Source organism: Musca vetustissima, unplaced genomic scaffold (genome assembly GCF_032173495.1).
Source record: "Musca vetustissima isolate MV318-11 ecotype Yass unplaced genomic scaffold, APGP_CSIRO_Mvet_v1 utg7762, whole genome shotgun sequence".
Classification (NCBI taxonomy): Eukaryota; Metazoa; Arthropoda; class Insecta; order Diptera; family Muscidae; genus Musca; species Musca vetustissima.
This window is the reverse complement of record NW_026887718.1, coordinates 374,065-446,153: the sequence shown is the minus strand read 5'-3', so window position 1 is coordinate 446,153 and position 72,089 is coordinate 374,065. Positions and strand designations below refer to the sequence as shown.

Sequence of the window (72,089 nt, the reverse complement as noted above, 5' to 3'; positions counted from 1 at the left end):
ACTGATAGATGTGCTGTAGATCTATCAGTCCAATGTTTCGTTTATGTGAATTGTAAGGAGAATCCTTTTCGAAGGCAATTTTTTTCGGAACGTTCCTTTGCCTGTACGTTCATCGTTACGAATATAAATATTTTCGCTAATGTAAATCAAATACATTTTCAAGTTAACCCTTTCAGTGTTTTGTCGAATATATTCGACATTTATAAGTACTCTCTTTCTTTCCTATTTTTCGGTTATCTTATGTACCGTTACAATTGATGTTTTTGTTTTTGCTGAAAGACAGACGAAACTGGCCGACGGTTAAAATGAAAATTGACATTTTTTCTAAACTCTGTGTCTTTATATGATTATAAATACAAATTTTAGATTTTTATTCCGACAAATTATTTTTTTTTTACCCTGAAAGCTTTAAGAAAACTGCTCCCAATTTATTAATTCATTTGTCACGAGGAACTCTCATTGATTCACCCACCATTTTATTCATCATATTTGCATTCTTATCCTTTTATCGGGATTAACATTGTTTCGGGAAATCCATCGGTAAACACTGTTTTTTAATAGGCGTGCTGCGATACTTAATTAGTTTATTGCTGGTTAACTTTGAAATTTGTTCATAAAATTGCAAATAACCAACCAACCAACAACCTGCATCCGACAACATACATACACTCACACACAAACACAAATTGCTTGTTATTAAAATTGCAGTTTTATTGCGGCTAAATGACTGAATGCTTGTTGTTGGTTCGACAGGTTCACAGAGTTAATTTTTTTGTTGTTGTTGTTTTTCGAAAAAAGTTAAATTGTTGTTGATGGTTCGTGGTCGCAGTGGTACTTTTTTCCTTCTGCTCTTGGTGTTGTTTTCGTTCATACAAATTATAGCGGTTAAGGGGAAAAAAGTTTTTTGACTGTGTTTTGGAAAATTCCCTTTTTTAACCATTCATAATTTTGTACTTCCGTATGTACACGGTTTCGTTTATCCCATTCCCAGAGTTCAGCATGACATCCATAGCTGCTAAGTACCGCGTAGAGGCCGCAAAATAAAATTTATATGAAAATTGCAAAGTTTTAACCACATTTTCCCGAGTGAAAGGGCCAAGCAAACAAACGACGAGTTTTGTTTGCAGTTATGTGGTGGCTATGGTTAATGGTTAGAGTGGCAACAACATCATCATCAGGTAACCGGTAACCTTTTGGACTGTGTGACACCAGGCCGCAAATGAGTAGTGGGTGGATGGGAGTTGTGAGGCAGTGGAAGTGAATACAACTTATTTTTTTTTTCAAAAATAATAACAGCTTCGGTGGTTGTAAAACTTTACCCGCTCCCATTTAATGTGGTCACCAGAACTTTATGATGACCATAGGCGGTTATTGTGACAATATTCTAAAGGTTATATTATTTTAACAGCAACGCCAACAAAATCAACTACTTGGAAAGTAATAAAAAAATAACTAAACCCACAGAATCAGCACTTGTGAAGTAAAAGCTTACGTGTCCTCCTCACAAGAAGCTAGGCGGTATTTAATGTGGGTGGCTGGCATATGGCTTGGGCTTTGTTCGCCATTTTAATGTTTTATGACCACCACACGCACATATTTAAAGAATAATAAAGGCCATAATAAACACGCACTCAAAAAAAATTATGGGCGCCAGAATTTTGTTTCATTGATTCCGACCATAACTCTTCATATAGAACGTATAGGCCGGCTCCATTAAGGATGTCAAATTTCTTTTTCATTTTAATTTTTTTTCTTTTCGTATGTAAAGAGAATTTTAATGGTTGCAAGTAAAAAGGGGCGAAACTGTTACAATGATGATTTATATGTTTTTCTGTTTTCTGAAGGACGAATTGTTAAAATATTCAAGGCTATGAATAGTTTGAGAACATTTTGGATTAAAGAGAAATAATGAAAACAAAAATGTGTTAACATGTAGGAATTTGGAATTTCATTAGAATATATGTCCTTGAAAAGCTTACAAATCTTTTTGGTAAGTGTGGCGAATTCCAAAATGTTTTATTTGAAATCAACATTAAATGATGAGAACCATCCCCATCGTTGGAATTTTTTTAAATATTCTTCATACTGCAAAGATTTGCACATACTATGAGTCACTTATAAAAATTATTTTAAATCTACATCCATTTTATTCTGAAATATATATATTAAGCATGGGTATAAATCTTAACGATAACTAAAAGAGTGTCGGCATCGGACAAACTAATGTTAATATTAACTTCAGAATTTTAATGGAATATGTATGTATCGACACCGATCGAAGCATCGCTCTTGTTCGCGTTTTCATTCGAATATTTTCAGAAATTGCAAACAGAAGGAATACTTCATTTTACATAGCAGATTTTATATTCTAAATCACTTACTTTTACTAGATATTAGTAAAAAATACTTTATAAAACCGGCCTTATTTTACCCATCAAAGTCAAACCAGAGGAATCCACCGATTACTCCCTTTGATGTTGTCTTTATAAAAAAAAAACAATATTATAAATCAGCTTATATCAATTGTATTAAAAATTAAACTTTAAAATAACCCCATATTAATATTTTCATATCGATAAGGATGTCGTATCTTATTATGTTAAAATAACAACAAAATGTTGAGTTAAACCCATAACGTTGGAAAAGGATTCCCTAACAAATCCTTTTTTAAATCCATTAGAGAAAACCATAGTTGTTTCAAATACTACCGACAAAGTATAAAACTATTTTTAAAACAAATGTTGTTGTTGGTTTTTTTTTAGTTTAGATATTTCTCCATTTCTCCGGCTTCCTTTCAGTCTCCCTTGCTTTGTCTGTGAACCCTTTTGATTTATTTATTATTATATCCTTGAACCAGAATAAAAAACTAAAGTTGTTATTTTTATCCTTTGTTTGTGTTCTCTTATTTCGTGTCAGTGGAAAAAATTCATATTGAAACTTTTGCAATTTTTTTCTCCAATTACAGAGACTACAAATGCGGAAGCTAGAAATTATTTAACATTTCATAATTAATAATGACCAGAATGAAACCGAAATGAAAGTTGTTGTACAGAACGCGAGAGAGTGAGGGATAGAATGAGAAATAGCAAATGATGTCGTTAAGTGAAAATTCCAAGTGAAAATTCTAAAATGAAGGAGAGAAAACAAAAAACATAATAACCTGACGAAAAAAGATTTCTACAAACAGAGTTTACTCTAGGAATTATGAATAGTTCAAGTGTTTAAAAGGAAACGGAAATGGTACAATTATAACGTTTTAGATTTTATTTTTGTTTTTAACTTGTCGCATAAGTAACTATAATGGAAAATTCGTATATCCTTATGGAAAATCATTGTATAAGGAAACACTTAGTGCAATTCAGTCGGGGCCTTTTTACACATATATAGTAAATTGACAGCTCAAGGGATGTTAATTTTCTGAGAAAATCAGATTGGAAAACTCGGCTACAAACGAATATTATAACTGTTCGAAATTTTCACTGCACATTTTAATACTGCACTTTAAAATGTCTTTAAAATACCGAATACGGGGGTGACTTTACTTATGGCGACCAGATTTTGGCAATGAAAATAGATGTCATAAAAAATACACAATTTCAATATTATTATGTATGTGCGTATGTAAAATAAATAATAATAACTAGCATAAGCCCGCTAATGTGTGAATTATTTAAAAGCCATAATTGAAATTTTAGTACCATTTAGTACCTATGTTCTTTTATAGTACGTATTTCCAGAACTATCTCCATATCACAATACTACAATTCTGACCGCAACAGAAATCTCGCTCTATACTAAATTTGGTAGAGTTTATTACCGCTTGTACTCTTGTAATACCTATTTAAAAAAAAATTCTAGTATAGGTTCACCCAAATCCAAATTTAGTACCAGTTATTTAATTTATATAATTTTCCATAACTACTTACCTTAACAATCATAAGTTCGAATTTCTAAAACATCCACATACCCCAATTTTAATTGCAAATTTCGGGATTCCAGCTCTATCGGTTTACCTAAATCCAAATTATATTGGATTTAGTACCATTTAGTACACATAAGTACACATTTCTATTACTATCTACATCATGCAATCCAATGGAAATCTTATTACCCATTTCAGGATTCCAGCTATATCTAAATCCAAATTGTATCAATTTTAGTACACGTTAGTAGAAATTTCCAAAAATTCCTACATATCCCAATCCAAATTTCACGATTCAAGCTCTTTTGTTTTACCCAACATTCAAATTGTACCAAATTTAGTACACATAAGTACGAATTTCCCAAACTACCAGTAGTAATCTTATTTCAAAATTTTAGTGTTACAGCTCTATCGGTTCACTTTTCGTATTCATAAGTACATCAAGATTACCTACATATACCAATCCTACACTCCGACGATAATATTCATTTCAAATTTCAAGATTCCAACTACATCCGTTCCTCCAAATTCAAATTGTATCAAATGTAGTACTGTTTAGTACTTTTCGTCCACATGAGTACACACTTCCAAAACCACCATCTTATGTCGGCCCTACTTCTCGACCTTAATTCGCATTGCAATTTTTATGTTTTTGGTTTTATATATTCACATGCTAAAAAGTTGTACCTAATTTAGTACATTTTAGCACTTTTCCGATACTTATAGCAATGACAAAAATTTTCTTTGCTACATCTATTCTACACTCCCGTTTGTGGGCGTTTTTAATGTCAAAGCGAATGTTTCTATGGAAAATGGGGTCTACGTTTTAGATGTAGGTCTACGTTTTCTGGTAGCCCCAATACAAAGGTATCCCTATTTTGAGTATTTACCCAAAAATTGGGTATAAACTCATTAACTTGCGAACCACTTGCCATAGGCGGCCAAAATTTGGATCACATGTTTTTAATGTCAAAGCGAATGTTTCTATAAAAAATGGAGTCCCTGGGTCCAAATTTTGATATAGCGTCCATACAACTGTACCTCCCGATTTAAGGTAGTTTTTGTCTATTAGACACATTTTACGATCAAATTGGCTATAATTTGGCACAGAGAATTCTCTTTGGGTACCCCTTGGGTATTTACCCGGTAAATACCATCTCTTTTCATCAGTGACACTCATTTCTAATTTAAGAGTTCTAGCTCTACCGGTACCATTTGGAATCTTATAGCCTAGACAGACGACAGCCTTAATTTGCATTAACAGCCTTAATTCAAATTAACTTGTACATTATCCTCATTTTTATGTGTTGTTAATGCACAAAATCAAACTGAATTTATATTGAATTAAGCAATTTCAATATGGTAATGCTGTAGAAAATAAATTGATTGTTGTCAAATTTGTTTACGTTTACGAAAATAAAAATTAGAAATAAAGGCAAAATTCAACATTTCTTCAAATTTGGAGCTGCTTTATCTTCATTATAGCTGTTACTTTTCCTTCCTGTCATGTATCAATTTCAAAAAGATGTAATCCTAAACAGTATTGTAAACAAATGTCAATATTTTCTTCCTACACTCAGACAAACAATAGTTTTGAAAGAAAAAACTGGTTCATAAATGCAGAAACTCTCGTCTGTCAGGGGTAAATTTTAATTCAAATTAAGAACTTTTTAATGCAAATTAAGGCTGTCGTCTGTCTATGGTATTAGACTATTATTTTCAAATTATCAAAAAATTGGGTTAGACTGATGTATGGGTGCTATTTCAAAATGTAATTGATATTTGTCGGCACAAATATTTATCATATTTATCATACCAACTTGCCGAAAATGTGGATCGATATATCCCATATGTTAGCATAAGTAAAGGGAAAAACTTCGTATGTCACTATTTAATACCCATCCCAACCACATTCTCTCACATAGAGGAAACTTTCCATAATCTGTATGATTAAGGTTTTTTTACAAGAAATCTCCTTTTGGAGATTAAAATTTGGACTAGAGGGACTAGTTTGAAAACTTACTAGTTTGGAATTTACGAATTCAATTTGTGACTCTGTTCTCCTGTCGCCCTTCTTCTAATTAACTGCACTGACTGTTAATAAATAAAATAACTAATTACACAGTTACATTGCGGTCTATTTAAATTATTTCACACTAAACCTTTTTTACAATTTCTTTTTCCCCAGTCAGCATTTTACTATGGCGTTCCACGAAAATACCTCCACCAACAATAACAAAATAATTTCATTAATTTAAAAATTTCATGTTCTATTGTTGTTTATTATATTCTAAGTTACTTTCTCCTTCATTCTAATATTTCATGACCGCTACACTGTCACAATTCATAAACGTTGCAACAATGGTCTCAAATGGCAGCCGCTATTAAGGATACCTTGTTTTATTTTTAATGTACCTGAATTCCTTTAATTTGTAATAAAGGAAAGCTAAATTTTTCATACTAAAGGGGAGAACTGAAAAAACCCCTGCAGAACACATTGGCACACCTTGCTTTAACCGCCGAAGAAGGTAAAGAAGTGGAGAGGGTAGTTTTTTCTTGGTTGGTTGGGTACCCATTATCATTAACGAATATTTGTCTTAATTAAATTTGTAGTAATTTGCCTTTTACGCTGATGTGGCAAATGGCATATCTTAAGCCTGCCACCAGGCATTACTTTGCAAAAGGGTTTTGTCTTCGGGGGGAGATTGGGAAAGTGAATTTTATTGCCTAAACATTTACACATTCAGAGTAGCTTTACTCTTTGGGGCTATACGAAGATTTTAAAAACTATCAAAAGGAAAGATACGAAATTCTAGTGATAGTGCTTAATCATGGCTGCTTCTTCTTGTTCGTTTCCATCAACACATCACTTCAGATAAGAGGATAAATGAAATAATTGTTAACATCGTTAGCAAATTAACATCACTCAATTTAAGCACACAAACAAATTTTGAAGAAGCTTAGAATTATTTCGGTTAATTAAATTTGAATTTCAATGGCCTAGAAGAGAAATGTTAAGTGAAAGATTAGGTTGAAGATTAGGTTGAATATTCAATTTGCAGTCATGTTGAAACAACAGGTGCATATTTTTTACAAAAAATAAATAAATAAAATTAAAATTTAATTTATTTAAAGAATTGTGTTATAATATAAAATAGAAAAATATTAATTTTGACCAGAAGTTCATTGCCAAATTTTAATTTAATGTGTCCGATACACACGAGCTGAGCAGGATTTTGACAATTATATTACAGGAACACACACAAAAATGTCTTCCTTCCAAATACATTTTTTCATAATTTTTGTTTATATATCTCAATAATAATACATAATATATTACAAAAATATTTTGAGTCCTTATAATTTTCTCTCAAAATAACGGAAATTTTTTTATTATACATATATTTTTCTTGTCCTTTAAGAGGAGTTGACATTCAGTGTTATTAATTTTTTGGAGCATGATGATTCAGATAATATTGTAGTAAATTTATTATATGAAAAATTATTATTATTATTTCTTTATTAACATTGTGGAGATTTTCATGGCGCAAGATTCTTAAGTATTATGAAATCACTATGACCACAAATCCGATACAAAGGAGGCTTAATGTTTTGGCTCTGTTTAAACATTAACTATGAAAAGATTAAGAACATTTTCTTCCTCTCTCTCTCTCGCTCTCTCTCTTTTGCTGTAAATGCTTTCTTTAATAGAAACCAAAAAGCTTATTTTTCAATTTTTTTTTGTTAACAGATTTTCACCTCACTCACAAATGTTGGGTGATTGATGATGCCAAGAATCATGGTAACCAATCTTTATGTATACGACGGGTCATTCCCTTGGCCAGAATTCTGCAAACAAATAAAAAAGACTTATAACCTTGCAATTCATTTATCACTTAAGTTGTAATAATAACAATGTTTCAATACAAGCAGCGTACACCATCTAGGCAGACAATAACAATAAGAACAACAACATTAACTGCCAGAACTTAAAGAACACTTTTGTTATTGTTATTCTTTTTGCCTTTGATGGCAACTTCAATTGTTGTTTGTTTTAATCCTAAATAAATGTTTGCTCGAGGACAACTTGTTATTGTCCTGCCAATGTCTCTCTGTCCGTCTGGTAGACAACAAAGTTTCATTTAATACCAGCATAAATATGACCATTGAGATGGCCATAGACCAGTTAGACCAACCACAACAATCAAGTCATTGACGTTTGGTGTGTTAGATGCCATGGTTTCGGTTGTACACGACACGACAGGGATATTCAATCATTATGACAAATTGGCCTTTTCTATACCACATATCAGTGCAAAGAAATAAAAAAAAAACAAAAATAAGCCACCACTTGAGACTGAAGGTTGTAACAATTCTTGTTAAGGTGTTAGTAGTGATGTATCGTATATTTTATGATTTGCCAGAAGATGTTCTGGCAATTAAATAATTTCCCATTCTAATTAATTGGTAAACGAAAAGCCACAAAATTACTTAAACTAATTGTCGTTCAAACTGCAAGGCAATGTATTTGCATGACCAAATAAAACGACTCAAACTGAAAAAAGTGACCAAAGGCCATTTAACAATTTCATAAAATTAGAATGTTATGCATTAACGACCTGTAGAACCATTTCTCCGCTCAAAGAACTGGCTGAGCTGGTTAGCCACAATAACAGTCGTTCGCCAATTCGTTCAGCCATAATAAATAATGTTTATTAATTCATGACTAGCAAACATTAATTGGACTTGAACGAATTCAGCAGCAGCAGCAACAACAACAACAGTAGCAGTGATAGCAGCAGCAAAATATGTATGTCGTCCTTAAACGATAATCAAATACGCGTATTGCATATCGAAAGAGAATCAATAGATTGAAAATGGCACAAAAATAGACTTGCAAATGAGCCGTTTATTTAAAAACAAAATATTTATCGAAGAGCTTTCTGTTTACCCTTTCTATTTGGAAATGAATTTATTTATTTAGGAACAGCAAATGATTGTGTTGTGTTGTAAAGTTGCTTGAAATATAGACATATGAAATTTTATGACAAATTAAAGACAGTTTCTCTTTTAAATGTCAATCAATTGTGGTTATAGTTATTTTTAAATAAATTATATATTTAGGTTACAATGTTCTGAGATTAAAGCTAAAGCTGGTTTGTATACTGATAACACTGTGTCTATAACTAAAACTAAACCGATAACACTTGGACACAAAATCGATCTCATGGTCTGGGGTGAGAAATTCCTTATGGGGATAAAAGCGACTCTAATGTTTATGAAGAAAATATTTTATATCTTTGTTTGCAACTATTGCAGATTATTATACCCTCATAATTGAATTTAGTTACTGTTTTTAATGCAGCAAATATATGTAATAAAAACAGTAGTCATTCTATTTCATTATTAGATTCTCAGCGTTGACCGCACATTAGAGAAAAGTTAACATTGTCGCATTTTATCCAGTGATTTCACATACGTGCACGTTGAGAGAGATAAGAGACATCATATATCTGCACTTTTAACTTTCATGCACAGAAATAATTGCACGTGTAATTTTTTATCCAAACTTAGTTCAAGTTCGAAGATGGAGAATATCGGTCCACTCCTTCTGGTAACTTCTCCACAAAATGATTAAAACTGAGCTATAAATAATTGAATAATATCATGCAAACGGATTATCCGATTTAAACCAAACTTTCCACAACCTATTATCTTTACCAAGCCTAGATCGAGTCCGATGTTGGGTCCCGTCGGTCGTCTTCTTCTCGTACCTCTCCCACAAATCGACAAAATTTTTAATATTTATAAATCCAATATCAGACGAACGAAATGTCCGACTTGAACTTAATTTTGCACAACCTATTATCTTTACCAAGCGTAGGTCGAGTCCGAATGTGTGAAAAATCGGTTGAATCCTTCTTTTTTTTAATGTTAATGCTTTAATATTTTGTTCTTCATCTATCCCAATTCGTTTAAAGACCATAGTGATTTCAACAGACAGTTACGCTGAGCAAGGATGCATGCACTTCATAGACGGCAATGTGATTAGTTGAATAAGTTACACAATTGCCATTGAATGTATATTTGCAATTGAATTCAAAGTTCCATTTGAAAAAGAAAACAAAAATTTCTGGTGGCCATCCTAATACCATATCCTCATTCCTGTATCTGCCATTGACAATTCAGAAATGCGAATTTTCCTTAATCCATGTTGACCTTTGACAATATAAATTTTTGTGAAAATATTACATAAAATGGTGTAACATATCTTACATCAACATTTTTAAAATAGTCCATTTTCTACAACCTAACCGTACTAAAGTAATTAACAGTAAAAGTTAGATGCGTGACAAGATACTCTGCGTCAAATTTATTAAAAGCTATTTTCTAATTAAACTTAAAAAAAAATGGAACTTTATTTATTTTAAGTTTCTTTACATTTCTCAAAACTGTGTGCATACGCATATACTCACTCGCATACATGTATGTGTGTGCATGAATGTATGAGACATTGATACATGACACGTGCATAATTTGCTCGTTATATGACACACTACATCATATATCAGAGCGACAATGGTGTCGTATACTTAATAATTAATCCCATGTTTTGTAGGAGAACTATCTATCCATCCATCCGTCTGCCTTGATGTCTCCCACATACATTTCGGTATAAAATATTTTCAACTAGATTTTATTTTGGGTCTCTAGACTCTGTATAAGATACTGTCTTGGTTTTGGGTATGATTTTCCGTGTGCGTGTGTAGTTTTGTACATGAATGCGTGTCCGTGACTACAAAGGTGTGTTTAACTATTATGCGTGGTCTTATTTTTGGTTATGACTTCGAGTAAAGTATTTTTCATACTCATAGCCAAAAAGTTAATGAAGTTTAACAGCAACGAGTATAAAAATAGCAATGGAATTCAAATTAAGAAATATTTGGCAATGTGATAAAGATAATGTACTTATATTAAAGTTTAAAGGATAGATTTGTGGGAATGTTTTCCTTAAAAAATATTTATTCAATGATCTGATGAAATATATATGAGGTCAATATAGTGTATGATTTTTCAATTTTTTGAATTACATTCTTACTTTCAATGACTTCTCGATATATTTATTGAACGAAAAAAATTAAAAATGACACGGAGATCTACTTTATGAAAAAGTTTGACAAAGTAAAAATAAAATTATATACTTTATCTAGAAATGTCATAAAAGAATTGAAGTAAAAATCTACCAACCAGTATTTAAACTACTACAATTCCAAACACAACTGCACAAAAATATCGTGGAATGTGTGTTTTTGAATTAATAGGCTCGTGGTTAGACACACTTCATTGCCTAAGAATTTAATAAAGTCAGGTCGTAGGCGTATTGCGTGCATTTGTCATAACATCAATTTCCCAACAACCCAACAAGTACCAACAAAATTTCCACAACACACCATAATGGCAACAAACAACGAATACCAACATTCTGGGTACTGTGCCCTAATAATCCGCAACAATGTCCATGGAGTATTGCAATTACAAATTATAATTAACTACGCCAAGTACAAAACGAAGCTGCTGGAAAGGACAGTGCAAAAGGGTCACACAGTGCAAAAGGGTCACAAAATTGAGAACAATTATTCTTACTTTTTATACAATTTTTTAATATAATTGAAAATGCGGATACACACATTTTCACTTGGAACTTCCGGTCTAAATGAGTACGAAATGATTTAAATATTTTAAGATTTTAGTCCTTCTTATGAAAAAACAAAACACAGACGATGTATCTCTTATCAACAGACGATGTATCTCTTATCAATATTCTTTTTACATTTTTTCTATGATTTTCTTTTACACATTTTAAAATTCTTCATAAAATTGGATTTTAATACAAATTATTTTACAATCACTTAAACAAAAATAATGCAACTATTATTGGAAATTAATTAAGAACTAAAATAATAAATTTTTTCTGCACTCTCTTTGTTCTTTTTTCTTCCCTTTTCTTTCTCTCTTATTGCAATGTGATTGTCTGTGTGTTTATATTGAAATTGCCTGTTACTGCCACAAAATAAAATTTACGAATAAAAAAAACAAATAAAAAACCACTATTATCATTTCAAAACAACAACAACAACGACAAACAATATCATTACCACCATCAAAAATGACAACGTCAACTCTTCAAAACAACAAAACGTTTACATCAAATTCTACACAATACATATTCAAAACTCTGCAACGACCTAAACTGGATTGGTTGGGTCTCTTCCAAATGTCCTCGCTGGCTTGTTCTGTCACATCCATCCACCCACACGCACACATCCATCCATCCATTATTCATGGTCGATGAAATGTCCACACTATTCTGGTTAAAACATCTCTATGACTATGCCTCCTTGCCTGTCGACTTGCCGCTGCCTTTGTTTGGACCACTTTGTGGCGCCTGTTTTTATTTTGTTGCATACATGTATGAACGACGTTTGATTGCATGTAGGCTGTTGCGTGCCGAACTATTGTCGTTGAGACGAAAAGGAGCCCTAAAAATTGGTGGGGTGATTGGAAACGGTAGTGGTGGTAATGTTGGTGGTGGACCAACAACGGCAACTGACGAAATGTCAACATCATCCTCATCTGCAAATCATCAACAGCAACAACACCTGCAATATCAACAACAGCAGCAGCAACAACAACAGCAATTTCAATTGGAACAAAACAATCATAATTTACCCGCCCCTCCTCTGCTCCACGAATCGAATCGTCACTGTGCCCGCTGTAACACCGAACTGGGACGTATAACAAATCGTGGTGCTCCTTGTCGTGTCTGCAAGCTGCGAGTGTGCAAGGCCTGCCGAGAATTTACCACAAGAACCACCGATTGGGTTTGCGTAGTCTGCCACAAACAAATGTAAGCCAAAAAATCAGTGTGTGTGTGTTGTTCTCCCTTCTACTTGTTGTTCGTTCGTCTGTTTTTTCGTTCGTTCCGATGTTTGTTTTTGATTTCGTCCTTTGTTTCGTTACAAAATTTTGATTTGATTGATTAATTTATAATCACTTTGCGTTTTTCCATTCATTCAATGCATGTTTTCAAAGTTTTTGTTTTTATTGTCGTTTTTTGTGTTGTTCTTGAAGTTTTGTTTGATCATTTAATTTGTGTTTTTATTATGATTCATGTACATACAAAGATACACATACATACAAGTATCCATATTCATTTAATAATCTTAAAACTAAGTATATATTTACATAAACAAATTATAATATTTATAAGATACTTTTCAGAAATATTTACACAATATCCTGCAATCAAATTGAAATCTGTGAATACCTAATTTACCACCTGTGTTTTTGTGTATTTATTTCAAAGCTTAATGCAAATAGTTTCTTATTTTTTGAGTTACTGAAATCCAGAACCTTTGCCATTGTTAGGATAGTAAGATTAACTCCTACACTTGTTATTTAATTTTTTAACATGTTATCCAATTAAGAAGTTAATAGTGTGTATACAATAAATTTATACGGACAAATTTCAAAACAAGAAAATCGGTTAGAAAATGTATATCGCCAGTACCTCATAAATATCTAGAACGGGTGTGTATCGTTCAAATTCAGCTCCCGAAGAAAATATTTTGAAATGTCTCCAATTGAATTTTAAGAGCAGTTTTAAAAAGGCATTTACTAGCACAAACTCTAAAACCACAGAAAACCATGAAACAGAAACCCTAACCACATTACAAATGGAAATTTTTGTAATGAGATTTTCTGGACAATCCAATTAATTGTAGAAAATTAATATATTTTTAGAATTTTCCATAATTTACTATTACTTTAAGATATACGCTGACCATTTTCGCCCAAAATAAGTCCAAAAAGATAAAGAACGTGACGGACAAGTTCTTTCATTAAAACCTTTCCACTTCAATTACAGCTAGAAATCATTTCTTAGAATTTTACCCTGATCAAGAATATATATACTTTATGGGGTCGGAAATGAATATTTCGATGAGTTACAAACGGAATGACAAAATTAATATACCCTCCATACTATGGTGGAGGGTATAAACATGAGGTTATATGGGGACGACCCCAAAAAGGGGGCGAATATTAAAAATTTTGGTAGGGAGATTTGTTACCATATACGACTACAAAATACCAAATTGCAGCGAATTCGTTTGAAAAACGCGTCTAAGAATCCCAAAATACGGAAATGGGAACTATCCGAAAAAATAGACCTATATCTACAATTTATTGTGGAGAGATTTGGTACCTATTAAGAACTCAAAATTCGGTGGAAAAATACGACCAAACCATGCGGGCACCAGAAAAAGTGGACCTATATTTATAATTTTTTGTGGAGACATTTAGTGCCTAATAAGAACTCAATGTACCAAATTTAAGCGTATTCGGTTGAAAAGCGCGCTCAAGCTATGCCTAAACGTGGACCGATATATCCCATCTTCGAACTTCACCTACCTGCAGACAAAAGACAACCCTATGCCAAATTTTAGCACCCTACCTGAATTGCTTCAGAAGATAGGCTAGATCATCTTAGAATTTTACCCTGATCTAAAATATATATGCTTTATAGGGTCAGAAATGAATATTTCGATGAGTTAAAAACAGAATGACACAATTAATATACCCTCTATACTATGGTGGAGGGTACATAGGTCTGTAAGTTTAACCCCATTTCAACACGAAACTATAGAAAATCAGGACAGAGGACACCACAAGGAGAGGGAATCCTTACTTGACTTATAGTAAAATTTGATGATTTTTGCCCTTTATGCCATCCTTCTAAAACGACATATTGTGGAAAAAATTGGAACAAACACGGAATAAGATAGGTTTCAACACAGGCTGATTTTCGAGTTTTGGTGTATTCTGACACCTATAGTAAACCTTTATTGCGAACATTTTGAAGAATATTCTGGCATGCTGTAAATGGGCTCCATTATTTTTGGAAGAGGAGAGCGAAATGACCCCTTCAGAGAGTCGACTGAAATAAATATATTCCTCACATTTATATCAATAATATTGCCAATAACAACATTTACCTAAAATTCAAAGATTTCGAGAAATCTTAATCCGGATATTTTCAAATATCTTGAAAATGGGTAATATTGCCACGCCTTTTTAGGTTACCTCCCGATGTAAACGTTCAAAATGCCGATACAGGTGTCTTTTATTTTTAGCCCCTCTGTCATAATTTTTTCGAATTTTCCCATAATTATCAAAAAATTAAAATTCGTCGCACAGGGTAATTATCCTTTCAATAGGGCTTAATGTCAATCCGAAAAAAAAAACAATATACATATATTTTTTAAAAAAGCATAATAGTACCTACGAAATGAAATAATAATAATTCTGCAAAAGAAATTTAGGCTATAACACAAAATAAATGGCAAAGCGCCTTACTACAATATAATACAGGCAACAATCGGATCCTCAGACCGAATACATGAAACAAAAGGAACTACGTCATGTGAATGTCGAATACCGCCATGTGAAACTCAAATACACACTAGTAACTGTGCTAGGAGAAAAGACCGAACAGGGACTAATTATAAAAGGACCGGGCCTGAAATTTATCTACCTTCCAGACCACAATATCATCATGATGGATATGAATGGAAAAGAGCAAAAGGCTCGACCAAGTTTAAATGTTAATCAGAAATGCCAACATCTTCTGATTGACTTTTGATTTTAATGGATCCGAAACGACCGGAGTCTTACTCGGTCAACGTCTGTCACCTCAGCTCACTGTATAAGAGCAAGAGGGCTGCAACAACATAAATAGTTGGTAAATTATTGGACGGGGGACACTTGACCTCAGGCTTCCTATATGATAAGTATACAATGAAATATAAGCATAAATATATGACAAGTCTTACGTCGACAGATCCCAATAGATGGCTATTTTTCCGTTGTTATGATATCGTAACAACAGATCATGCAATGTTAAGAGTTTTTAACAAATTGAATTTTTACAAGTCTTAACGTTGTCTAGGTCTATAAAGTATATGTGTTTTTAATTCTCGTATTTATATACACATTCAACATTTCCAACCTGCCGAATTAGAACAAGGTAGTTTTGGTTGATAGGAAAATAAATGCAGATGGACCATCCACCTTTCAGACTTTGTATAGGACTTTCTCTATCACTACAATTTTGAATGTCTTCTAAAATTTTATATTTTTTAACTGTTAGTCTTGTGGTATAATAGATATGACCTCTGATGTGACATTTCAAAGTAATGGAATTTAAAATATTAAATATAACTCGTTAAAATCGAAATACAACGTCAAATTCCGATCTACACATTGTTCTCGAAAAATTCTTCAATTTATCTTATAAAATTATTCTTCTACCAAAAGAAGAATAGATTTTTCCAACAATAGGTCGGCTTGGTTGCGTTTTAATCATTTGTTAAATGTACAACCATTCATTCATTCTTTGATTTGTTTCTAAAATTCTTACAACAAATGAACGGAACAACGAAAGCATCTTCATCATGGAAAACCATTTAATTTTGTCTTGTCTCGACCACAACAACAAAAAATGCCATTCAACAAATCTTTGGATTGCAAATTGAAAGACATTATCTATTGTGCGTGTGTGTGTGTCTGCGTTGTTTAGGGCCCATTTGAAAAGTGTGGCCTAAAACGTTTTATGGCTTTTACATTGCCTGGGCTGGCTGTCAACAATAGACGTCCCGTTCGTCGTGGTTTCGTACTTGCAATTTCAATTTGTTTTGGGATATTTGGTTGACAGTTTCACGGCAAATAACGGGTGATTGGTATTGTATATTTTCTGTTCACCTCTCGTGCCTACCATTGAATTTGATCGACCGGTCGACAGACCGAACGGACCAATACATTTTTAATGGAATTTTATTTCATTGTCATTTTAGGTGGTATTTTTATAGTCGTACACTTCGTCAGTGCGTGTTGTGGCATTAAATTTACTCAATTTCCAATCGAATGTGTTTCCATTGCTCACTCTCCCTCTGTACGTATGTATGTACATGTATATTTTCTTTCAAAAGAAAACACGTGGAAACAAAAACGAAAACTATTGTCAATATTTAAGTATTCGGTGCGCCAACAACGTATCCATTTCACCGTACACCAACCAGTCATTTTGCTTGGCACATCCAAGATAGATGCGAGCGAGTATCGTTAAAATGAAATTGGAAATTGCATATTGGAAAATGTACATCCTCGGAGAGAGTGCCATCACTGTTGGCCAAAACCAAACCCTCAACAACAATATCAACTGGGGCCATGTTCAGATTCATGTGTGTGCTATGCGTTTTGTGGGCATTCAAGTAACTGAAATACGTTCAAGTGCACATACCAACCAACATATGTTTATTAGGGTGATACGAATCACATTGCAGACCTAATCCTAATCACATTGCAGACCATTTGTCACATAACCACTCTAATATCGCAGCATAATATGTTTTGTTTGCATATCGATGGCCAGTCACATTTGAATACAGAGTTACGAGTTTAAAACGTGTACGGCGTTCGCCGTTGTACATTTTAATGTTTTCACCATAAAAAGTGTTCAATTTGTATGCAAAACAGAAGAGATTACAATGTTGTTTTCAAGCTCGATTCGACTGACAAACTCAGTGATAGAATGTTGTGGCGGCGGTGTTGGACAATGTCATGCATTTGAAGATGTGTGTTGTAGTTGTTGCACACTTTTCAGGGGAAAAGTTATTTTTCCCTAGAAATGGCAAAACAACTTTAAAATGTTTATTGATGGCAAATACATATGTTTGTGATTTGATGATTTTGAAAAGTTCATGTGGTAATACACCACACCACAGGAAAATGTAAGCATTCACCACATCATAGCTCCAAATGATGGAAGTCCTTAAAACTCGTTCATCTTTGACTATTACTCGTTTTCAATGAATTTCTTCCCAAGATTTCGTTTTTTTATTTAATAACTTGAACAATATCCTGAATATAATGTGGATAATAATAACGATAAAAATCCATAGATATAATTATAATTGATATTAAACCAATTTAAAGTCAATAATGGAAGGATCAATGTAGCACGGACGACTTTATGGGATAGGATTTATATTATAACTTATAATAAATTAAAGTAAATTTAATTTTGGACTGAACATGTCGTGTGGAACCAAAAAGTCTTTGGTTAATCATTTACTTGAAATAGGATGTAGCAACGTGTATATGCCGACCTTAAACCAACGGTAGAACATGCGTAGCGTCGCTGGTGTAACTACATGTTGGAGCTACATATATAATAAATTGAGCCAGGGTATTATGTATTTGTGCATATGTTTGTAACAGCAAAAGGGAACGAGATAGACCCATGGTTCCTTTTGAGAATATGAATAAAAAATCATTATCGTCCATCTGTCTGTTCATGATAAAATGTAAACAAAGTACAGGTCGCATTTATGATTCGAATGAGAAGAAAACTTATTTGGCCCATGGACGAAAATCGGATCAGATTTTGATATAGCTCTCATAAATATATTTTGATCCGATTTTATATAAATGGTGCACCAAAGTCCTTATATTTCTTTCAATTTACACGAAATTCTTCATAACGTATCAAAGTACGGCTAGAATGATGTGTGCTATGTTTTTTTAATTGGTTAAGGTTTAGATCATATCATATTCATCCGATTTTATGTAAATGGTGCACTAAACTCCCAATGTTTGACCGATTAAGAGGAAATTTGTAATACCACACTGTACTGTGCCTATAGTGATTATTGCGAAATCTCGCTGAATTCGGTTCAGATTTAGATATATATCCATGTCTGATTTTAGGTTAATGGTGTCCTAAATTCCTATTATTTGTCCGATTGAAACAATATTGTACATAGAATATTGAATTGAGTCTAGTATGTTCTGTTTTGTTGAGCAGAACACATTCTGCTATTCTATTACAAATCAGTAAGCGATGGATAGAATCGGATATTCCGTTCGAATTATATGAGATTTACACGAAACCCCCATCTTCAAACATTTTACTGCTTTGGATATACTAATATTAGGTTTTTAGGATACTCCGTAAGCAGGATAGGTACCAGAAGGCGTGGAGCGATTTTTTTAGAATTGCGCTCCACCCAGACAGATATTTGTAAATCGACTCCAAATTATCTGAAGCATTTAGTCCAAAAACATGTATAAATAACACATGTATTTCTAGAATCAAGTAAGTCTCTGCGAAATGTTCGGCACTTTATGAAAATATGTAATTAAATTTATATTTTAAATTACAAGTTTTTTTTCGTTGTATAGTTGTTACTGTCATTTTATTATGTTATTGCTGTCAAAATTTACGAAACACGTGCCCAAACAAAACTCATCTCTGTACACAACTCACATAGGTTTGCAGTCACAACGTTTCAAATTCCCACCCATAAAGTTCAGGGCTGAATGATAGCAGGTGTCAAGTACAGATGCTTCATTAGATTTCAAAATAAGGTGTAACTCATACCAAATGTGGCTGTTGACGACGATGATGTTTAGTTTAGTTTGGAGAAGCTTAGTTTTGCCAAAATAATGGGGGCATAACATCTACATCCGAACGTTAAAAGCAGCAACAGTGTACATAATTGTCGTTAATATGTTGGTATGTACATTTATAATAATAAAGTAATAAATTATTATTTTGAAAGTAATTTGTTTAATTATAAGACATTTGATACAAATAATTTCAAATAAATTATTTAGATAAGATTGCTATTTACCCCTGATTACGGAAGTATATATTTTATTCTACATTAGAATGGGTATTTGGTGAAATTTGTTTAAACTCTGGTGAATAATATAATTATGTGAGAGCATCTAAACCAATTGAAACATATTTTTTCTAGTTAATATGGCGAATTGGAATAATAGTTCGAAAATAAAAGAAACTTGTGCCACAAGACAGATTTTTTGTTACCCAAATATGCTGCAACAAGTATAAAAGTGCCAGTCGATGTTGCCGACAGATACATATATACCCACAGACTATGGTTGATGTAATATTTTTTATAATAATTCAAAAGTGCGACAGTTTGGGAACGAGAGATGATGGACCTATAATTGCATTAAATCTATATCTAATACAAATATTAAGATGTGCCATGTTTAGAACACATTGGATTTAGCATTCACTTTATTTAAATTTTTGAACCGAATGTTCATACAGTTAACCCGATTTTTGTACCGGGGTTATTTAACCACAGTCATATTCATATTTGTAATATTTCCTACGCCCAAGATAGTGATATGCTCCTATGTTGCTAACATTGTGTCAGTGGTCTATTTTATTACTTCGATGTGTTACAAACAGAATTGCAAACTTATTATACCACTCTAACTAATAGGGTATACTAATAAAATCGAGAGTTCTTCCCCTTATATTCATTTTTTTTCATTCGCTATTGTAGGTGGTCATGTGTTCTTAAATCGATTACTTTGCTAATATGTCTAGAACGGCAAATGTTCAACACTCACAGCATCCGTATACGATGCTATGGTGTGGTGTCAAAGCACAATTCAACAACAACCATATTTGGAATATTTCTATACAACTGCAATTATTTAGAATGGGATATGTTCGGGGGCGAATCGAATGATAAAGCTGTACAAACAACAGCGGCAGCAGCAACAATACGCTCAAATGATTGCTGCTAATATTTATGCACATTGTCACCCTTATAGTGTTGGCGTCCCACAGACACACATTGCCCTCCCATATGTGTGTTCGAATAGAAGAAATAGAAACAAAAACCCGACTTTGGCTAGGAAATTCAAATTCAATTCTTGACAAATGCGTAGAATTGTAGTTTTGTTGAGAAGGCGTTTTTAAGGTGGCTCTCTGAAATGATTGAACGAAAATTATCTTTAATTGAATGATTCGCAGACACATACACACGTACGTACCTTCATACATATCACGGGATAAGGTGTTCTTCGTTCGCCAACGAAATTACTGTGGTAATCTCTGAGTGGTGGTGACTGACTGGCTGCTTGGCTGAGTGACTGATGAAGCTTGACTGATGTTGTTAACTATGATTTTTGTTGCATGCCATTTATGTGCGCCAGTGAATCTGTATGTATGTGTGTTATAACTTTGATCACTTGCTAACAACATTGAACATTTGTTTGTTTGCTAACGGTGGCTTAAAGTTCATTTAAGCCAAACTCATCACAACATGGGTTGGTTAATATGGATGTAGTCATTGCTGTGCATCTGTGTATGGAAATTTCAGCGGATGTGTGATGGTTTTGCCGATTTGATGTCTCGCATGATTTCATTTTGGCTGTCATTTAACATTCGGATTCCACAGCAGACGCATCTCTTTTTCAGCAGAGTTGACGTTTTGCTCATTGAATATTTTCCAAATCAGTTTTTTGATTATTTTCGATTTAATGCTGCCTCTACGAAAATGTTTTCATTTCTCATATTCAAATGCAATTGTTTTTCCGCTTGCAGGGAAATTCAAGCATCGAGCGGTGACTGGCTAAAAGGTTCATGTGGTGCTGTCGATCATTTGGCCACTAGTGACGTTTTGCGTAAAAGTATACGACGTTCTTGGACCATATCAAGTAAGTGTTTACAATTTGATAGAAGAAAACCGCCCAGAATATTGTATTTCTTATTTATCCCCTTCAGATCCCGAGGACGATCCCAATAATCCAAACGCTCAAAATCCTGTGGCGGATAATCTTTATCCACAGCAACAAAATCTGATTGAAGCTCAATCGGCTGGCAGCTATCCCACCTTAGATGTACGCCACCATCAGCACCACAATCTTCCCCAGTCAATACGCAATCATCCCATTGTAAACTACAATACGGGCAGTGCCATTACCATAGCTGGTGTCGGTGTTAGCCACAGTAATATCGGACCGGGCTATCACGTGAACCCACAGCGTCGTGTCTTACGTCAATCGACTCTACCCACAACTCTGCCCAATAACGAACAGAATCTAACTGGCAGTGGCAGCAATTTGGAGAACTATAACAGTGTCAATCTGACAGCTCCCACATCGCCACATCAGATGCAAAAGGGTCCCCTTTATCCCAGCGCCTACAATAGTGACGACATCATCAACATTGAAACAAGCGATTGTGATAACTACGCACAACAATTACAACAACAGCAACAACCAATTCCATCGGGACAAGTAACCCCAACGCATCACCGTTTACAGGTAAGTAACTGCTGCTAACTAACCACGATAGCGTTGACTAACGATAACTATTTTTTGAATTTCGCTTTCTCTCTCATTCAAAGGTGCGAAGACAATCAACACTACCCGCAAATCCATGTCAACCACCAATGTATATGTCAACATCACCGAATCGCGGTTACAGCCGCTCACCAGAACGCTCGCCGGGCGAACAACGATATCCGCCGTTCATACGTCAAACCTCATTCCCCTGTAACATCATGGAACCACCTGCACCAACATCGGCGACCACAGCCACCTCATCATATCCCTCACCCATGCATCGTGGCAAAATATTACCTTCGACGGGTAACTTCAATCAATATGATCAGCCACAGGCCACACAACCGGCACCCCTGGCTGAAGACTTGGAATACAATGCCCCCAGTATGCCCAAGCCACGAATGATGCGCCAGGCGACTCTGCCTAATCCTGAGCAACATGTCAAACTGCTACCCACATCACCGCCAAAGCGTCAAACATCGCCACAATATCGACGCTCACCAGAATTTATGCGTCAACAGACTCTGCCCAATCCGGAATCGTTTACCAGCAGCAATTCCCTAACAGTTCAGGCTGCCAACTCGGGATCACAGAATAAATTCCTGCCCATCTCACCGAGGCAGAAACAGAATTTCCTCTTCCCAAATGTCCAGAACCCTCGACAATTTTTATCCCAACAAAATGTGCCAGCCGTGGGCGTGGCTGAGATACCGGTTAGCACAACGGCCGAACACTATTCCAGCAGTCAGAGTGTAAACATCCATCACTCTCGTGACCATTCGAAAATGATCAAGGTTCGTAGTCACAGCAATGAGGAGTACTCCATTACCAAGTCACATCATCCGGAGTCGCGTCGTCTGTTACCCGAAATACCCACCGCTAGTTCGCGCTCTATGAGTCGCTCACCCAGTCGTTTGGTTAGACAGGACTGTCTGAAGGACCAACCGGCTTCGTCAGTTGGTCACGTCCCAGGCGATGGACATACACGCACATTTGGCGAGGCTAAACAACAATTTCATCAATTCCAAAATGTTACCGAAGAAGACGACAATCGTCCCGAGTATGTGGACTATTTTGGAGACAGTACCAGTAGCTTCCTCGAAGTGGATGAGGTGCAGTATGAAAAGAACTACAATAGTGGATTCAGTAGTGAACCTCGTATTATTTACAATGATGGTTCCGATGACGGTAGCTATCAGGGTTATCAGAGGCCTATTGTGCATAGTGCTGAAAATGTGTTGGTACCCGATCAGGGTTATGGCGGCTATACAAATATGGCATTGGGTCAGCATACATTTGGTGCCAATTTAGGGGCAAATGGTGTATTGGGAGGAGCAGCAGCGGCTAGTATTGGAGGTGGTGGTGGTGCACTACCACGTACTCCACTTATGCATAACCGTTTGAGACGACGCCAGTCGAGGGATTTACAGGTGCAACAAGAAGAATTTGCCCAAGTGGCATCGTTGAATGTACAGTCCTCTCAAAGTCCGGGTATGTCACCACCAAATGAGCCGACTTCAACAGATGCGGTGACGGCGGAAAGCAAATCTAGCGAAAGACCAAAACCGGAACAAATGCGTTCAATATCAGAAGATTCGGGAGCAAATAAATCAAATGTACCCAAACCAGTTACACGTCGCTCTCTGTCCCACCCCGAAAAGGAGACCCAGGTAAATGGAATTAAACACTAAGTGTAACTGGGATCAGGTTAATATATACTTTTGTTTTTCTTTTATAGGCAACTAAAAAGGTGGAACCTACCAAAATACCGAGTCCTAAACCATTGGCCGATATTCTCGATAAGTCTAGACCCATGACTAAAATACCAACACCGCGTAGGCGAAATAGTAAAGGGGTCGACGTCGATGAAGGTAGGAAAAATATACCATTGAAGACCATAGAAGTTCATAGATTTTCCTTCTCTTTTCGTACTTTTAACCCATATCAACCACTTTTTGTTCTTTCAGGCGGCATTTCAAAATCCCATTTAAACGAAAGAAAACATTCCGAATTATCTACGAAACCGAATAGAAACCAAAACGATGACAAACAACAACAGCAACAAATGAATGATTACAATCTCGATGCTGGTGGCAATAAACAGCAGCAACAAAACAATATGGAACCAAACAAGGACGATGCAGAACAGCAAAGAAGTAAATCTCCCCGAGGAGGAGAAACACAGGAAGCAAACAATGACACAAAAGATTCGACATCCAATGACAAAACAGAAGATGGCAATGCTCAGCTGACAAAGGTAAGGCAAAGAAGGACGTATAATTGTTGAGTCCTTATAATTGTCGCCTTGTTGCATCTCATTATGCTGAGGTCCTTAGCATTTTATTGTACTACATTTGCATAATGGTTTTTGTAGTTTTGCATTTTGGTTAATGCTCCAAATTTAAGGTCATGTCATTCGTAATGAAGGAACTTGGTGGTCAAATATTTGCATTTTGGGGGGAGAAATGTGTGTGTTTTCAGTTCACTATAAAAATAGACTAGGATTGAAAGTTGTCTAGTATTCAATGGATTTATTTTAACTGGGAAATTTGTCCAATCCTGAAAGTAGGCAACAAATGTTAAAAACATAGAATCACAGTATTCTTCAATATGGGGAAATTGTACATAGCCAACTCTAATATCAACTGGGATAAATAATTTCAAACTCAAATTACCGAAATTGCACTTTAGCAATATTTGAAAAACTGTTACCATATAAAGTTGAGGAATTGTGTTTTATGGGATGGGATGATTTAATACATGTCGAATAATGTCTGAGCACAAGTTCAAACACAATATTCCATTTTTAAATACAAAAAAATTCACATTTTCGTAATGTCCTCACATCTTACATATTACCAAATTTGTCAAATATTCTAGATATTTTTAACTGGTTTGGTATTACTTAGAAATGTACTTGTACTATTCCATTTCAGACCCACACAACCACATTGGGTGAACAGGAAATTCAAAATGCTGTCGAAGCAGCAGCAGTGATATTCAAGAAAGTAGTACTTCAACGTCGTCAGGAAAAGAAAGCAGCTGAGGAAGGTAAGCTTTTCCCTATCACATTTTAAAAATATGTAACATTTCATATGTATTGGGATATTATTAGTTTATATGAAGCAAAAAGACCGTATATGTAAGTATGTGGTGTGCTGTTCTAACAAATGGTCGATGTGTGTGGTGTTGGTATTTCTGTCTCAGTTGAATAATAACGCTACTTCTACATGATTTATTAATTATAAACCATATTTTAAACATTCATTTATTATTATTTTTTTGCATTTAACATATATACAAACATTGTAACAACATTAACATTGGTGTATTTATCTCATCTAAAGAACTGTTTAAAAACCATTGCATACTTTTAGGATGGTATTTTAATTCTAAATGAAATAAAGTCACATTTCGATACCTCTGATTTCATTATAAAAATAATTTAATTTTACTTGTACAAAGCCACGTAGATCCAAAAAACCGAAATATTTTCAAAGATAAACTATATATCCAAATTTTTCTAAATAAAATATTTGGTTTATATATATATATATATATATAGAAGCTCTATCCAAATCTGAACCGATTTCAAAACTTTCACACATTTCAAAACTTTGTAAAATCGGAAGAAAATATATATGGGAGCTATATCTAAATCTGAACCGATTTTCAGGAAACTTAACAGACATCATTTTAGACCTAATTCACTTCGCTATGCCAAATTTCGGGCAAATCAAAAGATACATAGGAACTTTGGTACACCATTTACATTAAATCGGACGAAGATATATATGGGAGCTATATCTAAATCTGAACCGATTTTCAGGAAACTTAACACACATCATTCTAGACCTAATCCATTTCGCTATGCCAAATTTCGGGCAAATCAAAAGATATATAGGGACTTTGGTACACCATTTACCTTAAATCGGACGAGGATATATATAGGAGTTACATCTAAATCTGAACCGATTTTCAGGAAACTTAACACACATCATTCTAGACCTAATTCATTAAATCTGAACCGATTTTCAGAAAACTTAACACACATCATTCTAGACCTAAATTATTACGCTATGCCAAATTTCGTGCTAATCGAAAGATATATAGGGACATTGGTACACCATTTACCTTAAATCAGACGAAGAAATATATGGGAGCTATATCTAAATCTGAACCGATTTTCAGAAAACTTAACACACATCATTCTAGACCTAATTCATTACGCTATGCCAAATTTCGTGCTAATCGAAAGATATATAGGGACATTGGTACACCATTTACCTTAAATCAGACGAAGAAATATATGGGAGCTATATCTAAATCTGAACCGATTTTCAGGAAACTTAACACACATCATTCTAGACCTAATCCATTTCGCTATGCCAAATTTCGGGCAAATAAAAAGATATATAGGGACTTTGGTACACCATTTACCTTAAATCGGACGAAGATATATATAGGAGCTACATCTAAATCTGAACCGATTTTCGGGAAACTTAACACACATCATTCTAGACCTAATTCATTACCCTATGCCAAATTTCGTGCTAATCGAAAGATATATAGGGACATTGGTACACCATTTACTTTAAATCGGACGAAGATATATATGGGAGATATATCTAAATCTGAACCGATTTTTAGGAAACGTAACACACATCATTCTAGACTATTCCAAATTTTGTGCAAATCGAAAGATATATATTGACTTTGGTACACTATTTACCTTAAATCGGACGAAAATATATATGGGAGCTATATCTAAATCTGAACCGATTTTTCCCAATTTCAATAGGGTTCGTCCTTGGGCCAATTAAGTGATCTGTGCCAAATTTCACCCAAATCGAATCATAAATGCGACCTGTACTTTGTTAACAAAAATACATGGACGGACAGACAGACGGACATGCATAAATCGACTCAGAAAGTAATTCTATGCATATTCTCAAAAGGAACCATGGGTCTATCTCGATTATTTTTGCCTGTTACAAACATATGCACAAAGACATAATACCCTGTACCACAGTGTGGTGAAGGGTATAAAAATTGTGTCTTTTCACATTTTATACCCTTCGCCTCACTGTGGTACAGGGTATGATGACTTTGTGCATATGTTTGTAGTCCCTTTTGAGAATATGCATAGAATCACTTTCTGAGTCGACTTAAGCATGTCCGTCCGTCTGTTGAAGTTAAATTCTAAAACAAAGTACAGGTCGAATTAATAATCCGATTTGGATGAAATTTGGTACAGGTCATTTATTTGGCTCAAGGACGAACCCAATTCAAGTTGGTGAAAATCGGGCAAGATTTCGATATAGCACCCATATATATTTTCGTTCGATTTTATGTAAATGATATCACAAAGTCCCTATATATCGAAAATTGGCACAGCATACTGAATTTATGCTAGAATGATGTGTGCCAAGTTTCATGAAAATCGGTTCAGATTTAGATATAGCTCCCATAAATATATTTTTATAGCCTTCACCACACTTTACTACAGCGTATTATGTCTTTGGGCATATGTTTGTAACAGGCAAAAGGAAACGAGACAGACACATTGTTCCTTCTGAGAATATGCATAGAATCATTTTCTAAGTCGATTTATGCATTTCCGCCCATTCAGCGTACTGAATAAAGGGTAGAGTGATGTGTGCCAAGTTTCATGAAAATCGGTTCAGATTTACATATATCTCCCATATATAGATCCATCAGATTTTAAGTAAATGTGGCTCAAAGTTAGGCCAATTGTCCCAACATTTTACACAACGTACTGAAGTTGGTATAGCCTAACGTTTGTTAAGTTCAGTTAAAATCTATTCAGGGTTAGATATGGCTCTCACAGTTTTGTCAGATTTTAAGTAAATGGGGCACCAAAGGCCCAAAGTTAGCCCGATTGGCACAACATTTTGCATATGTATTTTTGACCGAATAATCAACGGATGTACGATTGAGATTTACTCTCCAAAATGAAAAAAATTAGTAAAGTTTGCCGAATAACATGTTTGTGGAGTTTATTTGTGTTTCGATTCACATATTATAGTTCATCCAATTTCATCCAAAATAGTCCTTCAAAAATGCGACGTCTGCTGGGATGCATCTGTTGAATATACCCAAAGTGGTGAAGGGTATCATATAGTCGGCCTCATTGGACTTTACTACTTTCCTTACTGGTTTGAATATGGGTATGGATAGCACCCGTATATATTTCGTCCGATTTAATCTAATCGGCAACATTTGCTTTTGAAATGCCCATTAATAACTCTGTCGACTTTTTCAAAGTTTTATTCACATTTTATTACAAACATATCTGGTTAACAGATTCACAAAATAAGTTTCGTTGAATTTATAAAAAGTTACTAAATCTTAAATTAACAATCATTTTTATTTATAGAATTATCGAAACCGATATTGTTCAATATGAAACACCAATATAAATTATCTACTTACTGTAATTAACCTAATTATTTAATTTAATGCGATTATATACAATGTTTATACTTCTCGAGTGCCAATTTCACATCACAAAAGTGCAACACCAAACTTTTTGTGCAATTTAATGAGGAAAATTGATGCAATTACCCGAAAACCATTTTATGTGGTCGTTGTTGCTTCCTTGCATCCTTTGAACGACAGCAGCTACGAACTTTTGGCCCAATTTGCAAGAACAAGGATTATTTTACATAATTAACTGAGATTATAAAGTTGATTGAATGAAGGCAACATAAATGCTGTTTGCTGCAAGCAGCGATGTACAATCTCATGCGTTGACATGGCATTAACACATATCTTAGATAACACATTTGAGCAGGCACGTTACTGCGAAAGGATAATGAATATGCGCACATTATCTTAAAATTATGTGTTGTCGAAATGACGTCTTACTTGCGTTAAGAGTAAATTCATAAATATCGAATAATGGTGCATTTGAAGCGCGTACATACAAACGAATTGTTAGGGAAATCCGAAGGTTTGGATTTAAAATTTGTAATACCAGCCTATGTTGTAGGATATAAATACATATTTTAAACTGTACAAGGGTTCATAATTTAGTTTATGATTTAATCTCATTAACTTGTTGTGAGTCCATATGTGCCTGTCATCTCACTCACACAGATTTACCTGAACGATGGTGATTAACTTAGTCATTGAAAGATGACCGAATTAAAGAGAAATACACATGTATATATCGATTGCTAAAGCAAAAGGTCAACAAATACGTTTTGTTGTTGTAAGATTTCTTTCAACTCTTTCGTTAAATATCTACCTGTAAAGGTTAATAAATGGATTTTCTGGATTTCTTAATGTTACAGAGAAATGAAACGTTGCAGATTGCAGGATAACAAATTTCTCTATACTTAATTCGAAGTTTTATTGTTTTGAATTTGTTACAAATTATTTTATAAAATATTAAATAAGCTCCTAGAATTGCCATGAACTATTTATATTAGATTTTGTAGGTGCACTTTTCATATTTCTTAATAAAATACATCCCACACTGTACCAAATAATTTTCAACATTACTAAATATGCAAAATTTATTTTGTGTCATTACAAACAATTACCCCCAGGGACCCGAACTAAAGCATAGATTATTGTCATTAGAAAAATGTACAAAGATCAACAATTGTATTTGGCTTGCATATTATATACGAATATGTATGTATGTATATGTAGAGCAATGAAATAAAATGTTGCCACACACATACACACTAACAAAACTAATAACATTTAGAAAGGATTGTGGCAATGCAAAATTCACATATTCATGGCATTCCTTCCAAAGAATTCTCTCAAAAAGGAGACAGCAAATGTTACAACAACCAACAACAAAAGAAGAATTTGAGATTCATCACCAATAAAAAAAAACAGTATTTGATACTTTTGTCGACAAACTATGAATTGAATTGTCCAAATATTTGTTGAACACTCAAAGATATGCTGCTGTAACCACAAAATGCATACCCTTGAGGAAATTTTCAAAATTTAAGTGCGACATTTGCATGAGTTGTGATCACTTTTTGTATTGCAACATTTCATATGAGTTGTTAAAAAATATTGACTTATTTACTTAAATCAGGAATTTAGGTGATATCAGTCTAATTTCAACCGTCTGAGTTATTCTAATTGAAATAAGACAATTAAAACAAGTAAGGAAAGTTCAAAAGTCGTACGGGGCCGACTATATGATACCCTTCACCACTTTGGATACATACAAGAGATGCTAATATATACAATATCCTGTACATAGGACAAACATATACTCTTTAGATGACCGTTGAAATGGACTCGAGCGAAACTAAATGTGTGATCTACATAGATATTTGAACCTAAAAACCCCATACATATACCATTCTGAAATCTATGAAAAATTATGTATCAATCGAATTATTTTGTGTACCATTTGTATGAAATCGAACAAAATAATGTATGTGGAGCTATATGTAAATATGGACCTAATTGAGCAACCGTAGACTATACCTTTTGGTATGCTGCAGACGTAGGCTCCTCGGTACCTATCTCAATATGTTGTGCAAAATTTTGTATCAATCGGACATCCTTGGGGGTTTGGTGCACGATTTACCAAAAAAATCGATATAGGAGAGATACATCCAAATCTGAAACGATTTTCACAAAACTTCGCACACATCAAACTGAACCTAATCTAGTACGATGCGCAAAATGTTGTCTCAATCTAAAAAAATATTGGAAGTTTGGTGACTCATTTACCTAAAATCGGACGAAACTATGTACGGGATTTCAACAACGATTTCGCATTTATCTATCAGTACCTACACTCAGTACACTGTGCAAAATTTTGTCTCAATCGGACTAATATTGGCAGCATGGTGCTCCATAAACATCTGACGAGCTATATCTAAATCTGAACTGAATTTCAATATGGTTCGACCTTGGGCCATAAGTGCGACCTGTTCTTTGCTCCCAAAAATACATGCATGGACAGATGGATGGTGGATTTGTAGATCTATAATGTGATATTTCAAGCTCGTGGATGGTAAAAGACTTCTTCGCAGAAAAAGTACAGGACATCACATATTCCCCTGAAGTGGTTGTAATCTTTTTCACTACAATTTAACAATTTAATTCAACTACAATTTAATTCAAACCTGCACTAATTCAAGAATATTCCTAAAAATGTTAAAGTTAAAATCTCAACAATTCTTGAAGACATAGCCGATGAATAGTGTCATCGGCTATATCTTCAGCCGTGGAAAGAAGGGCTTTTCATTAATTACAAAAAATACCTACAAAACAACATCTATGTTAAAAATTGACAATATCGCCTATATATGTATATATTTTTTTAATGTGTATTACAGAGCAAATAAATATCAAACCCAAAATCTACATTCATGGAAAAATATATTTTGTTTGTTTGCATTGTCATAAAAAATAATGTCAAATGTAAACGATACGTAAAATTAAACATTATTTTAATTTTATTTCAAACATGATGAAAATATTAGGGACCATCATCATCATTGCACAAAAGCAATTTAACACAAACACACACACACACACCTGAAATATGAAGCCTTTGTGGGAATGGTAAAATTTCCCAACATTTAAGCCATTTACCGCAGGTTTCCTATATGCAGGATATACAAATGTGTAAACAGCGACGACAACAACAACGACCACATCATGAACAACAAATATTTGTTGAAAATTCAGAGATTCCCTTTGGTTGGGTATCAGTATAACCTGACCGTGTTAAGTCCTTTACGACCGGGGAGAGTCATTAAAATGTTTGCACGTTTTTTTTTTCTCAATTTTTTGAAATTTTATGACTTTAAACGTGCGTTAGTGTGTGTGTGTCTTCAATGGAAATCCGAAATGGGTTTTCATTTTCATATCAACGAAATGTGTAAAGATAATGATTGTTTCTCAACAGGTTTATTTTAATATACACGGAAAAAAATTATGCTTGAGTTTGGACAGAGCCTCATAAAATAGTTCCTGGATTTTTTTTTTAACAAAGATCCAAAAAATTTAAAAATAGTGCGCCCAGAGCGCCCTATCAACTTAAGAAAAAAATATACATATGTATTTTTTAAAAATTTAAAATGTGTAATTAATTTCTAAAAACATATAACCAATTAAGCAACTGGTCGAACTTGCAACATTCTAGTGTGTAACTTCTTCCTATAAAATCTTATTAATTCTATAGCGAATTCTATTAGCTGTAGTAATTACATAAATTTATTTGAGGTGTATATAATTAAAGTTGTGACACATAAAACAATAAAATTCAACTTTTTCTAATTAATTGGAATCATTTATAGGTATTTTTCTTATAGTGATATTATTTTAAGATTATTTAAGGATAATTATAAATTAGCATATTAGAAATTGTGTATTCTAATCGTTATATGCAAAAATACAAAAATATATTTGAATTCTCATACGATCACTGATCACCTGTTTGAAAAAAAATTCTCAAAACTTTCGTTTTCATTCTCATACAAGTATGGTGTTTGGCAACTCTACTATCTATCTCTCTCCCTATTCATATCTCATAGAACTGCATAAATTCATTAATAATAAAAAAATAACAAATCGTAGAAAGCAACAACAATAACAATATCGAAAACCTTTCATTACGGATTTAGTGGGCGTAATTGTTGTGCGATAATGGTTCGTGGTCTATGGTTTCGGTGTATTTATTTATGTATTTTTTATTACAAATTCTTAACAAAATACGTGGAACGTGGTGGAGTGTGTGTGTCTGTGCGTTTCTTATCACCCGTGCGCAGCACGATATCTTAACAATAACAAAATTCATACTAACCCGTTTCTCAAGAGAGAATCAAGGCATTGCTACTTACTATTTGTGTCATCGCCGATAATATGTATGGTGTTGGTTGGTAAAGGTTCCAGAAAAAATCGAAAGAATCAAAGAGGATTTCATAACTCTAATCGTGTCACAACGAATGTGTCCACCTATCTATTGCTTCCAGATGCTTACGACACCATGGAAACATCATCGGAAATGGAATTCAAATCGATTACCATCAATCATGCCCAATATAATATGGAAGCCGATGAGTTTAAATTGGTTTTCATCAATTCGGCCGATTCATCATCGTGTCGCGATGAAGATGAATTTGAGGATAGCAGTTCGACGACATCGACTTCGTCGACCCACAACTGTAGTAGCATAGCCATAGATGATTGCGATTGGGATTATTTTGAACCGTCGATGATCAGTACCAGTATTACAAAACATGTCCTGTATTCGCCGTGTGGTTCGCCACTGGTGACACGTCGCAGACATTCACGTGATTTAAAATCCAGTGATAGTACTGCCTCTCCCATGGAATCACCGCTAATGTATCGCAAACAGTTGTTGTTTTGCCCACGTGTCAGGGAAAGCGATACAGGAACCGACGAAGAACTCCTTATGCAAGGTGAAAGCTCCAGCTCTGATGGCTATCTGACGCGATCATCAACATCTGCAGCCCGTACCCAACATCAAATGAGCATGAAAACACGTATTAAGACACGATTCTTAAGCAAGGAACAACATCATCAGAAACACCATCGCCTTAGTTCACCACGAAATAGCCAAATGACCGATGCCTGCAGCTGTGGCGCTGCAAAAAGCAATCAGTCCAGAAATGAAACGGTTCAGCAAAGTCCTACGACAATGCAACCTCAATATGTGCCAATACCGGTGCCGGTACCCATACCGGTTCCCATGTCAGCCTATCCGTATTGGAATGCCAATGAATTGGCACCGCAAATTCCACCTGGCCTACTAGCCGAAGACACCGACCAAAAGGATCTGTGTGCCTCACTACAAAAACTATGGTGTTCGGCACAAAATAACCTACCCAATCCTAATGTGGTGAGTACGAACAATTTGCAGGCGGCAGCAGCCGCCGCCGTGGCAGCTACCTATCAAAAACTGGCAGGTCACGGCAGTGGTGGCAAAGGTGTTGCAGGCTTTAAGTCATCCGCACCCGATTTAAGTTCATCCACCTACTCACTGGTGGGTATGACACAATCGCACTGTTCCACCTCTTCCGGCTATGGAACGAACACCACAACCGGTGGCAGCTTGGAAACCTTATTGAATGTTGAAAAGCTTACAGCTGCTGGTGCAAATGGCCAACACCACAACCACCACCACCAGCTGAACAACCACCATCGTTCTCAATCGACTGATAAAACATATGTTGTTGGTAAACGCCATTCACTACTATCTATGGCACCACCACCACTAGCACAACAACACATGGACGAAGACCAAAATAACCACCACCAGCAGCACCACGAATACTACGATGGATACCAAAGTCTGACAGTCCAACATGAATGCGGTGATGGTATCGATGACTCTGGCCTCAAGTGTATGCCAGCTCTGAATTGCTCAGCATTGTCAGTTGACGATATACCTTCGTTGATTTCAAGTCGTGTTTCAGCTCCAGACGTGACGGAACAAACAAACGGTAGCGACGACGATCAAACCCTTTCGGACACCACCCAAAACGCCGTTCAACGCGAATTCGGTCAATTCGGTGACAAAATATCGGTAATTAGTGAAGTGAGCGAGGTCCACCCGGAGTCGGGCGCCAATAGAAATATAAATTGTGAAACTGAAGTTGCAAAAATTAGTGCAACTTTTGTGAATGAAATTGGGCAGACAACGGCGAATAGGCAAATTTTTGCAAACAAACCCGAACAAATCGTTGTTGATTTAGAAGTAGAGAAGAAACAAGTTTACGGCCCAACAAAAACTACTACTACTACCACTGCTAACAATAATAACAACAATAATAGTAGTTGTAGTACCACCACCACGACCAACAACAACAACTGCGGCAAAGACCAAAAAATACTCACCACAGCTAACAAGGCAATAATAGCTTTGGCCAATACAGAGAGCATTGAGAGTCACAAACAGCTGTTGTTGTTGTCGTCGTCGAACAAAACAAACGATGAAAAGAGCGAATCCACAACAACAACAACCGCACTACCCTCTGAGGCAGGAGGAACTTTCGACAATGAAACACAAACATTGCTCTCTCATGATCCGAAACGGAAACGAGGTGGCAATGAAAAACCCAATAATGACGTTTCCGCTAACACCGAGCAAAACAAACCATCGTCGTCATCTGTCTGTCGTCGTAATGACGTTTTGTGTAACCGAGAGAATTATGAAAAAGCTGTAAAGCCGGTAAAAACTTGTTCCACAGCCACTGTCGACCACAACATCAAATCTATTTGCACAGATGGTTTGGTGGCAACACTGAGCCAGAGTTACAGCACTGCAGTTGCAACAACAAATGCAAAACCACCGCCGCCGCCGCCGTCCTCATCATCATCATCAAGTCAAGCTTTTAAAGAAAATGTGAAAAATCCCATAACAAAGCCAGTAACAAAAACAAAATCAACAGCAACAACAACAACATCAACCCCAACTGTGGTAAACACAACGAATTTTGTACAACCGGCCATAGTTGTTGGAAAATCAACGAACACAACGGTAGTGCTGCCAACACGAGAAGACCTAGCAGCGGAGGTGGTCACAACAAAATCAATATCTGAGGACAGGAATTTATCTACAACAAAGACAGCAACAACAGCAAATAAATATAAAAACATGATAAAATTGAGAGATAAGCCAGCCGAAAACAAAGCAAATTCCTCCGATGGTGGCTATTTGCAAAGTGAACGCCACGAACTTTCAAATTCATCTGCTTCCGATTCCAGCGATAATTCGGAGGCCTCATCGACATCCCACAATGAAGATGCCGAAGAGAATCATTCAAAGAAGTCCACGAAAAAGAAACGCACTGCAAAACGCATTCAAAGAAGTTATAACATTATAGCCGATTATGAGGAGGGGCAGGAGGTCGAGGAAGAGGCTTCCGAGACAAGTGACAAGTCATCCTCTTCAGAGGATAAATCAAAAAGTGATAGTGACAATGAAATCAGTTCCCAGTCCAGTTCCGAATCGGTAGATACCGATGATACCGGTAATGTTGCCGATCGGAGGCCGCGCAAAAAACATTTCTCCAAGGTCTTTGTCGTAAATAGACGATCGCGTAATAATCGCAACCTCGTTACGGGTAGTTGTAGTAGTGCCTCGTGTACAGAATCCTCGTCGGATGCCAATCTGGAGGATTCCTCGGATAACGACACCGACACCGAAAGAACCCACTGCGGTGTGGTGTTGCGCTGTATCAAACTGCTCAACGACGACGACCAGGGCTCGGAATGCGAAATCAAAGAAATACGCGATTCGTTGCATGAAAGTGATAGTTGTAGCGATTCCAGTGTACACGATTGTAAACGTGATGCCGACGACGATCTGCTGATGTATGGAGAAGGCGATGGTGCCGCCACAGCAAGATCTGGAATGGCTGATGACGACAACGACAATGATGACGAAAGTGAATGTGTCAATGAACAGAGTTCTAGCTCAGATTTGGCCAATTGCATTTTTGTTGTTGGCGGCCAAACAGACGATGATAATGGCGGTGTCGTACTGCAGGCAATACGTACACTGGAACCATTACCAGCACCTGCACCACCTGCCGAACATTATCACCACCCTGATGATAATGATCATGGTGGCGGCGGCGGTGCTGGAGAAGGAGGAGGTGTTGGCATAGTTAGCAAGAAAGTGGCAACAAACAATAGTGAAAATCATCATTGGCAGCCCCCAAGAGCAGCAGCAACAACAACTACAACTGCTGTCGATGCAAGTGGAGCAATTAAAATCTCGCATGATGCGCATATATGGACGAATGCATCAGTGATTACGGCCATGGATAATTCCAACGTCATTTCCAATGCTGAGGATGTGTGCGAGGAACTGCATAGCATTTCCAATGATGTAAATCGTTTATTGGCCTTAACCAAACAGAATTCAGAGTTGGAAATCAAATTGCAGAAGCTGAAGAGCGTTGTTAAAGAAATCAATCAGGATCATTTAACAACAGAAACCACAACAACACCAACTGCAACAACAACAGAATATAAATCCAATGACAAATTACAGCCTGAAAGTGAAGGCATTGCAAAGGTTTCCTCTGTCCGAAATGGTGAACAGAAACAACAGGAAGAGATGGGGGATGGGGAGGAGGTCTTTTGCCAAGCCGTAGAGGCCTTAGAGGAAAAATTGCTGAATATGCGTTCCATGGTGGTGGTGGCTGCGGCGGCGTCGGCTGGCGAAACAACAACTAAAAATAAACCCAAAACCGGTAATGCAACACTTATGACCAAAGAAAAACCAAGACAAAATCCAGAACAAAACGACAACAGCAAAATCCAGCAGCTAGATGACGACAACACTGAAAACCTAGACAAGAAATGTGAGAAGGAAAAAGTGGAAATACCTGTCAAATGGAATAGCAACAACAACATCAGCTCCGAAGATAAATTACTACTACAACAAACAGTTACAACCCCAGCAGCAACAACAAGAAATGACCATTTGGATAGTTCTACTACTGCCACTACTATGCTGGATGTACACGATACGTGTTCTGCTTCTTCTTCTGCCGTTCCCTCTTTGGTTAGTCAACGTGACAACGAAGATTTCAAAGTTAACTACGTGCATTACGATAATGACAATGCCAACAATCACGATGATGATGTTGATGATGAGGAGAATGATAATCATGCAATGGAAGAGGATTGTGACGCACATGCCGACGAAAATGTATGTGAAGCGAAGAAAAACCAAAACAAACCAACACCACAACGTGATACCTGTAAACTCAATGCAGAACAGGTACAGGTTAGACAACAGCCAGCTGGTGGTATCGCCAGCACCAGCACAACGGTAGCTCATGAATTAAGCCATAAACAACAAAGCGATGGGGAATGGGAAGAACACAACGACGAAGAAGAACCAGAACCCGTAAGCGGAGAAGAACAAGAATCCAACCAAGCGTGCAAAACAAATGAAATGCTACGCGACTGTTATTATGTTACCCTACACCATAACCACCAGCAGCAGCAACAGCATAGTACGCCGCCCGTTTCCAGCAATTTCACAGAATATTTTATGGACTCATTAGAGACGCCTACCAATACCACGATTAACACTAGTACAACAACTACTGCTGCCGCTAATCTACCATCATCACCTCGAACAGGTAGTATGATCGGAGAGCCAATAGAGCACAAACAGGTACTCGCTCCCAGAGAACCACTGTTGTTTACCTCTGAGGTGAGCACACCGAAAATGTGCTCAGAGATCACTATGCCTTCGTTGGATAATGTCACGACGACGATAATGCGCGCAGAGACTCTGGCTCTGCAAGCAACAGTTGAAAATGAAATTTTAAGCGAGAAAGACGGTAGAAGTTACGATCGGTTTGTTGACATCGAATACGAACAATTCCACCACAAAAACAACAACAATAGCAAAATCTTTGGTGCGATACGCAAAACAAAAGAGAAAAAATCCACGTTTATCGATAGCCGCGGTAGTGAGGAGGAAGCACCCCCCAGTACAACATTTGGCTATTTTCGTAAACAACAAATGAACGACGAAGACGACAACAACGAATTGGGCCACAATAAAAATAAAGATAACAACGAATATTATTACCACCACCTCCAACAACAACAGCGGCAATACCAGCAACCAGATACCAAGGAAGTATGCGAAAATAACAACCTCAATAGCTTTGACCACAACATAGACGCCGAAGAGTACGCTGACGTCGTCGACGACGACGACGAAGAGGACGTATTCGGCTTCAATAGCATTAAAAATACCACCAAAACTCTCAGATCGACAATCAAGAACACGGCCAATGATCTAGATGCGGCTGGTGGCGCAACCAGTGCAAGTGATTTGTATCGCGATACGCGAACGGGTAGACCCACAACGACAGTATTAGCCTCGACCGCATTAACACCACCCGCGAAAGCGACCAAATATCGCAGCACCCATGTAAACAATTCGCCAAATACCCTCTCGGCCAAGTATCGCAGTCTGATAATGATTACGAAAGATCAACAAGACGAAGAGCAAAACAAAAGTGCAAATTTTGCCAGCCGTTCAATAAAAGTCGCACCAAATGTCGCGGCGACACGTGTCGGTGAAGATAACGGCAACATTAGTGAAAAAAGTGAAGTGCTAAAGCAAATGTCAAATAGAATCACGCCAAGTGATATCGATATCGACCAAGATAACAACAACACACAAATAAATAATAACAAAAGTGATAATCTGAATGAGTCATCGGTATTGGGTAATTACCAACAATCTATGCAAGAAAATCAAAAGCAACAACAACAACCACTGCAATCTGACCACAATCAGAATAAAAATGTTAAAAGTGAAGTGTTAGTGCCTGCGTCCGCGTTCGCGTTGACGTCCACGTCGCCTTCGTCATCGGTCGATTTACTTAAAGATCAGCACATCATCGCCAATGATGACGCTGAGCGCGATTTCGATTCGTACGACTCGAATGCCAATGTTTTTTCGATGACAAATAGCGCGGATCGTGATGAGAATATTTTGGCAGGATTATCACCAATTAAGAAAACCGTTTGTCTTGAAGACGGCTTGGCTGATGACGACTCATGGGTCGAGGAATTGAGCGAACATGGTGAGGAAGTTGGAACAGAATTGAAAGTGCCCGAGGAACAAGAAGCAGAAGAGGAGGACGATGATGAAGATGATACTACACCCACGGCCACAGATTCGGAAGATGGCGATGATCCCCATTCGATGGGTATGTTTATGGATCGGGAGGAGGAGTTGCGAGGCTACCATCGTACCGCAATCGATTTCACCCTACACACCATTGTCGAGGAGAGTTGTGAGGAAAGTGAAGTGGCATCGCTTAGAAGTCACACGGATGAAGATGATTTAGACGATCTGGAACGTAAACGGCAGAAAACTCTCCAACATCATCATCGTCTCTCTGCCTCAGAGCTGGAGAAATATTTCTTCTTTGGTCTGGGTGATGGCACCGTGATGAATTCCATTGATACACGTGGTGAAGACACGGCCTCCGATGTCAGCAGTGTTTACTCAGAGGGCCTAGACTCCTTGGGTGTACCCGATGAACCTGTCAATGATGTTGGACAGGCTGCTGATCTGGCCTCCTCCCGTCTGGAGAAATACTTCCTCTCCGGTTTTATGGGTTTCAATGCCAACGAAAAGAATGACTCCGATGAAAGTGGCAGTGTTGGTAGTGACAGTGAAGGTCATCCAAGTCCAAGTCAAAGAAGAAAACGTCTGTGGCGTGCTCGCACTACACCAAGATCTCACAACTCTTCCCTGGATAATCTACTTATGGACTCGCAATCTAATGAGATGCTTGAAAATACTCTAATGCCCTCCAACAACAGTCAGGACATGATCGACTCTTCGGAATCCGAAGCCTGTGATGAAACTGTTCTACACAATAGTAGTGCCAGTGAAAGAACTTCAGAGGGTACTGACACCATGAAACGCAAGAAACAACTGAGAAAACGCCACGACTCCTTGGATGAGAAGAAATTACAGGATCCCAATCTCGGTACAGAGGACAGCAGCAAAGCAACTGCCTCCAACATCGAATGTCGTACACCCACCCCTGGTTCCATGCAAAATGCTCAATCAAAGAAACAGCAACATCACAGTAGGGACAGTGGTTTTGTTGGCAGCAATGATGATTTGCTGAAATCTCCAGAAAGTGAAAATTCTCCCGCATACGGGGTTCGTAACAAGTCGCCCAGTACACTGGAACAAATAACAGAAGTAAATGAAAAGATTGTCGCACCCATACCCACAGTTCGCCTCAGTGTGGCAAATGACAATAACAATGCTTCCGCACCATCCGACAGTGGTAGCAAAAAACTTAACATGCCATCTGCGACATCCGCCGCCTCCTCTACATCATCCTGTAATTTAGTACGCAAAGATAGTTTCAACAATTGGAGTTCTGACGAGGAAACCAATCTGATGATGAGTAAAATGCGTCAGTTCTTCAAGACCCTCGTCGTGGCCACGGCGAATGCCCAACAACAGAACTCGGCCAGTAATTCCAAATCGACAACCCCCAATCAGACTACACCCATATCGGTGCGTCGTATGAAATCTCGACCAGCCACTCTGGCCTATTTTGAAAACGAGTTGACGCGTCTTATGAAAACGGTGCCGGGCATAAATGATGAACAGGTGCGCGAAATCGTCGAATACTTGAGTAGTGAAGATACTTGGTCCGATTCGTACGACTCGTCCGACTACACCAGCTCCGATTTGGAGGGCAGTAGTCAGCGAAGAAGTGAACTGAAACAACAGATATCCGCCAGTTGTCAACAAATCATCAACAAGTTTGAGGTGGACGAAGAAGGAGATCGTGGTGATGGTGGTCTGTTGGACGATGTCAGAACAGTAAATCCCGATACAGCCCTGGTGTATCAAAAACTCGTGGCTTCCATTTCAAAAATGGCCATTGAAAATCCATCCACATCGTCCGGCAATGTTGTTATGGATCAACCCAAAGCACCTGTTCCGACGACGGAAAGTGTTTTGGGTGGTGGTAGCACACGATTAGGAGCAATGGAAGAGGATCGCATCTCAACTGGCAGTACACGAAGCGCCGAAAGATCTCCTCAGCTATTTGCCCGAGTTATGCAACACATTGGCACACGCTTGGTTGCTCTGATGCACGAAGTGAGCAGCGGCAATGATACACACGGTACCAACTCCCCCATGCCAATGCAGCGACACAACCAACACAAGCGTCTGCAGGCAAAAATATCCGCTACCACCACCGAAGATGAAGAAGACACCCCAACCGAAGATAGGTCCACTAGCAACGCTAGAACGTCGCAGTATTTGCATCCATCACATGCTTATGCTCAACAACAACAGCAACTCTACTCCAGCACATCGTCACGAACGGTTGGCTATCCACAGGACGATGCCTACAATTTGGCACGTAGCAAATCACACGACCTGTTGCTTGACTCAGCCTCTTCCTCGCTGACAGCAGCAAGTACCAACAGCACGGGCAGCAGCGGTGGCGGCAGCAATGCAGCACAGCACACTACAGCCCACAACCGACCACATCACCATCAGTCCAGCAGCGGCGTTAGCGATACCGCCGGCGAGGAGTGTGGCGTGGCCAGTGACTACGAGCGCTTTTCATGGCGCGGCAGTTTTGAGTCGGCATTACTGGCTAATGGCGATTCCAGAACTAAACTATCTCAACTCGACCGTGACAACTCATCGTCTGCGTCCGCTTTGGCCGTTGCAAAGCGTCGTTCTGCAGGTGACCTGTTGTTCAATCATAAAAGTCTGAGTCGTGAGCAATTAGATCGTGTGCGTTCCTGTGGCAGTATCGGAGGTGGCGACGAACATCATCATGTTCTCGAGTCATCGCCAACGAAACCATGGCTGTCGAATTCCAATGATTCGAAGGATGCCAGACGTTCCAGCGTTCCGGATGCCATTTACGAAACCGATTCTTCATCTTCGGATGATTGTGAACCGTTTGCGGGTACCCGCTCCACGTTGCCACGCAGTCTCATTGGCGTGGCACAAATGTCGACAACGAACTCATTGCCTCGCCTACCAACCACCAATACGGCAGCAGCAAGTGCGGGTGGCACCGTCACCAGCAGCTGCAGTACATCGTTCATAAGTCAGCTGGGTGCGCCGACCTCAATAGCAAGTTCAACATCAGCACTGCCCTCAGGTGTGTCAGCAACATCGACCCCCATTTCTTCGAAATCGCAGAACTCGTTAAATTTCACGCCCACCAATGCCGGCAATAACAGCAACAACAGTAATAGTGCCAAGAGTGCACGCTATCGTCCGGCTGGCCTAAAATCGCACACAAATTTCAGTTCAATTAATGTTAAGAAATGTACGCAGGCACATGCCCAACAGTTGCAGCAATTCTTTAATCCAAAGCGTGATGCACGGAAACGTTTAAATATGTCCATGGGTGAGCAAATGTTTTTTGTTTTTATTTTTTCTTCTTTTTTTAATATTAGTTTTTAAGTTGAGGGTGGGTTTGCTGTTAATTTATTTTTGGCCGTTTTTTTTTTTTTTTGTTAATGATTTTTTGTGGCCATTTATGTTGAGAAGGGCGATTTTTGTTTCGGACGGAAAGCAATGTTTAGGTGTGTCCAGCCAAAATTACCCAAAGGTATATGACCAAAAATGCTGCTAACGCACAATTGAAATTAATATTTACTCAGCTAATGCACTTTATGGATATCAGCTAAGTGTGTGTGTGTGTGTATGACGACTTTTGGGAAATCAACACTTCCCATTTGCTTCTAGTTATGAAGTTGCGTTTTTATGGAAATGCTAAACAAAATTAATTATTTAATTGAGTGATACCAAAAAATAGTTTTTTTCATTTAGTTTTCATATATTTTATGAAATTCTGCATGAATGCCAAAAATAGATCATCATTTAAATGTGATTGCTAAGTATTGAAATCAGATTGTTGTTCAGATGCGAGTATAACAATGTTGCTGGTCAAAACCGATACAATGAATATCGCATTGATCACGTTTTATTTATAAACATATAAACTGGTTTATTTCGAATCGCATCATATGGGTCAAATCTATTTATTGTCTATTGTTCAAATTATTAATTTTATATGAATTAAAAGTTGAAGCAAAAAAGTTATAATTTTGAAAAAAATGCGAAATGTTTTTCGTATTTTCAAGTTTTGGTTTACATTCTTCCACATAATATAAAAAATTGGATAATATCAAAGTCGAACGATATGTACATTTCGTTCATCAGTAGTTACAAGAGATATATTCCAATATAACTCTGAGATGAATATAAAAATTAAACCTTTGTGATAATCCAATCCAATTATAATCCAAAATACCAAATTTTACTTTATTGCGTAAAAACGTGTCCAAAATCCTAAAAATAAAGAAATTTTTGAGCCGTGATATGGAGCCCGTGTAGACAATTTTTTAAAGTGTATTATATGCGGTCTATGAACTTGACATGGCTGTAGGCAACTCTATTCAAAATTTCATATGGTCATAGAATTTTACCCCGATCAAAAATATATATACTTTATAGGTTCGGATGAGTTACAAACGGAGTGACAAAATTAATATTCCTTCCATACTATTTCATTTAGTAGAATCTGACAGGGTCTGCCACGAATATATTGAGATTGAAGATTATAAAGCCACTACGTTATGAAAAACTTGTAGTTGTCTTTTAATAATCACTGATCAATAGCGATTGGAAGGCATGTTGGGGGTGCACAACCATAACCACATTCGGCTGGAAAATGCAAATAAAATGCAAATAAACCTGTCTTTTTTCAAAAACTTCCCGATCTTATTGATCTGCCCTCGTATTATTAGTCCAAAAAATCCCATATTTTCCATAGTAGCTAATCATTCATAATAGAAATCAGTGTTACAAATGGTATTTAGATATCTTCCAGCTAAATTCTGAAGAAACACATTTTGAAATTTTTCATTTCGTTACTATACGCTAGTAGAGAAGAAGAAACCATTAAATTTCTAATTTCAAAGCATTTAAAGAACACACACACGCACACACAGAGACACAAACTCATCAAAAATAAACACATTAACGCTTCTCGTCATACGTGAGTAGAGTTTAGTTTCTGCCGCTGCTTCTGGCCAATAACAATGACGACGACGTCGGCAACTTGACCACAAATGTTGAAAGCAATACTTGGAAATTCCGCTCAGGCCAAAAATTTTTTCAATGGTCAATAAAGTGTCTTAGCGTCGAACTCTCTTACAGCTGATGTTAAATGTGAGCTAGTTTACAAATATTTTTTTGAGAAATGAGAAAAATAAGATAAACAAGAACAACCATTAACAACTCGTGGACGGACGGACGGACGGCTGGACAACAAATACGCACCTTAACTGTGTAACAACATTTTATTTTGAACAAAAAGAGCAAAATTTACACCATGTGCAGAGCCAGAAAAAATAAGCGGACTCTGGTCAATGAAAGAAAAACACAGAGATTACAACTAACCCCCAGGTGTAAACAAACACAATCACAAACGAAAAAATATATATCTCTGTGTGTGTTTGTAAAATGTTTGAACTCACAAAGGTGTGACTTGTACACACAATTGCTTTGCTAGTTGGTAGTAGATCTGGCTCTGGGACTAACTGACCGAAAACATAAGAATATAATCAACTTTAAAAGACCTAAAAACAACAACAACAACAACAAGAACAGCAAATAAAAACAACAAAATAAAGAAAATAAAAGCAAACAATCAAGGTCAATTAACTGTTGACCATATTAAGCGGATTTACTTTGTCAGTTTGAATGGAGTTATGATGTAGCCTCTACAACTCACCCAAAGAATTCGCAAATATATCTGAGGAATTTGTAGTAGGTACTTCAAATACACAGTAATAATATTTGAAGTATATTATTATGTTAGTCATAGGATTGATATCGATATTTTTAATTGAGCAAAAAACTACCATCCTGTTTTTGTAAGATTCCAAACGAACGAATTCGAGTGACTTACGACCAAACCTTTATTTTATAAATGTTTCCTGATTCAAAGCAAAAATAAATGACATATTTTTCAAAACCAAGGAGTTTGGTCGTATAATTGAATATTTTTCATAATTGAATATTTATTTCGAGTTTCATAACACTTTTGAAAATGTGAGAAAACAAATAGAAACCAGATACATATTCATTGTTTCAACTGAGATGCTTTTCGAAAATTGTTGTTCGATATAGTGTCATGTGGGGATATAGTGTTGATTAACTGTCCCCACTAACTTTTCAGAATTTTGTATCCCAAGGAACATGGAAAGTGACACCTTCTGAAGTCATGTCAACCCCAAATTGTTTCAATGTGGGCCCACGTTTTGGTGTTGTACCGATTTTAAATATTTCGTCTATTTTTTGGCTTTCAGGTTTTTGACAAATTATAAATATCGTCCACAGATATAATCAAATTTTATTGTGTCTGGTTTATATATATATATATATATATATATATATGACTTTCCAGTACGGACTTGAAAATACAAATTTACTTCAGTTGTGTTGTGTACTTCACCACGATCGAAAAACATCTGCAAAAAATTAAATAATTTGACCAAATTTCGAAGTCGGTCACCGACGTGCGTTAACACCAATTTTTGTCGTAATTTTCACTTCTGTTTTTTCCTGCATCGCCATCTTACTTGGTTAGTTGACGTTGTGTCCCTATGTAAGGTTATTTCGTCTTAGTTTTTATACCCCCAGCCTTTTGGCTAATGAGGGTATATAAACTTTATTATATTTTGTATATGATCGGCAAAAATGTGCTTTTGCGTCACAAGCCGGATTTCATCCATTTTTCAAATCGATTTTATCCACTTGGTCATTCAAATGATCTGCTGTAGAGACCAGTGTGATGTTATAGTGCCAGTGACACAAAATGTTGGTTTATGTGTGAAAAAGTCGAAACCAATCAAATCAGTCAATTCGATGCAGCTTTCCAGAATTGGGAATCTCCAAGACCACTTTATGACCAATTTTGTTATGTGAAAAATTGGTGAACATATTGGTACAGTTGTACCGGAATTTTGAGAATTTAGAACATATTTCCAACCGAACTGCCTGTATGTTATGTTTTCCAACCTAATGGCTGTAATTGTATACTTTGGCTTCTCATGTTGGTCTATGATTAGCCCCCAATTGTTGGTATTATGATATTTTTGCGATTTAGAAACAATTTCTAAATAGCTGCAATTTAGCATTTATAATGCCCGGTTGGTTACAAAATAACGCTCCCAATCCGCCTTTGAACTTATTAATTCGCAAAGAGTAAAATTCCTGCTTGTAAACTCGTGTATCCATATAATTGGCTTATTTCATTTTCGTTGTAATTTTTTATAATTGACTCAAAAGGTTCAATGTTAGATAATAAGTATGAATCTGCCCAAATTTGCCATGACCTATATTTTCTATTATTCATTCTTGTAGCATATTCACAAAGTCGTTATATTCCAAAGCCAATGCTGTTTGTCATCTGTTTAACAACTAAACAGTTAATTGATATTATTTGTGCGCAGGCGTAGGCGGGTCTTTGAACTGTAACAAAACTCGAAACGAGTTGTGTTTTTTTTTCTTTTATTATGTTCGTTTTGTGTTTCATTTTTGTTGTTGTTGTTTTCATTGTTTTATTGATCTTGTTGTTACGACTATGACATTTATTGAATACATACAATCTATGACAAGAGTTGAAAAAACTCCATTGAAACTGAAATCAATTGATAATATTTGAAATGAAATGATACTCTAAGGGGACAGTACTTCAACAGACAGATTTCCTGTTCTTTATTTTTTTGTGGGTTGATTGGTTAGTCAACAGATGACAATGGATTGAATGGCTGCTGGGGTGATCTGTTTATAAATTATATGTTTGATATCAATTATATAGTTGTGGTCGTTTTTGTTGTTGTTGATTCTCCGATAACAATAATGAAATCAATTAATAATAATTAAAAAAAAAGTAATTTTGAAATGTCACATAATTTGGTTTTATTATTAGTCATAAATTTATAAAAAAAAAAATATGAAATATTGAAATTTGCAATTATATTTTTTCTGTAGATTAGATACGCATATATTAATTTAAATTCTTATATTCAATTATATCTTTAACACTTCAATGAGCCTTAACTAAAAATCCGAATACTCACTCTAGTACAAACTTGTGACGCTTATGTTGACCTTTACATTGTCCATTAAAAATTCCTCCAAAAATGGCATCCAGGAAATCAATTTCATATGAAATTCCATATACATTTCATAAAATTTCCAAATGAAAAAAAATCCATTCATTTTAGCCTAAATAAATATTTAAATTTTTTGCTTTTGGAAATATTGTAAATTTTTTGTTTGGCCATAACTTCTTTAACACGCTATTGTGTTGAATTATTGCCGAATTACTAAAAAAATAATAAAAACACCAACAACATATTTTTGCTGCCTATGTAGTCGGCATACAAACATATATACGTATATTGTTAATTCTTTTCATAACTTGATTAATTTACATTTTTTGTAGTTGTTGCTGTTGTTGGTATTATTTTGTAAATTATTACATTTCCTGAATATTTAATTGAATTCAAAGTAAAACGAAAGAAAGAAACAAAAAATACTTAAGGTTGCAATGTTGTGATTACTTAATGGCCGATCGTTGGAGGTATACGATTTTTTATTAATATTTAAACCATTATCATTTATGTATTGGCGATTTTTTATCTATATCTATAAAGAAAACAATAAATCAAAATTTAACAGGAAACATAATATGTTTTTTTGTTGAAGTTTGAAAGGATTTATGTGAGACTTACTGAAAGTTATTTTTGGATATACACATAATAAAAACTATTCAGGAACTTATTGAAATCTAAAAGCAGTTTATTCTCTGATATTTATTTTCCACATAGGATACCCTCTTATTGAACTTGCGTAAACTCTCAGACAAAGTTTGTTGCTTTATTAACAAATCAGCAAACAAATTTTTATTTTTAATAAACCATATATTGTGTACCCTTTACTGTCATACCAACAACTATAACCCTTTCCGCGCGATTCTCTACTGAAATCGTCACCACTGGTGAATGTCTGCCTTGCAAATTACATTCATTGAATTTCACATAAAAATCAATACCCCACCGTCATCTTTATACTCACAAAGAAAAATACTATATACGAGAATCTTAGAAATTTATACAATCTTTATTAAATTAACCTTTGACAGATGCCACAAGCGGCACTAGTGGCAAACACTCAAAAGGGGGAAACGAGATAAATATGAATTGAATTTATTAATTGTTGTATTTTATGGCAACTGAGAGAATAACTGTGACACGTTTGTTCGCGCGATCCTCCTGTATTCTTCGGTCTAGCAAGAATGACGACAGCCATTCAACAAAGATCGTGGCAATATTTAAATTAATAAATTCATTGAAAGAAAATTTATGTACATCACCCTTAAAGTGTCCAGATGAAAATGTTGGCAAAAATATCTTAGAATCATGCTGTGATCCGAACAGTCAGACAGTCAGTTATTAGAAACGGCACGTAACAAAACGGTTAATCACAACAGAGCGAAAAAAAATCGAAACGAATGAAAAATTCCAATATGAAGATATTACCGGATTTATTTTAGAATCGATGATAAACGGATGTGTTGTAATGTTGTGTGTTCAGATGCTAGCCAGTGAATAATAAAATAAATATTATGGTTGCTATAATGAATATATTATTGAAAAGAAATAGATACAAAAAAATAATAAAATGAAAATTGTTAAAAATAAAAAACATACACAATTATTAATACCTTCATGAGAGATTTGTTAAATATAAAAAATAATAATTTATTACAATTATAATTAAAATTTAAATTTTAAATAATAATATAATTCTTAAATATACAATAATTTCAAAAATAACATTTATGGAAAATAAAATAGATGGATGTATTAACAAAATTTAATAATACTTTACCCGAATAAAATTTTATAAGTACCTATGATTGAAGAAATTTGGCAAGATCAGGGCATGTAAATAATCTGTAATTTTTTTAGTGACTAGTCTCTAATATAAAATTAACAAAATATGGGAAATTGAAATTCGGAACCCCAAATACTACATTGCAATTTTAGAAAAACCCCTTTAACTAAAAACATACCCTAACGAAGATCCAACTGTCAAATTACAGATGATTCGGAAAGGCTTATTATGCCCTTACCCTTTTGACCTATAATGATGGAACATACAATTTGCTACTAAAAAAACGTGTCCAATTCATACTTTGCACATTGCAATATTGCTTCGAAGCATAGATTAAGTTCGGGAAATAGCGGTCCACTCCATCTGGTCATAATTTTGCTGAAAATGAATTTTAAAATATAAAGCGAGCGCAGTATTCGATTGGAACCAAAGCTTGCACAACCTAATATTATAACCAAGCCTTTATAGTGATTGAAGATGGAGCTTATCGGTCTGCTCCTTTTAGTATCTCTCCACAAAAGGTGAAATTTTAGTAAATCTCCTATAAAGCCAACAGATTATTAAATTGCATTCAAAATTAAAATATTGTAATATGTTTTATCAGACCCAGATCAAATTTGAAGGTTAGGTCTGGTACCTCCCCAATAAGTGGCAATATGTAAATATGTAAATCCGATATCAATCGAATTGATAGTCCGATTGAATCTAAACTTTGCACATCGTAATACTTTTACCAAACCTATATCAAATTCGAAGACGGGATACATCGGTTCATTTTTTCTTGTATATATCTGTCAGCAGCACCAACTTATTTACTGACTGGCTCGAGACAGAAAATTTCTTCCATAAGCCGAACTTAAAAACGATTTCCAGGCGCGTCGATCTTGTGTGCATGCTTTGATATGTCATCCTCCATTTGATCTTTTCATTGAATTCATGGCCTTCTCCTTCTGAGTGAACCATAAGTAAGCTCGCTTTTATATGCCTTTTGAGCTGGGACATCCTCAATATGGCGAGGCAGCGTAGTCGCTGCAGATCATTACGACGGACTATTTCGACGTCTGTGTATATAAGATAAAGCTCGTGGTTCATTCGACACCGATATTCACCGTCGACGTAGATCGGCCCGTAGATCTTTCGGAGAATTTTTCTAATTCCACCGATCGCAATGTTCGACCCATTATGTCGATGTCGTCGGCGAGTAACATATATCTACTGGTTTACAGACTGTCATTTTTGTTTATCTTTGCCTCTCGTATGACCTTTTATAGCAGAATGTTAAAAAGATCTCATGACAAGCTTTAACCTTGTCTGAACCCTCGTTCGGCATTGAAAGGCTTCAACTGCTGACCTTGTGCCACTTAAAATTATCCTTCATAGCCGTATAACTGAACGGATAGGACTTTCAAATGCGGCTTTATAGTCGGCGAATAGGTGGAATGTGGCAATGTGTCTTTAGTGTTTCTTTTCCAGGATTTGGCGAAGAGTGAAAATCTGGTCTATGGTGGATTTGCCAGATCTGAAGCCGCATTGGTATGGCCCATTGTCTTCAGTCGTTCACACAGTACGCTGGATAGCACTTTATATACAATGGAAAGAAGACTAATTCCTCTATAGTTGACACATATCGTCTTGTCTCCTTTTTTGTGCACGGGACACAGTGTGCTGAGGTTCCAATCATTGGGCATGTATTCCTCTATCCAAATTGTAGTAATCAGCTGGTGCATGTTCCTGGCCGGCATCTGATCACCGGTCTTGAATAGTTTGGCTGCTAACCCATCGGTAACATCGACGAAGTGTTACTCTTCATCGATTTTAGTACGAATTGAAAAAGTTTCCTACTGAAATCCCTATAGTGCATAAATATATTATCTCTCATAAAACGGGTCTGGGGATTTGAAAACTCCAATATACATTTTATAGGCAATTTTTTCGAAGATGTATTTTACCTACCCTGAAGAGGGATTACCAAATTACAACAACTTTGGTTTAAAAATGCTACTAAAACATAAAATATGTCGAAAAAATAAGGATATACCAAAACATGGACCGAAATATCGTATTTCTAATACCAAACAAACTTGGTGTTGTAGCAATACATATATAAAACATTTCCAAGCTCTAACAAAAACTGGGAGCTCTATTGTTATTACGGCATTCTGACTAACACGGCTAAATCGACTCCAGCGAATATTGGAAGGTTTTGAGGAATTAAAAAATGAAATAAACACTCCACTTTATGATATAAGGGTTTTAAATTAGTTTATTACATTTCGATCAACATTTAGCCTAAATTAAGAATTAATTTTTGTTTATTCTACCAAGTATAAAACTGCTGAACTTCCAACCAAATTGTTGAACATTTGTCTGAGAAAATGTTTCCAAAAAAAACAATAATTACAAATAATTATAAATTTATGCTTCAAGGCAAACTAGAAATATTTAATGCACAAACAAACATACATATTTATGGCAAAATAACATTTATTTGTGTTGAAAGAAAAAGTTTTTAACAAAAACATTTTGCAGCAAGTGAAAGTGTTCAGGTTTGTTTTTTGTGCTCTATTCGTAACTGAAGATAGCAACAAATAGTGGCAATAGAAAAATGATAAAATCAATTGTTATGTTAAAATATTATCGATATGCCGTTAGTATCCACAAATGTTATATTAATGCTTTAGTTTTTGTGTGATATTCAGAATTCCCTGGGCCATCAAACACCCCATTAACAGAAAAAAATTCGCAATAAAATTAAAACGAAAAAAAGACAGACAGACATACATAATAAAAGACGTGACAAAGGAAACTAATAAGAGAAACGAGAAATAGGTGAAATGGGTATTACCGCAAAAAAATAAGCACCCACAAAATGTGCCGAAATCAAAACAAAAGACAATATCAAAAAATAAATAAAACAAAAACCATATTATTTCTTCTAGACAAAAAAAGCAACAACAACAAACAATGTTAACAAAAATATTGCATAAAACTGAATTATTTAATACACAGTTGGCTTAATCACCTTCAGAGAAACGTGACTAGCTTTCTGTTTGAAATATTTAAAGGTTTTATTTTGGAAAACCAAGAGGGGGAGAGAGAGCTAAAAATTTTACTCTCTATTAATTAAAGTTTAAACATTTAATTGAAATAAAATCAAATTATTGTAATTTAATATTACAACAATTATCGATTATTTCTTCGTTAGATTTGTGACAGGTCCACAGGGTTCACAGTTGAAATGCTGTTATGTTACGCCGCCTTTCGATCCGTTAGATTTATTACAACAATTTCTATTAATTAATCTTTATTTCATAAGCATCATACTATCACTTTACAATAATGTGATTATTAACACTCTTGCAACGTTTTAGTTAAATCAAAGTATGGACTCTCAACTTTAATGACTTTCTAAACCGTAAAAAATATCGAGCACATGAACGAATTGAAATGTTTCGAATTGAAGTTGAAAAAAATGTGAACATTCCCACAATATGCGCTCAATGAATCATTATAAAAATTCATTCAATCCATATGTTCGGCCGGCCAGAAGTTTATAAATTTCAATTTGGAAAATGCGCCGAAAATTGGTAGGAAACTTTTAATACCTGTATGCCGCTTCGATAGTAAATTCGTCTAAGACCATAAAAATAATTAAAATGAGGCGAAACCAATACATGAAACCTATGTTACAACACAGATCTATAATTGCCCAGCTTTATCTTATATTAGGTTGGGGAAAAAAATACATTACTTTATCGGCGGATGACTGTATTGATCGATTTCGATCAAATAATTTCAGATTTATTCTCGTTGGAAGGGTGAAATTTCGCAGTAAAAAAAATATTTTGCTACTTTTTGTTTGGTGCATTCAGTTATGAGTTAAAAGGTTTTAAAAATGGAAGTGAACATAGAGAAAACTCGAAAATTCACACACATCTTCAGTGACTCGCCAGAAATGTCGGGAGCTTGGTTGGAAAGTTTTAATGCATCCGCCATACAGTCCTTACTTGGCACCAAGTGGTTACATCTTTTTTGCATTGCAAAATTTCTTTAATGATAAAATTGATTTGTATCTATGCTTTTTTTTGGTGAGAGCATTCAGTTATGAACAAATCATACAACTAAACATGTTACAAAAAAAATTATGGTGTTAAAAATATATATCCTTTATGGCAGACAATGATAAGGCAAATATGGATGTACTGGCATCCATTTAGAATTTATGGACTATTCAATATGAACACGAGGCCAAAAGTGAATATATACTAAGTCCTACCACATTTAAATTTAATTTAAATCTACAAGTACTTAGATTTTCGAAAGAAAATCTACTGTAGTCATCTTAAAAGTCATTGGAAAAAACTACACACAAAAGTCTCCTATAACAAAAAACTTTACGAATTATATTCATCCTCTGCTCTAAAAATTTTGATTGACAGGTAAAATAAATACACATAAATAAAATAACCAAGTAATAATAAAAAAGTGACATTTTAAATCTTTAAATATTAATCTATTCACTTGACATGACCAAAGAATCGCTCCACACCAACACACACACACAAACAAACTAAATCTCCCACCCTTTTGAATGTCAAATGGCAAAATGACAAATGAAGACGTTTAGTTTAAAGTGTCAGTGCCATATAGCCAGCGCACAGCACTTTTAACAGATTTTAATAAAGCATCCAAGCCATGAAGATGAAATGGGGATTGTCGTTGACAACTTTAGTCAATTCATCTAACCACCAACTTTGTTTATTCTCTACTATGTTTCCTCGATTCCATCTTCGTATTCTTCGTGGAACGAGTTTTAGCAATTTGTACGCATTAAAAAACAATCTTTTTTCTCTTGCTCTTGCTCATTTTTAAAGTTTTTAATTAAAAATTCAAACAACACACAGTGACAAGAGTGACTCAGTCAGTTCGTTCATCAGCCAGGCAGGCAGTCAGTCACTCACTCACTTACAGATGACAAGAAAAGCAAAACTTAAAACAAAAACAGAAACAGAAAAACTACACAAGTTTCGTTCCACCTCTTTGTGGGGTTTATCTTAGAGAGGGGGTTTGTTTTAGTGGGAGATTGGGAGATAGTGAGAGAGACACATTCACGAAGGTGATTTAACTCTTTTTGCTTCTCTTGCAGATTACCTTGTTGGATTTTTATTATAAATTATTACATTGTACCTTTTCCCTCCTCCCAGTTTCCACTTTTCATGTTTTAAAAGATTAAAATTAACTTTATCACGCTTCTGGAAAACAGCAACAAAAACAACACCAACAACAAACGTGATAATCATTTTTCGGCTAAATGTTGTACTGCTGATGCTGCAGATGTTTGTTGTTAATAAAGATGCATCCGATATGCCGGCAGGGTGCTGCCGCTGCTGTTTAAGGAAGGTTGTTAAATAAAATGTCGTGTGAACTAGAAATTTGGGGTACCCACTAAAAAGCATGAAAGGGAAGTCAGGCATGCCGCTCCAATCGAAAAGACAACCATAGAAAACAAAATGAATCTTGTTGACAAATAGTTTTCATTGTTGTTAGTTTTTAATTTTTTATTTTTGGTATACTATGTTTACTATACGTTTACGTGTGTACTTTTGATACAGGAAATACATAATGTGTAAATAAGTGATAAAAAACACATGATACATAGTTTGTAACTCTAAATAAAAATAGTTCATACTTAGAAGGGTTGTCAAATGTTCTCTCCTGTTAAGATTCGGACCTCTTCTCTAAATATTTCACTAAAATTTCATAAGTATGATGACAGATTATAAAAATAGATGACATATAGTGGACATAAATTGTATAGATGACAGTCAATTAAAATAGATGATTGCTCTCTAAAAAAGTGGACGTATGGTCAACTTATGATAATACCCTTCGCTATAAATTCGCATTCCGTTTGCCACACTTCTAATTATTTGACGGAGATCCCATAAAATGTATATTTTTCATAAGGATAAAAATCTATGCCGATTTAGCTATGGAATCCTAGAGCTCGTAATATTTAAGATAAAGCTTTAATATTGAACATGTTTTATATCGGTTCTCGGTTTATATCAATCATCTCAAATAAGCCAAGGTCGAAAATTCGCATAAAATTTGGTCGCTCAAAACGGCCACGAGCAATTTAACTATGGTATGAACCACCGATATTATATACAACAAGGACTTAGTATAAATAAAAAATAAAAGTATAAATTATTAGTCCAATCCAAATGTTCTGATCGCCTAAAATGAGAACGCTGTCGGAATTTATCGGTATTTACCTGATTATTTGTTTAATATAGAATGATATAAAATATTTTGTACTATAAATATTATTTTTCCACAATTTTTAGTAGTTTCGTAAAATCTCAACTTCTATAATATGTATTTGAAAATAACCCATGGCATCTTGGGAAAATTTTTCGTTGATTTACCAGCAATATTAAATTTTATAAAAACATCTAGAATTTTTTTAATACAAACTTAAATAAGTGTACCCAAAATTTAAGTTGCCCTTAGAAAATAGTTCTTCCACCAAATTAAGCTAATTCTTTTCGCGTTCCTTTTGTTTGTGGAAACAAAACTATTCACATCACTTGAAGCGTTGTATCTGCCACAACACATTCTTCACTCGATGAGTGCCGCTGCTTCTGCTTGTTACCAAGAAAACATGTTTCATAACTACACACTCCACTCTCTATGTCGAGGAGCAGCTTAAGTAAATCGCATTAACAACTCTGAACGTTTCTTTAAGCCTCTTGAAACAAGTATACCGGCCCAAAGGCAATGTTGATAAATTTACCTTGGCGCTCTTTGACATATATACCCAATTTTCATAGGGGAGCGACAATGTTTAATAGGGTGGAATAAAATAACAATGATTAGGGGAAATATACCATTTCCTCGAAATTTCTGATAATTTAAATATAAATTCGTTATTGAGATATTTGACTGTATATTTATTCATTACACCCCAATGTATGTCGTGTTATTTCTTTATATTTCTCACGTTTAAAGATACCCGTTCGTACAAAACTTTTTGAACACCATTTGATGAATGAGACCTCATGTTTGAATGAAAACAAAAAAAAAACTTCAAAACAAAAACCGTCCCAAACTTCAATGAAAGCCCAAAATACAGGAAATTGAAGCTTCAATGCAGGTATACAACTGTAAAAAACTACCTGGTAAATGATTCTTGAAAAAATTCTGTAGACATTGAAGTAGTGTATAGATGCTGTTGATTAAAAAATTTAAAGTAAATAAATTGTTCAACACGAGATGTCTATTTTGAAACATAGTCCAAATTGTCTGGTTATTTAGAGTTTTATCTGGTCTCTAAAAAATATAGGTTCATGCGTTGACATGAATGCTGTTGCTGAACCAGCATGAATATTTTATTAATCGCAATCTTCTCCGATTTTTCATATATTCATGTCAATAGTTTTACCAGAATTTGGAAATATATTTTTTTTGGTTAGGGAAGTGTCTAATATTGGAAGATAGAGTGTTTTATAATTTAAAATTGCATCATTCTTTTTTATTTATCGTCACACCCTAATATATTTATGTTGAACAAATGAATTTGTGTCGGAAGCATTTCAATTTCAAATTTATAAAACAACTATCTTTGAAATATAAAAAAAAAAAACAAAATACTGACGACCTTTTGTTTGTTGCATAACTCAAGGACTTTTGGAATGCCACTAAGAAGATTTCATTGTTTTGTAGTTTTTCTTCTTCCCGACAAAATCAACACTCTTAATAGCTCAAATATATATTTGTTTTTCTTAAATTAAATTAGTTTCAATTCCGGTAATTTTATTTTAATGTTTTAAGAGTTCCCCACTCCAATTAATGGAACGAATGAATATAAATATTTAGAAAAAATATTATCGTATAATTTATCTTGCAAAAATTAAAATTTGGTTTTTGCAAAATAGTCAGGCTGGATCCCAGTTTGTTGTTTTTATAAAAAACAACTATTTATTAGTGGGGAATGTATGGCATTGTTTGCCGATTTTTTAAAACGAACGGAAAATTCAGACTTAATTTATGTCATGATTTATTATTTTTTATTTTATTTAACAATAAAATACATAAAACTGACAGGACAGGTTAAAATACATTTCCAGAAAATAGTTTCTCAAACAAAAGTGGGAACCTACCAACAAAATTATAATAATAAAAAAATAATATGATTAAAAGCAAATGATGTTGTTAATAATACCTTACAATTTGATTGTTTTCTTGTAAACCATTTTTTTAATTTATATCCAAATTGTATGTTTTATTTTATATAAATTTCTATTATCCTTCCATTCCCATATCTTTGGTATAAAACTGAAAAGGAAACTTTATTAAACCAATTACTTCTGTGTATTAGAGTACAACAAAACATCCATCTATTTATTTATTTATAAGCTCCCATATGTGATGTTTTTGGATTATTGTTTTTTTTTAATTCGATAATTCCTTCATTATTTAATTAATAATTTTTCTAAAAAAAGCAATAAAAACGTGTACAACAAGTTTAACTACGGCTGGCCATTTGAACCGCTCACATTTATGAACGTGTAATATACGTATGTGCGTGTGTTTGTGTGCGGTTATTGCAATAACAGATTATTCCAATTAATTTTTGTATTTTTCGCCACAACAACACCAACAACAATTGTAGTGTAATTGCAATTGTTAAACAACATACAATAATAACAATAACATTTACAACAACAACTACTAAGAAACATTACAAATAACAAATAAATTTAATTGGACAATACAACACAACCAACAACAACGTCGTCGTCGTTGTCATGAAACAGCTAACACGATTAATCAGTTACAAAACGAAAAAATCAAAAACGAATATCAAAACTTACAATCCATTCGATACTGGTGGCACTGGCACACCATCCAACATCCGAGGTGACAACAAAAACATTGATCATGATGGTGATGGTGGTGACGAAACAGCACATTCGCCGGCCAAGTCTAAAACGACGCGTAGCCTGGAACCAGTGGTGCACAAATACCATAAAGCGAATGAAGCGACAAGAAAGACAAAAACATCAACAATGAATGCAACAAACTTGGCCAAAATGAAAATGAAAGGTGGCCATAAGTTGTTGTCGTTTAAAAAGCCTACGTCATCCACATCGAGCTCTGTTGCTGCTGCAGCAACACCAGCGTCATCGAAATGCAACACTGCTGCACCTAGCAGCAATTCAACCAACATTAGGAGTTTTAATTACACATCGTTGAATCGCATGCGCAACAACAGCAATGCCAGCAGTTGTGCATCACATTCCATTGCGGGCCGTCAAGACGCCGGCAAACGTCGACGTAAATGGCAGTTTCTATTGTGGAAATGTTGTCGCAATCGCAAACGGAAATCACACCAACAACAGAGGCACCCACCGTCATCGTCGTCACGGCAAAATACCTCTCAACGGCATTGTTGGGCTTCTTTGATAAAATTCTGGTTGAGGTGTCGTTACAGACGTTCCGCATCGACTTATCCATACGTTGGCGATGGTGATGACGACGATGATGATATTGATGCTAAATTTGCCGCCTACATTATGGAAATGAAGGAACGGGAGGCAAAAGAGGAACATGAAGTCGGATTGCGAAACGTTCTCGAAAAGGGTGCGTCCGATGCTGGCAAATCTTCAACAAGTATGGCAACAACAAGAACAACACATTTAAATACTAATTCGTTATTACCATCTAGAACCACTAACCCACTGAGAATTTCATCTAATCCAACACTAGCCACAACATCTTTAACACCACCTCCTGATCTGACAGCACTAACCCAAAATGTTTGCTCTTCTCCTCCTCCCTTGCCAACGAATACAGGCAATAGTAGAGTTACATTTGCCAAAAATTGTGCCACGAGTTCGCATAATTTTATACAACGACGTCACAGCCAACACCAAATACGCAGCAATGGTGCGGGTACTACTGGTGATGGTGGGGGTGGTGGAAAGAAACGTCGTGCCTGGACCTGGGATGATAGTTTACGTTCCAATTCTGATCGTTTTTTGGAAACATTGGAAGAGGATGCTGGGGATTTTGTTATGATTAAGGAGTGTGTCATTGAAACTGCCTCCACATCGGTAAATAGTTCAAGGGCCAGTGTTACGAAAACACGACCAGCATTACAGCAATTATTGTCGATGGGTGGGGATCGGCAGCAAAATGTTGTCGATGATAACGATAATGATGAAGATGATGTTGAATTGGATGTTGTTGGTGATTTTGTTATCGTACATGGAGGTAGGGTGTTGGTGTGATGATTTTTGCGAAGTAATATATATTTTAAATATTGGTGGCTTGCAAATCAGAATTTCAAAATTGAATATTTTGATTCGAACATGTTGTACAAAAATATAGAATAATTAGAGAATGAGTATTGACAGTTGTCTTGCAATCTCCTCCTCTTAAACAATGCCAACAAATCATGCATCATTTACAATGAATTTGCTTACAATTCAAATGCTAAAAATATATACTTATGTTAACATGGACCTACCCACTACTGCCTATAGGTTAAGTTTCATGACAAATCATTAACGTGAGGATGAAAATTTAAATTTAGATAAACACTTTTACTCAGGCAATCAAATGATAAACAATAAAAAATGCACACATACTCGTACACACATTTTTCTATGTTATTATTAGACAATGACAATCATTGTTGTATTTATATTGACCTCACTCAATCTTTCCCTGTGGTTAGTTTTTTATCTCTAAAATTAATAATAAAAAAACAAATGTGAGCTACAATTAAATACAATGAATGAATGAACAAATCAAATGCCAGTTTATATTGTAAAACATTAACTTTTACTGTAATGTCAAGTGAAATAATACTAATTCGCATTTTTTGTTTACTTTCTATTTTGCAGAGGAGGCCAAAGCTGCAGCCGAAGAGTTAAACCGCTCACCAGTAATGGGTCAACGTAATTACGATCCCGCATCTAGTCCATTGCAATCACGTGGCTCCGGTTCCAGCGAAAACTGGCCTCAGCAATCCGATGAAGATATTGATCGTTTGGTGGCAATGCATCAGAATCGCAGCAGTTTGAGTTCATTGGGTGTAAGTATATACGAATCTGCGACAAAATCAGATAACACTACAGATAATAACGAAGATAATGCATTTTCTAAAGAATGATGTTTTCTGCGGGACGTTTTTTTATTTGCCATAGAATTTCAATGGAAATTAACGCTTTTGATAAACTCGACGTGACTTTGAAGTATTTGCATCAACGCAAAAAAAAACGAAACACTCATTTATACATATCTTTGGAGATATTTTTTATTTTATTCAGTTTCATATTTTCCATATGATAATCGGAATATAGATAAAGTCGACTGAGCAAAGATCATTAGCAAATTAACGTTGAGATAATTACACTAGCTTACAGAAAAAAAAAAACATTGAATACCTTGTGGCTTAATTGCATGGAATTATGTTTAATTGAGTAAATTATTTTCACAATTCTCTGCGATTTTTTTTTTTTTTTTGGGTTGCTTAATTATAGAAGAGCTGTGAACAGGGTTCTGTTCACCAATACATGAACATTAGGGACAAATATCATACAGAAAAGTGGGGTTTCAAAAAAGTCGAATCTTATTATTTTAGCATATTTATATAATCAGTCTTATCGAAATATTGATTTTAGACTCCATATTTCTTTGGACCAAATCCGTTTCAGACAATTCGGAGTTGATTTACAAATGTTCGTCTGTCTTGTTGGCTGGTGCTCACAATAACTCTCGAAGGGTGTAACCGATTTCAATGAAACTTTATACATCGAAATATTTCTTCCACGTTCGAAGATGGGGAATATCGTTCCACTCCTTCTTATATCTCCTTAAAAAATTATGCAGAAATGTAATTTTAGAATACCATGCCAACGGACTATTCGATGTGAACCACAACGGATAGTCCTATTACCTTTACCAAGACCGGACCAAGTCCGACGATGAAAGACATTGGTCCACTCAATATTTATAAATCCAATATCAAGCTAACGCACTATACGATTTGAACCAAACTTTTTACCTTCTGCTACTCCCTTCACCCACAAAGGGTCAATATTTCATAAATTTTATTAGAAGCGAATTGAATAAGTTATTTGGTCAGAATTAAATCCGAAACCTCTTAGATAAAAATATATACCATATATAAGAAAACAATGTGTGTAATTTCGAAGCCCTTCACAAACCATAGTGTGTATACCTGTCGGCTATTCCACTGAAGAAACGTCTTAACATCGGCTTTTTGAGATGGCATATATTCAGTCAAATGAGGAACATTTTTTCTTGAACCGTAAATACCATAAGAGGAGATTTTTTGACCAAAAAATAATCTAAAATAATGTCGACCATAAGATCATAGGAAGCCCAAAGACAAGAAACCAATATTCGATTTTTTTCAACGTGATTTTCACGATTCTTGTTCAGAATACCTAATATCTACTAAAACTTGCAAATTTCGAATAAATTAAAATTCTTCTAAATTCTTATTCAGTATGTTCCATTATTTTTAATATAAAATGTTTTAAATTTGTATTATACAGTTGCGATCCGATTCCATGGCCAGTGTCTATTCGGGAGCTGGCGAGGGTCGTTATGGTACAGTGGTGGTAAAGGGTCAAGTCGAATTTGCCATGCAATACAATTACAAATTGGGAGCATTGGAGATACATGTGGTACGCTGTAAAGATTTGGCTGCTGTCGATGCCAAACGCAATCGCAGTGATCCCTACGTTAAGGTAAATATTAACAAATTAATTATAAAAAATTGTATTCTTTATTTAATACCAATTTTTCTTATATCTGCAGGTTTATTTATTACCCGATAAATCTAAAGCTGGTAAACGCAAAACCAAAGTTAAGAAACATACCTTGAATCCCATCTTCGATGAAGTTCTACGTTTCCATATGCCCATCTCAAGTTTAGAGTCACGTACTCTATGGCTGACTGTTTGGCATTCGGATATGTTTGGTCGCAATGATTTCCTGGGTGAAGTTAGTGTTAATTTACAAGGCAGAGTATTTGATAATCCCCAATCACAGTGGTATTTGCTACAAGAAAGGGTAAGGTGGAAGATATGTTCAATTTTTTTACAATCAAATTAATTATATATTTTATAATTACAGAGTGAACCTTTTGATGATGTTGCCACCTACAGAGGTGATATTGTGGTGGGCCTGAAATATGTACCCCCAGAGGGTGCTAAGACCAGTTTTATGCGTTCCAGCACTTCCGGCTCAGGCGGTGGTTTACGTAAATTTGGCAGCATAAAATCGGTGGCCATTTCGAAATCTGATCGTTCAGCCAAAGGTGGCCAGCTACATGTTTTAGTTAAGGAAGCCAAACATTTGACTCCTATTAAACCTAATGGTACTTGTGATGCTTTTTGTAAAAGGTAAGTCAATTGAGTTTCATGTGATCTTTGAGAATTGTACCATTTTTTTTTTTTTTGGTTTTCTTTCAGTTATTTATTGCCAGATCGCACCCGTAGTTCTAAGCAAAAGACACCCATTGTTAAACGTTCCACAAATCCCAGTTGGACCTACACAATTGTTTATGAGGATGTGACATTAGAAGATTTGTCTGAACGAGCATTAGAATTGACCGTTTGGGATCACGATCGTTTGGCAAGCAATGAATTTTTGGGTGGTGTACGTTTTTCACTGGGAACTGGTAAGTAAAAAAATAAATAAATTTAAGAAATGGGTCACAAGAATGGGAGAATTTCATTTATTAAGTGATCAGAAATTTCAATTTGTAATTATATCAGGTCGTTCGGGATCGTAGACTAAACTGTAGTGGAATGAAATATCCTTGGAATCGAATGTCCTTTATTCTGTCCGTCTTTTGCCTTTTTTAGAATTGGAAATACATGAATTTTGGAAAATATTTTGAATTTACACTACTACATAATATACTTGAAGCCTTTTTCGAGTACTTTTTATCTCCAAAGTCGTAGAGTAGTGACACTGGACTATGATCCGGGTAATAGCACCGTTGATGTGTTTTGGCCACAAATTGGAGCACAATCAACGATTATTGAGTAGGACATTAGAATCTCTAAAATCCCTTTTTTCATTGCTACAGTCTTTGTGTAGGCTAAGATCTGGTGATTATGGCGTCTTCGACACCATTGATGCCGTTTTTGGCCACAAATTTAAGCACAAGCAACGACTCGTGTCAATTTAGCTTCAATTTTCTTAATCTGCTTCTTTACACACATATATTTAATTATCATTATGTAAAATGTAACATTAATTCTTTCTTGTTTATTGCAGGCAAAAGTTATGGTCGTATTGTCGATTGGATGGATGCCTCGGGCAAAGAATTATCCCTGTGGCAAAACATGTTGGATCGTCCCAATTTCTGGGTCGAAGGCAGTGTGGTTCTGAGATCCTCACTGGACGGTATGAGAGCCATACCATAAGGATTGTAATTTAATCAACAAATTGTAGTTTTAATTCTCCCCCTACCCCCTACATATACATTTAAATTTTTGATACGCAACAAATGCGTCGAGAGTGTTTTTTTATAAATAATTATTATACGACAATTTGAATAATTTTATTCATATATGAAATGTATTTTTAACAAAATGACGACAAAAGTATTTTGAAATCATGCAACAAACAGAATATGAAACAAATATTTATTTCATGACAATTATTCACAAGCATTATTAGCATTACGAAATGACAAAAAATATATAAAATATCATAAAGAAAATTTGAAATGATAGCGCATTGCATCAATTTACAGTAAAATATGTTAATTATAATAAAATTATAAATATAACTTTACAATAATAATATTAATAATACATACTAGACTACAAATTACAACTACTTATGCATATACATACATATATGATATAATAATAATGACTATTATTATAATTATAAATAGCTCTATTTCTAAGTAATTATAAGGCAAATTCTAAACTAAGACAAGATAATCTTGAATAAAAACAACAACAAATACAAAACGATAATAAACCCAAAAAACATAACAATTTTTTACATTAAAAGAAAAAGGCCCCTAACAACTAATTCTTGAAGAAATCTATTGAAAAGAAAACACAAATATTTTCTTCCACCTATGATCTATGTGGATCTTCTAAACATATCATTATTTCATACATACAACAAAAAAGTCAAAACAAACGTCTTTCTGGTGAATACAAAAATCGCCTTAACTGCAAAAAAGGTATTTTGGTGTAGTATATTAACAAACAAAAAATAAAAAAACAATCTTAGAAAAACAAAACATGAAATTGTTAAATTTATATGAGCAAGCAGTATTCTTATACAAAAAACAACACAGACACACACATAGAAAAAAAATAAATTCATACATGAAAATAAATTAGAAATTTCGAGCGATTTCTAAAACAAAATATAAACGCAATAATATCTACTATACATTCTAAAGTTATGTGAAATAAAATCAAATATTTCAAATAGCATCGTTAATAATAAAAATTAAACATATTATTAATAAAAAAAAATATATATATTACAAGTTTCTGTTTCATTTGAGTTTTCATTAGTTTTTCTATTGTTATGTTGGTTTTCTACACTTTACACAAAAATCGTCTCTTACTATTTTTCGTTTTATTAAAATTTGGTTCAAAATATGTCGTTAGTGAAGTTGTAGCTGAATTACAAAATTAACGTTAAGAGCCTTCAATACCCGCAAAATTAGAGTTGTACACAAATTAAATCGATCAGTTGTGCCAACGTTATTCTCGTTTTTCTATATGGCCATGGGGAGAGTTGGCAAAAATTACTTTAAAATTCTGATTCGATTTAGCGATGTCTTCCTGTCTGTCTTTTGAACTTGCGATCGATATTGAATTACACAATAAAATATATATTCATAAAACATATATATTCCACATTTTCAGCATATGGCGATCCTGTCAGATTTGTATACCCTCAGCCTTATGTCCAATAATATACACTTTGATACAGTGAAAATGTGCCTCATCGAAATATTAATTTTAGACCCCAGGTTTCTTTGAACCAAATCCGTTTAAGACAATTTTGAGGCGATTTACAAATGTCCGCCTGCCTGTGAGCACGATAACTGTCGAAGGCAATAATCGATTTTAACCAAATATTTCATATCTTAATCTTCCAAACATAGTCTAAATATCGGTCTACTCCTTCTTGTACCTCCCCCATAAAATGGTCAAAATTTTGCTAAAAAATAATTTTATAATATCATGCGGACGAACTATCCAATTTGAACCAAACTTTGTACAATCTATTATTATCAAGTAGAAGAATGGTCCACTCCTCCCACAAATATCAAAATTTTCAATATTTGTAATTCCAATATCAGGCGAATTGAACCAAATTCGATTTGAACAAATTTGTGCCCAGACTGTTATCTTTACCCTGCCGATATCAGGTCCAAAGATGGGACCCATTGTCCACTTCTTCGGGTACCTCCCCCATAAATGGTCAAAAAGTTCAATATTTATAAATCCAATATTAGGTTAATAGCTTTTGAACCAAACATTGTACAAGCCATTATCTTTACGAAGTCTAGATCAAGTACGAAGATGGGACCCATTGGTCCACCCCTTCTGATACCTCCCTCACAAATGGTCAAAATTTTCAATATTTATAAATCCAATATCTGGCGAATAGAATATCCGATTTGAACCAAGCTTTGCACAAGCTTTTATCTTTACCAGGTCTAGATCAAGTCCGAAGATGGGATTCATTGGCCCACTCCTTCCGGTACCTCCCAAACAAGTGGTCAAAAATTTCAATATTTATAAATCCAATATCTGGCGAATGGAATGTCCGATTTGAACCTAACATTGGACTTTTATCTATTATCTTTATCAACCCTAGATCAAGTTCGAAGGTGGACCCATTTGTTCACACCTTGTGGTACCTCCCTCAGACGAATGAAATGTCCGATTTAAAACAAACTTTGCATTGTTTCCAAGTCTACATGGTCCACTCCTTCCGGTACCTCCCCCAAAAAGGGACAATATTTATAAACTTGCAAATTTAATTTCAAGCGAATTGAATAACCGATTTGATCAACATTAAATCCGAACCTTCTTTGATAAAAACATATATCTTATATAAAGGTAATTATAAAATCCGTGTGTAATTCCGAAGACTTCCGCAAACCATAGGCTGAGGGTATATATCTGTCGGCAGCCACGACTGACACTTTTTTACATGTTTAGGTACACAAAACTACTGCACAACATCATGTCCATTATTTGAAAATATCAAGTACAAACCTTCAGCCTAGTCGATGTTGAACTTTGAATATCCGTCATCATGAAATATGTCTACAACACCTTAAATCGTTGAGGACCTGATACGGGGCCTATGTTAAAACATGCACTGTAAATTGTCTACCAGGAGATTTTTCACCATCTGGAATTATATATTATAATTATGGATATAAAATGCGCCTAGAAATTGCTAAAATGGAGCTGAACCATTTTTCACCCTGCAAAAACCTGCAATGTCACATTGGTATCAGTTGAAACTATAACTATATATATTTTTCGATCGTATCTTTTTCTTTCTTCGTAAATTTCAAATTCATATTTTTGCTGTAATTGAATTAAAATTCTGTTTTCTAAAATACCTATTTACATACACAAAAACAGAACAAATATATTTACAATCATTTCTAAATCCTCTACAATTTCACTCTGTGGTATTACATTAATGAACTAGTAAATTGATAATTTAAGAGAGTTGTTTTGCAAAAACAAATTTATAAAATAATTATTTTGAATGCTTTTGTAATGAACAGAAAACTAAAATAAACAAAATATAAAACCAGAACATAAGCATTATTTAACTAAGAAGAGAATTCAACAAAAATTAAGCTCTTCTTATTATGAATGACTAGGGTTAGTTACAGACCATAAATAATGTACATATACAAACAAGCATACAGACACACACACACACACATATTCATACAACCTAACATTGCATACCACATCACACCACATACCACTTGCTGAATCACTTGTTGCCTAAATACCGCTTCAATTTTATACTTGAAAACAATTTTCCTAAAACCGCAAACAATCCAAATAATTAAGTCAACCAAGCGAAAGAAAACCATAACTGACTGTTCAAGCAGAGACGTCATGAGAAAACAACGTCTAACGAGAATCTGAATCTGAGCAAAGTCAAATATGTTTCCTACATTTTAGAAATTACTGAAGCTCACACCAACATAACAAGTGTGTATGTGTGCAATTTCGTTATTGCTATTGACCAAAATGGTATTTAGAACAAAACCAATTATACATAAATAATAAATTCATAATCCAAACAAACAAAGAAAAAAATCCATCAAATATTATAACACATTTGTATTTACATAAATATTTTGAAAATGGTAAATAAAGACACCCACACACACATATACCCATTTAATAACATTATTATATTAGCCATAATAGTTGAATATATTTTTTTGGGGGATTATATAAATCCACCACAACAAGAACAAGTGAGTTGAAATTTGTATCAAAATGCGTTATTGAAAAAAAAATATTGTAATTACTTAAATGGTAAGCCTAACCATAAAATAATGCAAATAAACATATATATTTGAAGTAACAAAAAATAAATAAATATTCTCCAATATAGTATAAAACATATATAATAATAAATTCTACAAAAAAAACTTTTGATACATCGTATTTCATATCAAAAATAGAAAAAAAACAAAGAAATGATAATGAAATATATTTAATTATACTTACATATATTTATAGTAGATGTAGGTAATTGATATATAACTCAATATAAATGATGTATTGAGCTAAACCACAACACGTATTTATTGGGGTAGAGCGATTTAAATTTTATTTAAAATTTTACTACATATTACGTTTTGGGTATTTTAAAATGTTAAGTGCTAGATAATTATAAAAATAACTAGCATATGCCCGCTACTTCGTTAGCGAATGTGGGAAATACTTAAGCATGTAATAACATATTATTTTATTTTCACAGAAAACAGAATATGTCAGAAAAACTAAACAATCCAGACATTAATATCGACCATATGTTTAATTTGAGTACCAAATTTCTCGAATCGAGCTCTAAAGTTTCACCCAGATCCAAATTTTACCAAATTTAGTTCCATTTAGCAAATATTATTTCCATAAGTACCCGCCTCCATCATCCAACAAAACTTCCTGCATACTCCGATCCTACACGCCACAAAAATTTCAAATTTCAGGATTTCAACCCTACCGGTTCACCCACAATTCAAATTGTATTATATTTAGTACGCAGTAGTAAGAATTTCCAAAACTTCCTACTTAACTCAAACCTTCACCCCACAGTGAACTTAAAATCAAGTTTCAGATTTCCAACTCTGTCGGTTCACCCACAATTCAAATTGTACTAAATTTAGTACATAGAAGTACCAATTTCCAACAGACCCCCATCCTACACCTCCACAGTGATCCTAAATCAAAATGTCAGGATTCCAACTTTATCGGTACACCCACAATACAAATTGTACCAAATTTAGTACACAGTAGTACGAATTTCCAAAATTTAATACTGAACCCAAACCAACACCCCACAGTGATCCTAAATCTAAGTTTCAGGATTCAAACTCTACCGGTTCACCCACAATACAAATTGTAACAAATTTAGTAAAAAGTAGTACGAATTTCAAAAACTTCCAACATAACCAAAATCAACACCCCCACAGTGATCCTAAATCCATTTTTCAGGATTCAAACTCTATCAGTTCACTCACAATTCAAATTGTACCAAATTTAGTACACAGTAGTACCAATTTCCAAAAGATTCTACATACCCCAATCCCACATTGATCCTAAATCCAAGTTTCAGGATTCCAACTCCATCGGTTCACCCACAATTTAAATTGTACCAAATTTAGTACACAGTAGTACGAATTTCTAAAACCATCTTCTTACCACAAACCTACACCCCCATAATGATCCTAAAGCCAAGTTTCAGGATTCCAACTATATAGTTTCCCTCACAATTGAAATTGTACCAAATTTAGTACACAGTAGTACGAATTTCCAAAACTTCCTACATACTCTAATCCTACACCCTCACAATGATACTAAATTCAAGTTTTAGGATTCCAACTCTATCGGTTCACCCACTATTCAATTTGTACTAAATTTAGTACATAGTAGTACCAATTTCCAAATTTTCCTCCACAGTGTTCATAAATCAAAAGTTCACGATTCCAACTCTTTCGGTTCACCCAAAAAATCAAATCGTACTAAATTTAGTACATAGTAGTACCAATTTCCAAATCCTCCCACATACCCCAATCCTAAACCCCCATAGTGATCCTAAATCCAAGTTTCAGGATTCCAACTCTATCGGTTCACTCACAATTCCAATTGTACCAAATTTAGTACACATTAGTACAAATTTCTAAAACTTCTCACATATCTCAATCTTACACCTCAACAGTGATCCTGGCTCCAAATTTCAAGATTCTAGCTCTATTGGTTCACCTATAATTCAAATTGTACCAAATTTAGTGCCCATAAGTATTATTTTCGTAAACTGAATCCTGACCCCAATCCCATACCCCTACAGTGATCCTGACTCCAAATTTCATTGTTCCTGCTCTTTCGTACACATAAGTAACAAATTTCCAAAACTACGTTCATATCCCAATCCTACACTCCGACTGTAATTTTAATTTCAAATTCCAGGATTCCAGCTCGATTTGTACCTCCAAATCAAATTTGTACCAAATATAGTACCATATACAACTTTTCGTACACATAAGTACACGCTTTCCTAACTCTCCTCATATCGACCCTAATCCTCAACCTTAATTTGCATTCCAAATTTCAAGTTTTTAGCTCAATTCATTCACATGCTACGAAATTGTACCAAATTTAGTACATTTCTGTACTTTTCCGATACTTATAGTTCGAATTTCCAAAAAGTCCTTTGCTACGTCTACATCTATTCAACACTCCATCAGTGACCAAATTTCACATTTCTAGCTCTAGCTCTTTTCGTACGGTTCTAGTACGAATTTCCAAAAAACCAGCCCTATCTGTCACCTTTGGACCAAGAGTGACACTCTCCCAAAATTTCAGATTCTAGCTTTAGCCGTTTCGTCTGGGCGTTGATGAATCGTCAAATCAGTCAGTCAATCACATTACTCTTTTATTAGTATAGATTACGTTGTTTCAGAATTGTAACATCTGTTTGTATCACTCCACTAAACAAAAAACCTTTCTTCCCCAATTTTGTTACATCCACAACGTCAAGCCTAAGTACTTTTAGAGAACGCTCTGTTTGAGAATTCTCTAAAAGTCTCAGAAAAATTTTTGGCGGAACATGTAACCATGTGCCATAACTCCACTGTTATGCGTTCCTACTTTGCAGAGAATCAATATAACATGTTTGTTGGTATCGCTGTTATGCGATGACCATTCAAATGACCGTGCTGTCCTCTATTTTTAGATTCAGCGCGACATTTGTTTGTAGCGATGTGTGTGTTTAATTTTTTAGGAACGCCAGCTTGATCCCTTTCTTGTTGTTTTAAAATTAAAAACAACAAGATTTTTTTTTAATGTTGGTTATGGTCACATTGATTACTGTCGGGAAAGACAGGTAATACTATTGTTTCGGATTTCGCCACAAATCCCAATCAGTTCTCTTAGTTTTTGCTCGGTATAGTTATAACGATGATGTAAATTTTCAAATTTATTTCTCAGATGTTATGAAATCCTTTTGTTGATGTTAATATAATCGAGCTTTTTCAAAAAATTTTGCGAACCTTGAGGTTATAGCCCACAATGTGACACTAACATTCATATATCAGATGTATTGAATGTTCAAACCATATTCTTCGAAATAAGTGGCTTCTCTACAATTATAGTGTGAAAGTTTTTGAGGGGGTAGGAGATTATCGAAAAACAACACGATAACAAAAGGCTTATAAGTAAATAGTTTTCTTAATGAAAATTAAATGACAAATATCAACTATTATATATGATAATGCTAGGACAAGCTAACTAGAATTAAGCCTATCAGAGTCAGTATCTGTATCTTGTATTTCAACAGGTTTTCCGTATAATATTCAAATATTAAATGGGATTTCAGAGGGGACTCTGCATTGACTCTGCATTCAAACGAGGATCTACAATATACAATACGTTTATAAAATTATATAATGGCATTGTATATTTTGTGTGAAGATACGATCTAGTGGCTGCGTTATATCATGGACCTATATTGAAACATGTTTAAAGAAGAGATTTTTACCAACCAAGAACACGGAATACCATATTACGCTCACTTCGATTGAAAGATGCACCGAGGATTGTAAAGATA

General features: G+C 35.1%; 1 protein-coding gene across 1 annotated transcript; it reads left to right on the top strand.

The window, feature by feature from the left end:
• The first annotated feature begins 12,423 nt into the window (after positions 1-12,423).
• LOC133335419 (uncharacterized) lies at positions 12,424-64,164 on the top strand. The gene is made up of 17 exons (XM_061543690.1): positions 12,424-12,830; positions 21,414-21,526; positions 21,594-22,135; positions 22,219-23,826; positions 23,895-24,027; positions 24,124-24,413; positions 25,093-25,207; positions 33,145-34,846; positions 34,973-35,520; positions 35,587-38,718; positions 38,851-43,101; positions 60,587-60,777; positions 62,267-62,461; positions 62,532-62,786; positions 62,850-63,118; positions 63,188-63,396; positions 64,002-64,164. The coding sequence occupies exons 1-17, from the start codon at positions 12,538-12,540 to the stop codon at positions 64,148-64,150; spliced, it is 13,995 nt and encodes a 4,664-aa protein (XP_061399674.1). The 5' UTR covers positions 12,424-12,537; the 3' UTR covers positions 64,151-64,164.
• Positions 64,165-72,089: the final 7,925 nt, after the last annotated feature.

Excerpts from the sequence above, each read along its gene's own strand:
- LOC133335419 (XM_061543690.1), top strand. The coding sequence starts at position 12,538 with ATGTCAACATCATCCTCATCTGCAAATCATCAACAGCAACAACACCTG. Across the intron at positions 24,414-25,092 it reads GCAATGCTCAGCTGACAAAG|ACCCACACAACCACATTGGG; the intron begins GTAAGGCAAAGA and ends ATTCCATTTCAG. Across the intron at positions 43,102-60,586 it reads ACGTTTAAATATGTCCATGG|AGGAGGCCAAAGCTGCAGCC; the intron begins GTGAGCAAATGT and ends TCTATTTTGCAG.